This window comes from Carex rostrata, chromosome 28, assembly GCF_964058835.1.
Source record: "Carex rostrata chromosome 28, lpCarRost1.2, whole genome shotgun sequence".
Lineage (NCBI taxonomy): Eukaryota > Viridiplantae > Streptophyta > Magnoliopsida > Poales > Cyperaceae > Carex > Carex rostrata.
This window is the reverse complement of record NC_135945.1, coordinates 2,466,340-2,538,428: the sequence shown is the minus strand read 5'-3', so window position 1 is coordinate 2,538,428 and position 72,089 is coordinate 2,466,340. Positions and strand designations below refer to the sequence as shown.

At 32.8% G+C, this 72,089-nt stretch overlaps 2 protein-coding genes across 2 annotated transcripts; both read left to right on the top strand.

Annotated features, from left to right (window-relative positions):
- The first annotated feature begins 95 nt into the window (after positions 1 to 95).
- Positions 96 to 4,658, top strand: LOC144545498 (uncharacterized). Its single transcript, XM_078294067.1, has 8 exons — positions 96 to 374; positions 1,119 to 2,147; positions 2,225 to 3,037; positions 3,152 to 3,371; positions 3,412 to 3,430; positions 3,723 to 3,769; positions 3,852 to 4,015; positions 4,109 to 4,658. Exons 2-8 carry the CDS (start codon positions 1,124 to 1,126, stop codon positions 4,300 to 4,302), a joined length of 2,481 nt encoding a protein of 826 aa, XP_078150193.1. The 5' UTR covers positions 96 to 374; positions 1,119 to 1,123; the 3' UTR covers positions 4,303 to 4,658.
- Positions 4,659 to 25,545: 20,887 nt separating this feature from the next.
- On the top strand, positions 25,546 to 52,332 carry LOC144545497 (uncharacterized). The gene is made up of 4 exons (XM_078294066.1): positions 25,546 to 25,809; positions 50,885 to 51,089; positions 51,633 to 51,817; positions 52,195 to 52,332. Exons 1-4 carry the CDS (start codon positions 25,789 to 25,791, stop codon positions 52,330 to 52,332), a joined length of 549 nt encoding a protein of 182 aa, XP_078150192.1. The 5' UTR covers positions 25,546 to 25,788.
- Positions 52,333 to 72,089: the final 19,757 nt, after the last annotated feature.

Below are 72,089 nucleotides of genomic sequence, written 5' to 3'. Positions count from 1 at the left end.
TGTCCGATTTGGTTCATCAATTGGATCGCTTTATGTATGGAACCGTCAACAAGTGATTAAACCGCCCGGTTTCCAGTAAAAACTCGCTGATTTCAACCGACGTAAAACCCCGGTTCAAAACATATTCTTCTTCAAATCTCTTCCCTGCGATTTCTTGCCTCCTGAATTTCTCCTTTCTCAAATCTTTCCCCCATTCTCCTCTGATTTCTTGCCTTCTCTTGGTGGTAAAGATGGAAAGTTATTTTTCTGAAATCTCATTCAAATCCCCTTCTACTTTGACCTCCTCTCTATTGTTAATTTGGTGGTGGATCAATATCGTTTTTCAGACTTCAATTGAATCTGAATCACAAAAGAAGCTACTGAGAACAAGAACAGTGAGTAATTTCTTGACAATTTTCAGTTAATTTTATTGAATAGTTCATGCATGTAAGATGTTTGACGAAATGCTCAAACCAAAGAATATTTTAGTCCAGTACCACCTTAATCCAGTTAGTACCAAATTGATTTGAACTTTACAGTAAATTTGATCTACATGCTTAAAGCACAACAGCCAACGCAATTTGATCTATATTGGTTATTGCATAATAACTTCTTTCATGTTTTATATTAAGCTTAAATTGCCACGTTATTTGGTATAATTCATTTTGTTTTAGGATTCGAATTGTGTTGCCACCAATTTAGTATATATATAGTTTGCTTTAGGTTTCGGATTAATTAGATACTATGTTTAGGTAAACTTTTCTTAGGGTTAGTTCATGCTGTTTTGCATTAGGATTCAATTTATAATGTTTAGGATTCATATTAAAGCTTCTAACTTACCAGTACAACAGTGAATAGAAAAAAAAAACGAAAGGGAAAGAAAAAATTAAAGCTTCTAACTTACCAGTACTAGTACTTTTAACTTGGCGGTACCAGTATTACTTTTTAGCAAAGTTTCCACCAAAAACCTCTGAAGCAACCTTGTCAGCCAAAATATGCGGTGGTACCCTTATATTTCTGAAAATGACAGCATTTCACTGTTAGATGATAAGGTTATGTTTTAAGCTGATTTTTGAAGCATCTAATTATTCTTGTTTTAAAGCTGATTTTTGAAGAATCTAATTATTATTGTTTTAAAGGATCCATGTCAGCAATTAACCTTGAGGGAAATGAATTTGTATCCCCAACTTCTCCTAAAGCTGCGACAAGAGGGAAAACAGATCCGGCTTGGGGACATTGTGTTGAACGCATTGTTGTTGTGAAGAATAAAAATGTGAAGGTCATTGCCTGTCTCCATTGTGAGAAAACATTTCAAGGCGGTGGCATTAACCGGTTTAAGAAGCACCTAGCCGGTGTAAGAGGAGATGTAGTGCCATGCAAAAAGGTACCGCAAGAGGTCAGTTTTCAAATGCAACAAAGTATTGACGAATTTTCCAACAAGAAACGGAGGTTAAATGAACTAGATGAACGAAGTCATTCCGACGAAGACCAATCTCCTATTGATCTGACTAATGAAGAAGAAGGCAATATGTCAGCCCCTTCCAGCTCCAAGGGCAGACATGTTGCTTTAAGTGGAGGACAACTAGCTGCTAGCCAAAAAAGATCAGAAGTAGTAAAAAGAAATGCAAAACTTGGTGCTGGCCACTGCTTCATGCCTCGTACCACACCCGGTGCTCAACCATCTATGAAGAGTGTTTTGCAATCAAAAGAAGTCAAAGAGAAGGTTGATTTATCAGTGTCCAAGTGGATGGTTGATGCTGGAGTCCCTTTCAATGCTTCTAACTCCAAGTATTATCAACCCATGTTGGATGCGATTGCTAGTTTTGGGCCTGGCTATCGAGGTCCAAATTTTCATGATCTCCGTGGTTATTTACTTGAAAAAAACACTGAAGAAGTAAAGAAATTTGTTGAGGGATTTCGTAGTGTGTGGAAGGAGACTGGTTGCACTATAATGGCTGACGGTTGGACTGATCAAAGGAGAAGAACGTTAATAAATTTTTTAGTGCAATGCCCAAAGGGAACGGTGTTCTTGAAGTCCATTGATGCAACAGAGGAATCTAAAACTGCAGAAATGTTGTTCAAACTATTCAAAGAAGTTGTGCAATTTGTTGGCTCTGAAAATGTGGTGCATATAGTGACTGATAATGCAAGAAATTATGTTGCTGCAGGTAAATTTTTTTTAGACTTCTTATTTATTTTATTTGAAGGTAGAAGAACACTAAATTTTCTTTGGCACTATTTTTAGGTAGGCTTCTAGAAGGAGAATTTCCTAGTCTTTATTGGTCACCTTGTGCTGCCCATTGCATAAATTTGATGCTCTCAGATATGGGAAAATTGGTTGAAGTTGGAGCAGTAGTTGATAAAGCATCGAGCATGACGAAGTACATATACAACCATTGTTATCCTCTGCATTTGATGAGACAATTCACTAAAGGAAGAGAGATACTTCGACCCGCACCAACACGTTTTGCGACTAATTTTATTGCTCTGCAAAGCATCTATACACAAAAGGATGCATTGCGTGCCATGGTGGCATGTAGAGAGTGGACGATATCATCATATGCAAAGGAAAAGAAGGGTAAGAAATTTAAAGAAGATGTTCTAGACCAACAGTTTTGGAAAAATTGTGCAACAATTTGCCAAATAACTGAACCGCTAGTTCGTGTCCTTCGCATAGTTGATAGTGATGAGAGACCAGCAATGGGTTTCTTGTATGGTGCTATTCATGCTGCTAAAGAAGAAATTGGTTGGAGGTTCCAAAGGAAGAAAAAGGTAGCACAACCATTTCTAGAAATAATTGAAGCACGTTGGGATGAACAACTCAGCAAGGATCTCCACGCAGCAGGGTATTGGTTCAATCCATCCAATCAGTATAATAGTACTGAATTTGCCAAACATCGAAAAACCATCTCTGGTGTGCATGATGTGATAGAAAGGTTTGCTCATGGACAAGTAGGATTACAAACCAAACTGACTGGTGAGATGAAGTTGTTTCGAAATGCAGAAGGAGATTTTGGGAGAACTACTACCATTCGTAATCGTTCTCAGATGCCTCCAGGTAATATACTTATTAGCTTTTAGTTAATACATTAATTTATTTTATGTTAATATAATATCACATAATATATCATAGTATTGTTTAGCAAATTTACATTTGTCAATACTTTTGTAGATGAATGGTGGATAACATTTGGTAGTAGTGCACCAAATCTACAAAAATTAGCCGTTCGCATCTTGGGTCAAACTTGCAGTTCATCGGGATGTGAGAGAAATTGGAGTGTGTTTGAGTTCATTCACTCAAAAAAAAGAAATAGGATGGAGCACCAAAGGTTGAATGATCTTGTTTATGTTCGATATAATTTGAGATTGCATCAAAGGTATGAAAAATATTAGTCTTCTTAATTTGCCAGTCATTTTTCCCTTGAATTTTAGTTCTCCCTTTCATGATTTGGTTATTGACTTAAATTTACTACTCATATCAAACCCAAAAAGAAAGATATCTCTATGAAAGGTATAAAAAACATATCAAGATGTTATCTTATTCTTATGTTGTCTGGTTGTGCTTTGAGAAAAAGAGGATGAATCTCTGGTACTGGCTTCATGTGATACCAAAATAAGTATCATCTTGGAGTAATGTGGGTCACCAACCTAGTAAATAGATGTCTGGTAAGTATAATGTACTTGGTACATATTCAATTTTGTCATGACTGATATGAAATTGAGGTTCTGGTATTGCATGAAAGGTAGAAAAATTCAATTTTGTCATGACTGATATGAAATTGAGGTTCTGGTATTGCATGAATGGTAGAAAATTTTTTACATGTATAATGAAATTATATTTTCCAAATAAAAATGTTTATTGTGAATTACAGGATATCATCCCGTGGTAGAAATTATGATCCTATTAATTTTGAAGATTTTAATGATAATGGCAATTGGGTTCTAGAGGATGATCCACCATTTTTGACGGTTGATGAAATTGAGGAATTTCGTAAACAAATGGCTGGACTTAAGATACAAACTAATGAAGACAATGGTGAGCTTTTTATAATCATTTTGAATTATGAACTTAAATATAAGATATTTTAGAATTCTAATTACACTATTACTTATACTTATCATTTTGTAGATGAAGTTTTGAATTTGGATGAATTTGATTTTGATGATGAGATTGAAGATCCATGCACAGATAACACAGGAGTCCAAGAGCAAGGAAATCAAAGTGTTGAGGCTAGAGAAACCATAGAAGAAGAACCAGGATATGCAACTCCTAACAATGATATGTATCAGGATATTTCAGTTACTGCGTGGCATTTTAGCTAGTCAGCCTTAAAATTCTAATTCTTATTTATTTATGGTTAATTTTCTTAAGCTTTTGTATTAAACAATTATTTTGTTGTATTAGATTATTTAAAGTGTATGATTGTGAGGCTACTTTATAACATGGAATGTGTCAACAATTCAAGTCAGTGCTATCAAAATATTAAACTTCTATTATGTTATTTTTTTTTCCGATTTTATGATTTTTATCTATTTTTTAGAGATGTTATTCTTTGTTAAAGTTACATATATGTTTTATTTAATCAAATATGTACATAGAGATAAAAATAAAGAGCTATTTTAGCTCTCAGATAATAAGTTATATATGTTTTAAAAAATCAGCGGTTGAACCGATTGACCCACCGGTCCGACCAGTGAACCATTGACCCGAAGCTTTACCGGTTCGATGTCCGGTCCGGTTCTGATAACATTGGCTGGTACTGTTATTTTCACGCTACAGTACCCGCACAATAAATAATTGTTCACCTCATAGATATAAATACTTTCGTACATATATATATATATATATATATTTCTGTGCATAGGTATTAATACTTTACAAAAAAAAATTCTAATTGTAGAGTTTTTGCTATAGATATTGTAGATATTGTAGCGCGGGTTATTAGCTCCCTTGAAGAATCAACCTTACCGAATTGTCCATATTAAATAACAGCGACATAACTGAATTGGTTGTTTTTATTGATATATATTGATTCTCAGATTCTTAGTCTATATCAAACGGAAAAGAAAAAAAAAAACGTGAAGTAAGAGTAAAGTATATACCTCCACCAAGTTATGCTAAGTCTCCCATCTTTTCAGTATGTCTCCATTAGGAAGATTAGATGATAAAACCCGAAGGCAAAAAAATCTAATCTTTGCACCAAGGGGAAGGTTTTTCTTCCCTTTTTTTGTTTGCCATTGTGTTTTACAAACAAACTGAAAGGCAAAAAAAAAAAAAAAAACGGGGGGGAAGGAAAACCTTCCCCTTGGTGCAAAGATTAGATTTTACCTATAGCAGTGAAGTGTCCCCAATATCATCAGAGGAAACACAGCACTCACATAAACTGAGAGCAAGCCTTGAGACGATCATGAACAATGTCGAAGATGGAGGAAGATGGAGGTACATTTGATTTCTAGAAGCAAAAATGAAATTTTGTGGTAATGTTTATGTTACGTTTAATTAACAAAAAAAAAATCCCAGAGCTAATGTTTAAGTTGTGTAAACAGATGATGGCCTCCCACACACGGCAAATTTTTCATTCTCTGACCATGCTTCAGCTCGAGGGTCTGCCAGAGCACTTCAAAGATATACAAATTGTGAATGTTTATGAGGTACCTGGAGTTGTTGGAGGTAATACTTTATTTGAGCTCTGACTTGTTTCTAGCCAATGTATATGATAACCAAATTTTCGTTCTGGGGTGAACTAACAACAGATGACTGGAAGACACATTTAAACGACCAAGGTGAAGCATGGATAATTACTCCCCTTCCCTACTCGAGAGGTGGATCAAGAATTATTAGAAAAACGTCAAGAGATTGCAGATGGGATGCTCGTACTTTGCAACTGAAGAAGCATGGAGACACCTTTTGGAATGAACGCAAGTACAAACTTGTTGAAAACACACAGCAAGACACAAACAAACAAACTGGACTTCAGGACTACACAATGATTGAGTACACATCTGATGAGGATAAAGAATGAATCAATGAAACCTAAATTCTGACGAAGATGTACGAACTTTAATTGATTTCAGCCCAACCATGCTCTATGCCGAATTACGATAGATAATAAGAGTATAGACATGACATATTACTATCGGCCACTCAGCAGCCAAAAATTTTGGTAAATGCCCCTTCTGATCGTATAAGTAGAGGACGAACTCCAGTTGTGAATACTAGCTCTACATACGATCAGAAGGGGAATTTACCATATTTTTTGGCTGCTGAGTGGCCGATAGTAATATGTCATGCAAGTCTATACTTCTTATTATCTATCGTAATTCGGCATACAACATGCTTGGGCTGAAATCAATGTTTATGGGAGTGCTGTGTTTCCTATGATGATATTGGGGACACTTCACTTCAATAGGGAAAATCTAATCTTTGCACCAAGGGGATGGTTTTGCTTCCATTTTTTTTATATATAATTTGCTTTATGGAATAACTATGTATCAATTTTTATATAATTTTAATGTCATTTAATATTATGTTTAATGTCATTAATTAAATATATATGAGAAAGTTATATATATCAGGGTTCTAAATACCGATTATCACGTCATTGCGGAGAGGTTAAAAAAAAGTTATTGTGAATAGCGTAGTTATAGTGGAAACATTTTTTTTTCTTTTAAAAAAATATATTATATATTTTTACTAATTATCAACATTATCAATATTAGAGAATTGAAGTAACAACCAAATGACAACTAATCTAAGCCATATACTTTTTTTGAATCATGGAAATAAGAAAAAAAAAATCTACAAGGTAATATTATTTAATAGTTTATACTTCACAGTATTACAAATTACAATAGACAATGAGCAATTAATTTTATAAGTAATAAGAAGTCAGCACCTATTGATCATTTTACAAATTATAATAATCGAAATCAACTTTCTATTGAAAAGATAGGCAATGATATTACGAGTACAAGCAAAGAGCAAGCAAAAATAATAATTAATATTTGAATGTTTTCTGATATGGAAGGAGTGACTAAATTACAAATAGGAATAGAAGCACAGAGTTCAATTTAGCATATCTAGCATAGCGGATCATCTAGCATCACAAATAGGAACAAAAGCATAGAAACCCAAGTAAGTTGCAAAGAAAAAAATGCCATATAGCATAGCAGTCGTAGCTAAATTAAAGCACCTTTACCCCATAATTTAGCTTTTATGGTCAGAAAAAGTTATAGTGTAACTATAACGGAACTAGTAGCTATTTAGAATACTAATATATACTCATCAAAACTTCATAATTTAGATATTTATCCATCAAAATTTTTGAGTTCTCCGCACTTAAACATTATTAGAGATATGAGGAACTTAATTTTATATGTCAAATGTAACAGAAATGTTATCACAAAATTTATTCTTTGCTTCTAACTAGCTAGATATGAAATGCATGTACCATGCACCATCAGTCCATCTTAGATGTTATAATGATGGGAAACGATAAAGCTAATGGGAAAATATATATAGGGACTGTGGACCGTGGACGGTGGGGGAAGGATTCTTTTTTCGTTCCTTTTTGTTTGATTGTTCTTTTCTCGGGTCGGTGTCACGATTAGATTTCAGTTGCATGATACCTCTTTCGGATTTTCAAGTGATAATATAATTGACATCCATATTATATTTTATTATTGTCTAATTGGTTGACACTCGGAACTATGGGCACTACGTGGACATAGGAAATATTGCATAATTTGAGTGAGTCTATGGTACTATGTATATCACGGGTTGTTACCGTGCTACGGCTCTATATTAGAGTTTTCAAATTTTAACGGTCGATCCAAACCGTTCATCTTGTTCTCCATATTAATATGTGTTTGGAGACCAAATTTTACATTTTTTGAAAAATTTTTACTATTTTTTTAGATATTTAGAAAATCACTTGATCTGAAAATTCTGGACCATCCAAAAACAGTGATTTTTAATAAATCTAAAAAAATAGTAAAAAAATTTTAAAAATGTAAAATTCGGTCTCCAAACACATATTAATATCGAGAACATGATAAACGGTTCGGATCGACAGTTAGAATTCGAATATAGAGCCGTAGCACGGTAACAAATCGTAAAATGCATAGTACCATAGACTCACTCGCATAATTTTTCCTTTTTGAAATGTTTAAAAATAATTTATACAAATAGATAGACAGATTTATTTTTTGTATATCATAGAAAGAACCAAAAAATATAGAAAACATGGGACAAAAACTAACCAGAAGCGTATGAAAAGTATAATCATCATTAAATCACTAAATCACTGCGAAGTCATCTTTATCCTCTGCTTTATCAACCGAAAGTAAAGTTGCTATAGGCTATTCCTTGTGCAAGAAGAAAACTTTTTTATTGAGAAAATAAATAGGATTTCAAAAGCGATGGAAACCTGATCAATTGATCTGCTATCAGTCACAAAACTTACCGTACGCTTGTGGTTTGTTTCTTTCTGAGGCGCGGTTTGTTGATATGATTGTGTTCTTCCATGTTTTCCAAATTTTACTTTTGAGAATTTAATAAATTGATTATCAGATAATAGATGGGAGTGTTCATCTGATTTTCCAATTTCAAATAAAGAATCAAATTATTTATTAAAATTCTTTTAGGTATTTTTAATTCAGTTCTATAAACTGTCAAACTGCTACACATAAGCGACGAATATAAAGAACTTAAATTATTGACTGGTGTTGTTTTTATAAAACAGAGAGGGATGAAATCTGAGGAGAGAATTTGTATTTACAATATTGTATTTTCAATTTACAAAGGATTTCAATTTATAATTATAAGATTCAAATATAGTTGTTTGTACTATTTTATATTTTTAGTAATGATGGTACATGTTATCATTTTATTTCTTTTTATATTTGATAATAAATCTAAATACTTGAATCTTGATTCTTAGATTAATTTTCAACACTCTCTTTCAAGCTAGAATTGTATAATGTCAAATAATCCTAACTCGTTTGTGATGTTCTCTAATATAGTTTCAGATCTAATATCCTAGTGGAGATACCGGCTAATTGATCCTCACTTCGAACAAATTAGGGTGTCTTAATTTTTTGAGCTTGCATTTTTTTCTCTAATGAAATGACAATTGACTTTTATGTGTTTGATTTGGCCCTGCAGCCTAATTAGATTAGGCTTTCCCAATAGAAATCTCAAGGGAAACCCAAAAAACTCCATAAACTGAGAGCAACCTAGAGATAGTGGCGGATCCAAGAAGGGTCAGGAGTAGGCAATTGCCTACATCTGGATTTGAATTTTTTTTTCGATTCAGTGGTATTTTATACTTGTTTCTATCATTGAATGGATATAATGCCTAACATTTTAATTCACAGTCCAGTGATAGGGGTATGGGTACGGATATGGATACGGGTAAAGATTATTTCGTACCCGTTGGATAACGGGTAATTATATAAAATAAATTATATCATAAGAAGAATATTATGCTAAAAATGTTACTTTTTATTTTAATATTTTATTATTTAGTTAAGGAATTGAATTTGTTAGAAGAGATATTTGTGATTTTAATTTTTTTTACTTAATAAAAAACTATTACTTAGAATTAATTGCATATTTATATTTTAATTTTATATTAATAATTGTGATTGTATATGTATGACATGATAAGTTTTGATGGTTTATTTGTAAAAATAATAAAACTATTATATTTGTATTATTCGTTATTCGCCCACTACCGTTTTGTTACCCACTATTTTTAACGGGTGTGGGTAGAGTAGGGTAAGGCAAATTGTTAACAGGTATGGATAGGATATGGATAAGATCAATTCTTAATAGGTATGAGTAGGATATGAATAAGATTAATTTTTAGTGGATATGGGTTGAAAATTGTTCCACCCTACCCAATTGACACCCAAGTCAAGAGTTCTTCTATTTTGGGTATAAAATAGAAGGACTCAAGCCACATGTTAATCAATTGTTTTCTTAGTCAAGGAATGTCTCACTTGGAGTACTATTCGTGGACTTTAATTAAATTGGAGAAATTGCTGAACATTCTGTATATGCTGGAATTTTTTTATAATTAATAAAATTAATTTTAGCAAAGCAGCATGATTTTTGTTTTTACAAAAACCACAAGGATCGAATCCCCAATTCGATCTCCACATTTTACTTTTTGGAGAGACTAAATAGGGGATTCGATTTCCATCTATTTCTAGCTTTTTCGCCGCAGTAGCCACAAAAAATCCCAAATAGGCTAGATCGAGTAACCTATTCGGTCTCCATTTTTTTTTTAAATACTCTTCTTCTCCCTCCAAAAAAATATTAACATGCAAATCCAATTAAATATTAACATGCATGACATGCAAACCCAATTAAATATTAACATTCATTCTATTACTCTACATTATTCTATAATTATACTACAATAATCTAAATTACAATAAAAAAAATTAAATCATTCAACAATTGATTTATACTACATGCAAAAAGCTAAATTACTCTACATGTAAAGTAAAAAATTCAACAATTACACTACATAAACTTAAATTCCACTAAAAATTTAAATCATTCAACAATTAATTTATACTACATGCAAAAAGCTAAATTACTCTACATGCAAACTAATAAATTATACAATTAATAATTACACTGCAGAAATCTAAATTATACTAAACAAAATACCGATCGTTATATGTCTACCGTTAATAGAAAACTTAAACTGGATTTTTGAAGCACTAAATGACATTTTTTTTTAATTCTGATGCTTCAAATGCCCAAGGCTTTCTCTCTGGGCAAAATTTGGATCCGTCTCGTCCCCCTCTTTCGAAAAAGTGGTCATACGTGTAATCCGACTTTCCTAGCTAAAGTTATGATTGTTTAAAGTTTTTTCAAAAGCTGAACTTTGAAAATTCATAACTAATTGTAGAAAAATACAAATAAATTGAAATTTATGTCAATTTTGTGTATTTTTGAATGTTCTATATGCCAGTGTAATTATTTTTTGAATACTCTACATTAAGTTGGATATTAATAAAAATATCGGTAAATTACTCTACATGCAAACTAAAAATTCTATAATTAATAATTAAACTACAAAAACCTCAATTACACTAAACAAAAAATATATTTTTATTAATTATGGTTTATAAAAAAAAATTAATGGGACTGAATAGCCTATTCGGTCCCAAGACAAACAATAATTATACAAAACTAAATTACTCTACATGCAAACTAATAAATTATACAATTAATAATTACACTGCAGAAATCTAAATTATACTAAACAAAATACCGATCGTTGTATGTCTACCGTTGATAGAAAACTTAAACTGGACTTTTGAAGCACTACATGACATTTTTTTTTTAATTCTGATGCTTCAAATGCCCAAGGCTTTCTCTCTAGGCAAAATTTGGATCCGTCTCGTCCCCCTCTTTCGAAAAAGTGGTCATATGCATAAATCCGACTTTCCTAGCTAAATGTATGATTGTTTAAAGTTTTTTCAAAAAGCTGAACTTTGAAAATTCATAACTAATTGTAGAAAAATACAAATAAATTGAAATTTACGTCAATTTTGTGTATTTTTGAATGTTCTATATGCTGGTGTAATCATTTTTTGAATACTCTACATTAAGTTGGATATTAATAAAAATATCGGTAAATTACTCTACATGCAAACTAAAAAATTCTATAATTAATAATTAAACTACAAAAACCTCAATTACACTAAACAAAAAATATATTTTTATTAATTATGGTTTATAAAAAAAAATTAATGGGACTGAATAGCCTATTCGGTCCCAAGACAAATACAGTTCTACACAGACAGCCACACGAAAAGCTAGAAATAAATGGAGACCGAATCCCTTATTCAGTCTCTCCAAAAAGTAAAATGTGGAGACCGAATTGAAGATTTGGTCCTTGTGATTTTCAAAAAAAATAAAATTAATCATGCTACTTTGCTAATATTAATTTACTTTATTATGGAATATAAAAGAAATTCTATATGGAGCGAGTGTGAAAGCGATCCAGCCGACAATTGAAAACCAGGAGCTTCGTTTGGACCTGACCGAGTAAATATTCCTTAGAAGAAATTTGAAGTACACGTATGACGTATGTATGGTTGCGCAAGCAGTGCTGATGCAATCTTTAGGGCTATGTATTAGCAAATAAGTTATCTTACTTAATTCAATATGAACATTCTTTTTTAGAATTAATTGGAAGTTTTGGTACCAAATTGATCATTACATAAAGATGAGGGTTCAAATGCCTCTATGTTTTTGTACCTACATCATGCCTCCATCTCTCTCCATCATTTTCAAAGTTCAAACAGTCGATCCGAACCGCTCAATCTAACCTCCATACTAAAATATGTTTGGAGACCAAATTTTATATTTTTATGAATTTTTTTACTATTTTTTTAGATAGGTACAAAAATACTGTTTTTAGATGGTTCAGATTTACTAATTTTGTACCTATCTAAAAAAATAGTAAAAAAATTCCTAAAAATATAAAATTTGGTCTCCAAACATATTTTAGTATGGAGGTTAGGTTGAGCGGTTCGGATCGACTGTTTCAACTTTGAAAATGATGGAGAAAGATGGAGGCATGATGGAGGCACAAAAACATGGAGGCATTTGAACCCTCCTCTTACATAAATTAGAACATTACAAATTTCTTCTAACTTTTAATTTTGTTTTTGCTGTAAACCTGTCTTGTCCAGTCAGTAGAAAAATTTAAAAATAAATTCAGAAATAATATTTTAAATTACATATTTTTTAATTTAGAAGTGAAATTCTAAATAACATTAATTATTGTAGAATTTATATGTACTAATTAAATTCCCAAATAATTTGGAAATTATCTGAATTTTGATTGGATTAAATTAAGCTTAAAATCAAATGCAACTAAAATATAAATTTATTGACTACCTTATTAAATGTTTTTCTCATCTAATTTATCATTAATATATTTATATATATATTTTTCATATAATTCACATACATTTGATTAGACGTTTGCTAAACCCCTAACGGGTTCAGCCCGTTTTGCCCGGTCCGTACCCGTTACCCGAGCTACCCGTACCCGTTGCCCGGGTACAAACGGGTAGACGGGTAGACGGGTACGGGTAATAAACGGACCGGACAACCTAATTTGAAAAAAAACCCGTTATACCCGTACCCGTCTACCCGCCTACCCGTACCCGCCTACCCGTACCCATCTACCCGCATACCCGTACCCGCCTACCCGTACCCATCTACCCGCATACCCGTACCCGTTACCCGTACCCGACCCGTTTCACTTCAAAAAAATTTGAATTTTTTGAAAAAAACAGAAAAAAAAGGGAAAAAACAGAAAAAAAAAAAAAAAAAAACCGGGCGGACCGGACCCGTACCCGGATACCCGGATCCGTACCCGCGGTACCCGTACCCGTCAACCCGCAACGGGTACGGGTAATAAACGGACCGGATAGAGGTTTTGGAAAAATTACCCGTCTACCCGTTACGGGTTTTACCCGTACCCAACCTACCCCTTTACCCGTCCTACCCGTTACCCCTAACGGGTAACCCGGAACGGGTCACGGGTAACCCGTTAGCAAATGTCTACATTTGATGAGGAATATCATTCACTAATAATTGACATATAACATTATAATTAAGAAAAACATTGACATATTCTAGGGCTTACGCTATGTTCTTAGGCGTAAGCGTAACCCGTTCTTAATTCGATTCAACTAATTTGGGAAGATTATGGGCTAATTTGGGCTCATAATCAAAACCATTTGGGCTCACGCAGTTGATATAAATACGAAGTTTGTTCAAATTTTGTTAATTCTGATTTGGATAAAGCCCAAACTCGGCCCAACTCTCTCAACTCTCTAAAGCCAGCAATTCTCCTGCCATAACTTTCCACCTGGCGCCTCTGCTGCCAACTGCCAAGTGCTCTCCTCTCTCTCTCTCTCTCTCGGAAAGAAAAAAAGCCACATGTAAGCTTCTGCTTTGGTGAGAGGTATCAATTTCTCTCTCTCTCTCTCTCACACACACACACAAGTACACACACTGACAACAGTCATTTAGGGTATTTTACAAAGAATTCATACCATTGATTCGGTCATAGTGGGATCTGTAGCCGAGAATCGAGATTTTTTTAAGCAACTCGAATATTAAGAAATCTGCGGGCCATTTTCTCTCCTTCATTTTCATTCTTCCACCTGAGTTTCTAGGGGGGAGAAGTATATGAGACCAAACTATTTGTTCAGCCTCATTATTCCACATTGTATAGATATTGGAGTGGTACATTAAAAAAATAGTGGAACCAAATTATTTATGTGATCTCATCCATTGATCAAGAAAAAAAAACAATTATCATTTTTCTGACAAATTAATTTTAATTTTTAAAAATAAAAAATTGCTCATAAATTACATAGTCTCGTAATAAATAATTTCAAGAAAACAATGATCATTTAACAAGCTTTCAATAATAATTCTTAGATTTAGTCTCCATATCCTTAACAAAGCTATCCACCCACACTGACATAAGGAGCAACTTGGTGTTTCAAATTTAATTCGGTTCTTTGGTAAGAAAAAAAGAAAAAAAAATCGATTTTTATGAAAGAACAAGTTAAGAATGAAACATTATTGAAACAATCAAAATAAAACTTGGAATTCTAAAATTTAAGAATTAACTAAAAAATAGTTGTAGGTTCAAGTGGTATCTCTATTCAGAAAATAATTAAGTTCATTTTGAAGATGAATCAATCTAGATTTAGTTAAATGCATTAATTCTCAATTAATTATATGATTGACTAGTTGCATGTGTAGTATGTCACCATGTCATACATTCTCCAGAAAAAAAAAACAAAATGAATCACACATGTCCGCACGAAACATATGAAACATCATTTATATAATGAGGAGGGATCCAATTACATCATTTTATGGTGATACATCTTGACAAAATAAGTTATTTTTGCAATTTCAAAATTCAAATAATTGATCCGAACCGTTCAACATGATGTCCATATTAAAATGTACTTGGAGACCAAATTTTACATTTTTGGAAATTTATTATTATTTATTTAGAAATTTTTTAAATTGTTATTTTCCAATGGTCCAAAATTTCTTGAAAACAACAATTTTGTACACATCTTAATAAATACTAAAACAATTTCAAAAAATATAAAATTTGGTATCCAAACACATTTTAATATGGAGATCATGTTGAACAGTTCGGATCGTCTGTTTGTATTTCAAAATTACAAAATAACTTATAAAAATATAGTGTCAAGATGTATCACCATAAAATGGTGTAATTGGAACCCTCCTAAAAAAATAGATAGATAACCTATCAAACATGAAATGGTATCTTTATATATGTTCATTCTGTTGCCATTTATTGATCGGTTGCATCACATTAAATATTAAAATAAAATATTGTTGGTTAGTTGGCGCACAGAGAGAGAAAAGGCTAAGGGCTAGTTAGGGTTACCAAAGTTTTTATGTATAGAAATCAATATAAACTAATATAAAGTATGAGAATGATTGTCTCAAAATTTTGATGCATAGACATAACTGTGAAAAAAATTCGGCTTCAAACAATCAATTCGAGTCGTTTTTCAGCTTCAATGTTTAAATTATTCGGATCATGCGTTGACAAATTAAGCAATCTATGATGAATTTATCAGAATCAAATTAAAAATTTGGCTCTAAAAAATAAAGCGAGATATTTTTTACAGATTTGTCAATGAGTTTGTATCTTGGACGGTACCGCACTTGATCCAATGAACTGAAATTAACTCCTAATCAAGCGATTGGAATGCGATACCTATTTAGACAAAAGAAATCCATTTTCGAGATTCGTGTCACAATTAAAAAACAGTTTGAGTTTAATAATTATACATGCAAGTAGCGGGTGATTCAAATTTTCTGTCTATGGCATTTAATACCTACGCTGCTCATTCTAATACTTTATATTAATTTATATTAATTTCTAATAATAAAAAAGAATGTAGGGTTAGGGAATAGGTTGCTTTTATTGGGTACAAAGGATGAGTCAGATCGACGTGGGAAGCAAAGCCCATCTTGGCTCAATTTAGACACTAGTACGTGTACCCAAAAAACAACTGATTTGGCCCACCAGCTTAGTGCGATAGCATGGCCAACCCCAGATCCGCTTGTCTTTCGGTGCTTTTTTTTTTTTCTTCTTCTCTCTCTAATTTTATATGACATACATTTAATGTATGGTATAGAATAGATAGGGTATAACATTTCCGAGGAGAGGCGGTTTTGCTTGGATTTGGGTAACAGACATTCCAGATAATTATATAGTATTTTATTATATGGGTATTAGTTAGCGGTGTAAATAAAATGAATTTAGAATTATATGTTTCTTTATAATATGGTGAGTTAAATGTAGATGAAGATATAAATATTAAATATTAATTGGATTATACAAATTTGAAATTAAATCTGCACTTATAATTAAACTAATAACTGACAAATATTTGTGAGTCCGGCTAGTATGACATCGGTATCACATGACACTAATTTCAAAATTGATTGAATAGACTTCAAACAACTAATCCAAACTATTCAAACCAATTTACTTTATGAGTGATGCGTTTACATGTAAATTTTTTATATTTTCGAGTTATTTTAGTATCAAATCAAGCAGTAAAAATGTTGAAAAATGAATGTATTAAAATTAACTTAAAAACTCAAACATTTGATCGCTTGACTTGATACCAAATAAATTTAAAAAGTTATAAATTTTACATGTAAACACACAACTAATGAAGTAGATCAGTTTGGATTCACCATTTGAAGTCGATTCGATAGGTTCTGGAGTTAATGTTATATAGACTGAAATGACACTGATGTTATACTAGCCAGACTCAATATTAGTTAAACAAATAGATAGTGGGTATTTTTAATGTATATTCAAATATAGCAAGTTGTAAGCATTTTAAAATAACAAACAGTATTTGATATGTGATTATTCTAACAAAAATGAAAGGACAAACTAAAATTCAAAATTTAATATGCAGATATGGTAATGTGAATATTCACATTCTTTTCAAATTAAAAATTATTCGTATCTATAATTCATTAACCCTCTTACAGCTAGAATACAGATAGAAATACAAATATAATAGTTTATTTGTAATTTGTAACTACGAGCATTTCTAACGGACCATGGATTTTCATTCATTCAAACAAATATAATTATTTCCTTAAGAAAAATCCCATTTTAACCCCATATATTTAAGAATAATTTTAGTGTGACCTCCTTAATTAGAATTTTATTAAATTTTTGTAATCACTGTACTGTGATGTCATGATCAAATATGATATATATCCTTCATTTAAAAATTTGCTTTGCTCCATCCATGCCAATAGTAACCCTTACAGATACATACCTCTCCTCCCACCCCACCTCAAGCCAAAAAGAAAAAAAAAAGAACAAAAAAGGGAGAAAAAAAAGGGAGGGATAGAGAGAGAAAAGAATGTCTGCACTGTCAATTATCTCAACTACATTAAATGTCTTAGTGCTTAAGAAATTATACTCTCCTACATCATTTTTTTATTTGTGATTTTTGAAAACTAATGTATAATGCTAATAATTTCAATTGAATTGAATTTTTATCCAAAATGTATTTTTTGTCTTTCAAATATTTTAAGATCCGTATCATATAATAATTATGTTAAACTATCAATATTATAGATTAGTCTAACGATCAAAAGCTGAGTAGGTATTGGCAGTAGCATTCAGTTGGTCACAAACTGTGTGCAACTGTTATGTTAACCAAAACCTAAATTAAACGAGTTTGAATAATAGAATGTCTAAGTCTCTAGAATCCCATATTTTAAATACTTAATCAAATACTACTTCACTATTGTAACTCAACATTACAACCAAATAACCAACAATCAATTAATGAAACATAACCAACTAACCTAATGGAAATGATAACCTAGACTTAGCTTGCATTTAGATTTCTTAATTCACTATCCCTGCAGATCGACACCTCGATCTATACTATACGTTAGATTCGTACTCTTGCGAATGGACAGTAGAGTAGACAATTAGCGTATAAATATTATTAGCATTGATTTTGTCCCCATCAAATATCACTTTAAAAAACGTAAGCAATGACATTGAGAGCGCAACAGCCCCCGTTTATAATACTTGTTATGTAAGCAACGCCATCGGTTGGTTAATCTAAGCGATAACATACGTGTGCAACACCATTGGGTCCAACCGGATGGCAAAAGTGAACACATTTTCTATCGGAGCAATATGCATCGGTTCATAACCCGATGGCAGAACATGATTTCAACCAATATAGAAGTGTTTTTTTTGTAGTAGTGATGCCAATAGTAACTCTTAAAGTTACATGAATCTACCAATGATAATCTCTCCTCCCACCCCACCTAAAGCCAAAAAGAAAAAAAAAAAGAACAAAAAAGGGAGGGATAGAGAGAGAGAAAAGAATGTCTGCACTGTCAATTATCTCAACTACATTAAATATCTTAGTGCTTAAGAAATTATACTCTCCTACATTTTTTATTTGTGATTTTTGAAAACTAATGTATAATGCTAATAATTTCAATTGAATTGAATTTTTATCCAAAATATACTTTTTGTCTTGCAAGTACTTTAAGATCCGTTTCATATAATAATTATGTTAAACTATCAATATTATAGATTAGCTTAACGATCAAAAGCTGAGCACATACCTTGACTTAAGCTCCCAAGTTCCAAGATCCTGATCTATGAAAATTGAGACACGTGTCAGTTTGGTAATTCACCCGGGCCAATCTCCATAAATTGGATTCCTCAGCAAGCGCTAAGCATTGAATTTCGTTGGACCAACATGGCTTCCACTATACTTTGTTGTTTTCTTTCTTATATCACTTAATTTAATCAAATTTTAAACACTTGCTGGTTTCTCTCCTCTCCATTGGAACAGTAAAATGGAGAAAGCATTTCGTGATTTAATTTCCAAGGTTTTTTTTTGTGACTTTCTGAGATACTAGCATTTATTTGTGTGACTTTCTGAGATCCTAGATTTAAACATTTAATTTCAATCAATCCAGACAATCACGTTATGGCAAAAAAAAATAATTTCCTTTTCCATTATCAATATTTATTTAATTATTTTCTTATTAATAAAATTTTTGGAACTGGCATCTTCTGAAATCCGGATTCTCTGCATTATCGTATTGTTTTAGTTAAGTTTTGAAGCATAGTGTCAGAATTCGAGCCAATCCACTCCACACCTATAATGCACGGAACCTTTAATATTGATGCCGATTTAAATTGGACCGTCCAGATATTCTTGACTCAAAATTCGAGTTATTGAAAAGGATATGAATTCAATCTTTTGTTAATCTTTTGTTAACAGGATCTCATGTACTCCGCCGATAGTGATTCCTATGTGGATCTTATGTGGACAAGAGCTCCTGAACTGTGTGGTTCGATAATGAGTCTTTGTTTTATTGTCGAAAGACAACACCTTCCGTGTGAAAGGTTGTAGATTTCAAATTCAAATAGAGATTCTTTATGGATGATTAAATAAAAGTTAGGAGGTTAGACATCTACCTTTCTATCTCAAAAAATGAAAAATATATGATTTATTATTTATTTTCCTGTAAAATTACATAAGTTGACAATGCCTTTTATTTTTTTTAAAGATCAAACCACAACTATTTAATATCTGCACATAAGAAATCTTTTATTAGAAATTCTAACATATTACATGCCATACGAAAGACATTAAGTTTACCACTAGATCAAAGTTTAGTTCTCAAAAATTAACATTGTCAGCACAATATATAATGTTTAGGTTCACTAGTGGCAAAACAGAAATTAGGATCGGTTATATACGCATATCAGTATCGAAGTACAACCGATCATGACCGGGGCAATACTAATACCTCAGAAATCTGGATCGGTTGTTTAAAATAATTGATCCTAATTCAAAAAAAAAACTTTTATGATCGGTTATTTTAAACAACCGATCTAGATTACTACTATTAGGATCGGTTATTTAAAATAACTGATCCTAATTCAAAAAAAAAAAAAACTTTTAGGATCAGTTATTTTAAACAACCGATCCTAAAATAACTTTTAGAATTAGGATCGCTTATTTTAAACAACCGATCCTGATGTTTTATTGAAACTAAAAAAATATATTTTTATTTATTTGACCAACTTCCATATATATTTTGCTGGCCAGCATACTAAATTTTTTTTTTTTTTTGCACAGTAAGAAGCAATAATCAAATATCATATACACATCCTAAATTAAATATCATACACATCTTAAATTATTACAAAAAATTTATGTTCATGCAAAGTTTACCTAAACTAAAGCTTTAGAAATAACCAAAATGTGAACTCTCTATCAGGAAAAATTAAGTTTTGCATCGCTAAAGAGCAGAGTGAATTAGTCATCACTGCTTATCCCTACAAGAAGATAACACCAGAAAAAGAAAAATAAATCATCAGAGTGAATTTCTCGTATGACCCTTGAAAAAATTCCATAATTTTGGCACCAAAAACATAATATCAAATAAATTTCAGAACCTGTCCTTGCTGAAAATAAGCCTTAGCATGACCCTCCCTCTCACAAATTGCAAAATCAGTATCTAATAGAGCACCATTGAAATCACCTAACTTCAATTTGCAAGCCTGAAAAAAAACCAACAAGGTAAAGTTCAAAATAAAAATTGCAAATGCAAGACAAAATTAACATCAAAGCTCTTAAATCACAAGCAAATCTACTTTGTTAATAAACCTAAAATTAACAGTAAAGCTTACTGAGTGGAGAAGGTCAGGCGAGAGGCAGAGACGGAGACAGAGAGAGAGAAACACGAAGGAGAGGGAGAGACAGAGACATAGAAAGAGAGAGACACGGAGGAGAGGGATGAGTTGAGACTCAAATATTTTGAATAAGTACAGAGGTGCGAAACGAAAATAAAGGGATGAGTTGAGACTCAAATATTTTGAATAAGTACAGAGGCGCGAAACGAAAATAAAGCCTAGCACTACATAAGCATTAGGATCGGTTAATTTTAAAAAATCGATCCTGATACTATCAAGATCGGTTATTATAACTGATCCTAATTCCAAAAATAACATTTAGGATTGGTTATTTTAAACAATCGATCCTAATAGTAGTAATCTGGATCGGTTATTTAAAATAACCGATCCTAATTAAAAAAAAAACTTTTAGGATCAGTTATTTTAAACAACCGATCATAATATGTGTTACATTAGAATCGGTTGTTTGTAAAAAAAGATCCTAATAGTATCAGGATCGGTTCTAATAAAAAACCGATCCTAATAATTCATAAATTAGGATCGGTTGACCATAAAATCCGATTTGAATAGTTTTTAGGATCGGTTTTTTCAAGAAAACCGATCCAGATAGATATTAGGATTGGTTGTTTCATATAGCCGATCCAGATAGGCCGATCTTGATTCCAGTTTTGTCACTAGTGGTTTGATCGGATGTCCATATTTTTGTGTATTTTATTGATAATTCATGAGACTAAGTATATGTTGCATACTCGGTTTGATTCTTAGATTTTAATATCGGAAAAAAATCATCAAACCCCACATTAACCTTCAGCAATATACATTTTTTTTTATGAAATATTGAAATTTACGGTCCAACTAAAATAATTTTTGCCCCGAATCTAGCGAATAGCAATGCATGATTTACTTATATATTTTGTTCAAACAAATTCTCGAATTACTATTTATATAAGAATGCAATGCTATTTCCAATTCTTAAATATTCTTTCGTTTAAAACACAAACAACTCACTTTATGACAAAAATATATATTATGAATAATATATAACAATGACATGGCAAATAATTGTGAAATAACGATCATCCAAGCATTAATATTAAACGATCAAATTCTTAAAATTTAGCATATTCCTATCATAATTTGTACACATCATAATTGCTAGATTTTTTCTTTTAATATATTCTTGGGTCAACGAAATCTCCTGTAACCAGTATAGTAACATAAATAGATAAAAAAAACTTATGTTTGTATTTTTTTTTTTAGAGAGAGGGAGAATAATTCATTAATTAATTTATAGTTATCATTAATTAATTTATAGTTATCATTAAAATTGATATATGTTAGTCTAGGTGGGTGGCACCATTAGCATATTATTTTCTAGAAATTTGCAGGGATAAGATAAGAATGATATCTTCAACTCAATCCTAATTTTAACTCGTGCAATATTAATTGCTGCGCATGTGCAAACATTATAGTAAATTAATAATCTAATATATTTTTGGTTTCTTAATCTTTCTTGAAAAGTGACAATTGTGGCCCATGCCAATCTTTCACCAATAATTATTATAATTTAGAAATTTAGATTTTCAATATGCTACCGATCATCGTCATCCCTTTTTTTACATGTATATTGTCAGATGCAAGGTGTTACGCCGCGGAAATGAAAGCACTCAATTTTGCCAATTTTTATATTTAGAAATTGAAAAATCAAATTATTGGAAACAAATTGATTGTTTTTTTCGTCGATGAATAGATGGAATCGAACTATTAAATTGATCCCACCGATTGCATGACAATGGAATTGAACCCCACTGATTTTCATATTGTGGGACCTAACCTCTCCAATGCAGATTGGGGGCTCCAGGTGGAAGGGAGAAAAGGAAGGAAAAGAAGACTTGAAAACTTTACAGTATCTAATAAGACTGAATCAATAATTCTTTCACTATAAATTTTTGAATTTTCTGTGGTGAAAACAGGCTACAACTTGCAAAAATAACTGAAATTGCACTAATAATTATGTCCCAAAAAAATACCTTGTCTATATGCTCAAACAAAACAAACAACTAACCAGTGTTGTAAATAACTTAAAATTTTAAATTTGTAAAAATTAAATAAAATTGAATCATCTATAATTATATCAGTGTTATAAATAATGGTATGCACTCGTCAGACGGATGTGGTACCGCCAAGTAATTAATTGATATACTATTAATTAATCGAAATTTTACAAGCAATCTTAATTTTTATTAGAGTTACGTACATATACTCCTATTAAAAATAATTTTTTTTTTAAGGTTCCTATTAAAAATAATTAATTTAACTCATCAAACTTATCGATTTAACTTATTTTAACTTAATTTTTTGTGAAGTCATAAAGCTTAATTTATAAAATTGAATTCCTAAATAACAGGATTCTAGGACGATAAAACAGTATAGACCGATGAGTCTCACTCAACTTGGCATACAATCATTCGATTCATACCTATTGCAAGCCCTTCTGACAACAATTCGACGCCTTGAAACACTGACAAATGGGGGCTGGGGAGGGAGGACCATCATCTATTCTGATTGCAAAGTTCTCACTCAAGCCATCCATAAAGGGTCCTTGGAATTTCTGAGTTCTGACATCCTGGGAAGCAATGGACACGGTGGCAAGTTGCATTGAGTTCTACACAGATCTACAAGACAATGCACAAATAGAGTAGGGTTTCCTAATTAAACCCTAATCTCACTTCAAGTCAAAAGAAAAAGGCTACCACTAATTTGTTAATCCCAGAGCCTCATCTTAAAATCTCCCAAAAAAATGTATATTCGGGAACATTTTTGAGAATGGAAGGATTTTGGTGAGGTACATTCATAGAAAATTGCTAGGAATACCTCACAGAATAGCGAATCTGGCAAGATGCACTGGGCAACGGTATACTGGTACGCAAAATGAAGAACTGGAGGAAAAAAATTAGATGACGTTTGATTTAAACAGGGATGTTTATATTGATAGAGAGAAATCTCTTATGTTCAATTTATATATGTCAGTAGAACTATGTAAGCTAGATTTGGTTTTATTTCTGTAATTTTTGGTTGCGTGCCAACAAGTTTGTAGAGTAGTTTGTTTCTTACCAATAGAACTGAGAACATTGTATTTTTTTTTTTTTTCAATTACTTAATAAATGGCTTACGTAAGCAAAAATCGCAGTGCGTAGTAATAAAGAATGGAGTTACTTTATCTCGGGCAGGATGGGCAGACCAAAAAAAGTGATTATAATTGAAGAAATAATGTAGGAAGCTGCTTTTCGCAGCAGAGTCGGATCCCTCAAAACCCACTCATGTGACCATGGCAGTTGGCACTTTGCCAATGACTTTTTCACATACACCCTCAAAAGTATTCCTTTTTTTTTCTTTGTAGTCTAGAAAGTAAACTTTTGCAAAATGCCCTTTAAAGAAAGTTTAATTAGGATCCCGGTATGATACTTACGTCTGATTTCCAACAATCCTTATTACCTTCTCTCTCCATTTATAATTAATTTTGTGTCGATACATTAGACTAGGGATGATTAAATAATCTATAGCATTGTCCAAAACAGTCTTTTATAATTCCGTTATAACTCTACTATATTATTTTTTTTTAATTTATTATGTGCTCAACCGCTCATCTATAATAAAAATATAGATAAGAAAATTTCTGGTATAATAATACATGCATGACATGTAAGAGCTTCATCAAATATAGTCACAAGAAGGCAAGTATATTATGATTATTTTGTAGAAAAATTATAATAAAGTGCTTGTAGTTAATTTGTAAATTTATGTTTCATTCTACGTGTCATATTTTGACCCGCCTTTATAATATATTAATATAAAACAATGTCTTATGATGCATGATTATAATCCAATTTTTATAGAAGAAAATGCCTGAATTTTATTTAAGCTTAGATTTTTCATAAAAATATTGTACAATTAATTCATCATGAATAATTCGATATGATTAGTTTCAAGCTGGCTTGACTTGAAATATGTAGTAGCATATAATTAATGCATTTTTCTTTTTTTCCCTCTTTATAATTTTTATCTTTCCTTATTGTAACCTTTCTACAAGCCTGAAATTAATTCCAAGTGATGATCAAAATATCAGTTTTTTAAAATACATCGTGGCAGTTACTTACATAAAATATGATACGCCACTTGATTATATATTATCAATAAATTCATAGATTGTGGAGTATTTCTAAAAATAAATACTTTAATTTGATATATGTTTAAAGTTGACTCTGCATGCTTAATAAAATAGTATTTAGCAAATCCTCATAAAAAAAATCTCATATTCCATTTGTATAAAAAAGTATAGGATCTAAAGAAAGACTTATTTAAACAGTCTGTACCTCAGCATAATATATACTGAATGCGATCTGCTCTTCGGTAAAATATATACAAGCATCAAGCATGCTAATACGGAGAGAATACATCCATTTCAAATGATATAACCTTCCTCTTAAATGCCAAATCCTACGTCTCCTCTTTAAATGGAATTCATATCCTCTGCATTAACTCAAAAGAGAATCTTTTGAGTTAATGAAGCTCAACCGTCTGATCTGTTTCAAGATTTGTGCGGACTAGATCCGCACTAATATTAATGTAGGAGTAGGTGGCTCCGTTTAAAATCAGATGGGTCAGATTAATTAACTCAAAAGATTCCCTTTTGAGTTAATGCAGAGGATACGCAATCCTATAAATGTGAGGCACTCGGTTTGAAGAGAAAAGCAACAAATCATTTAAGGGAGGACTGAGGAGGCAAAAAAGTTGCATTGGTTTTGTGCCTTGCATGTGGATTTGGAGCCATTGATCTTATTTTATGTGCATCCTTTTAAGATCTACATCATTTTGCAAAAGTTTGTTTATATAAAAAAGCATTAGGAACTAAAATTGTTGCCTGCACTGTTTCTCCCTCCATTGTTCATTATCAGTTCACAGTAAGCTCAGCAGTCTTCCAATGGGTGAAGAAGTTAAGAAGGTAATGTATCAATGCATATATGTTCCTTAATTATACTAAATTGTTATGTTATACTAAATCTCATTGTTGCATGTCTTTTTTATTGGTGAAGTAACGAGCTTGACGAGCATTCAGAATTTTTATTTATAGTTTAGTTAATAGTTCAGAAGTAGAAAATTAATTTCTTTTTGTTACACAGGAGGAGGAGGCTAAGGAAGAGGATAAAGAAGAAGGGAATAAGGAAGAAGAAGCAAAAGGAGAAGAAGAGAAGGAAGAAGCAAAAGGAGAAGACGAGAAAAAAAGAGGAACCGCCCGCACTGCCGCCTCCAGTCGTGCTACAAGTGGATTTGCATTGTGTTGGCTATGCAAAGAAGATTAAGAGATCCATTCTCAAGTGTGCGCAAAGGTATCTCTCTTTTTCTCTTTGAGGAAGATAAATTAATAAGAAGAAAATTGGTTTTTGGCAAATAAAAAAAGCAAGCATATTCACTCTAAATTAGATTGGTTTAATGTACCTTTTGGATATAGTAATATATTATAATTCCAAACATGATGACATCTTTTTGGACTCCCCAATAAAACTTTAAAAAAAAAAAATGTAACCTTGCCAAATGCGAAGCCTCCCATCCCCATCTCCGCACCATCCCTAGTGACATGATTGGTTATGGATGCAAACTGATATGTGCACACCATAGACCATACAGTCAATGCTCAGATTACATCTTACTGGTTACAATCCCATCAGTTCCATACACCACCGCTAATACCAGACACAATGCTCAGATTATTATAGTAAACCAGTACAAATTCAGTCCAGATAGATACCCAACCAAAACCAAATAAATGTTCCAAGCTACCAACAAATTGAAATTTGGTTGTTTGTATGTAAATTTGAACTTGTGACGATGAAATGATGAGCAGGGGTTGAAGGGGTGGAAGTGGAGATGGGGAAAAATCTAGTGACAGTGAAGGGGATAGTGGACCCACAAGCGCTGTGCAACCACATCCAGAAAAAGATGATGGGGAAAAATTCTCTCCCTTGCTTCCACCACCACCTTCTGAGGGAGAAGCTCAGCCCTTAGTGGTCCTTTCTCAGGTACATTCATTTCTCTCTCTCTCTCTCTCTTTTCTTTTCATAAAAGAAACATCACTAATTCATTAATGCAATCAAATTTATTTAAGCAAATATTACACATGTATATGTATGCACAATTATTTAATGTGCTTAATTTTTTTCAATGCAGAATACCAATGTAAAAAAAATGGGATTTAAGGGACCAGAATAGAAAAGATCATAATAAATGTTCATAAGAAATAACAATAAATTGGTTTGTTTACAACATCAATTAAGTGCTGCAGTGATGTATATGTTTGACTAAAATTCATACTGTGAGACGATTAATTCAAGTTGAATTCTTGCTTTGTAAAAGAAAAAAGGAAAGAAAAGAAAAGAACAAACATTCTATGATGAATTGATGACACGAAATTAAGAGCTACAAGAGGAAGCTCTCTGATGTGTTACCATCTTGGAATGACTGTGTATCCATTAAATTTCCAAAGGTCGATTGTTAGGTAAAACACATCTGGAAGAAAAAGCAACTTTATAAAAAAAAAAACTGTCAACCTTTTCATATATTTAATTTTTTTTTAATAGAGAACTTATTTGTACATGACCTAGAAGAAACTAGAGAAAAGGAGAGAATATTCTTTATAAACTATTATCTCCTTCTTCAATTATTCTTTTCTTATTTTTAAAAATCCAAGGCAAGTTATTATCGCGAAACATCTTCATGAGTTGATCATGTTCGATTCCCATGCCTTTTAATGATTGTTTAAGCTATGTTAACTCGTTTGTGGTGGCCGTCATAGCCCGGTACTTCGTCTTGACACTTGATCTTACTACAACTGTTTGCTTCTTGCTTTTTTTTTTTTTTTCCAATATCGTGAGATTTCCTCCCACGAACAATAGCCGGTTGTAGATCGTCGATCACAATTTTTGACCCAATTTGCATCAGAATAACCTACAATACAATAGAGAGATCATTATTCTTCTAAAGCCAAATACCTCGACCAAGTGAACTTTTGAGATACTTAGGAATTCAGATAATGACCGACTGTCGATTATTTTAAAACTAAACCAAGGTTCTTAAATATTCTAGTTAGTTTTCTCAGCTCTTATATAATTAGGGCTAATATAAATGGTTAGGAGATTAATTTCAAGTAAAAAAAATATAATAATTAAAGAGTTGAAAGAGAAAATAGGAAATTCAGTAATAATTGGAAGGTACCTAAATTATTTAGCCAATTAAGAAAAAGAAAGCAGTTGACTGCATCCCTAATGTAAATTTAACAATTAGCACCAGAAAATAATGAAAAACCTTTCAGAAACAGTAAAAATGTACCACAAAATAAATACAAATTCTATCTCTCTCCTCGCACTCTCTCTCTAAACAAAACTCACTCTCTAAAAATAGGAGACTTATAGAGAGGGGGAGAAAAAGAGGGTGTTGTTATTCCATTTGGAGTAACAACGTATTTGGTTCCCTTTCATCAACATACATACCTAATATAAATTCAAGACCACAAGATAACCTAAAAACTTCTGCAACAAACTCAGCGTACTAAACTCTATTCCAATCAGTGGTATCTGACAAATCGCTATCATTGTTTGATCAAATCCAGGATATCTTTATAATGTGACATATCCATATTGTTGATAAAATCCATGGTCTTCATCAAATCCATGTTCTCGGGCTCAGTAGTTCTCCAATTGCTTGTGCTTGGACCAGGTGCATTTATATTATGGTTATTAGGCTCCAGTACATATGCATCCAGTTCAAACATCTGTACAAGAATACAAAGTGTAATCATTATATTCAGCAGGATGCCCAAAAAGAAAAGAAGATGAAAGCAAATAAATGAAAGCGCACGATAATACTGAATTCTAAGTAATCACAAGTATAACCTATAAGTATTTACCAGATGAAATTGAAGTCAAAATATATGCTAATGTTTGTTGGACATCAAATGTAATATAGATAATTTGTTAACAAGGAAAAGAAAGAATCTTTTTAACCTGCCCATGTTGAGTGTTAGAAAGTGGAAAATGTTGTTCTTGGATTGCATTATATGTGCCTTGATCGGTAATTGGTGGTACAGTAGGTGCATAGCAGAAGGGAAGGTACCGGCCGTTCTCCGTTGGCTCTGTTAAATTTGCATTGAAATTATAAGGGTCCTGCACATTCTGTTCAAACCCCTGTACAAGAATACAAAAGTATAGATCATATATTGAGCAGGATGCCCAAAAAGTACAAGCCTAATCAATTAGATGAAAAGTATCAAAGAATAAAAGTCAATTAAATCACATTGAAATATTGAATTCTTGGTAATCGAAAGAACTAAGAACTAATAACCCATATATATGTTGTTACTGTTGAAAATTAATTCAAAATTATTTTTAGATAATCTCGGCATAGGTTTAGTTTAGTTAGCAGCAGTTTTTAGACGTATGAAAACTGCAATTGTTATTTTAGCCATTGGTTATTTTAAGCATAATTATTTTAGAACTAGTAGGCATAGTGGTTAGTTATTTTTAGCCGGTTGTGTAGTGCTTAATTTAGAGAGTTGTGGGTGTCTATTTTAGGAACATTGTACTGTTATAAATATCGTAGAACTCTATGTAACTGAGTAAGAGAGAAAGGAAATAAAGCATTGTTTCTATTCAGAAAAATATTCTTCTCTCTTTAATCTTTTGCATACTGGCACAAAGCTGCAGTATTATTGAGTTTATCCCAACATTTACGGGATGAAATAAAAAGGCAAATTATATGCTAACATTTTTTGAACATCAAATGAAATATATTGATAAATTTCTAAACAAGTAAATATAAATTATGTCCTTGTATATATATTACCTCGTGATCATCTGATGAGTTGTACAGTTCTTCAAAAGTGCATGACTCAGGAAAATCTGCAAGATTGATTGGGTTTGAACCCTGTTCAGCATTTTTCTCATTGCAGTTGCCATGATGACTACTTTGCTCTCCAAACTCTATACAGTTTCTGTAGGTAATATCATGCAACTTAGTAGTATCCCCTCCATATGAATTTGAATGTAACATCTGCACAAGAAGACAAATGTATAAATCATCGATTCATAGGCAAACCAAAAAAAAAAAAAAAAAAAAAATACAAGGAAGAGAGAATTAAAGAAGAACAGAATGAATTTAAAATAAAAAAAAGTTAACCATGAAACACATTCATAAATTTTTTTTTTCTTTTGACATAATACTAGGTTCAATCACATTTTTTTTACAAAATACTATGTTCATTTAGATTACCTACTTAAACCATGAATTTTTACTTAATAGTATAGTTTGCCCCTGCCACTATTTTGGATCATTGTTCTAAATGAATATACAAACTCTGGTTCATCTTTTTCTGCATTCGATCCTAATATCTGCCTCAAAAGGTAGTTGAGTTCATTGCATTGAACTGCATGGCAAGACATTGATTAATATTGCAAAATGAGTAATGCATGGAAGAAACTGGATTGTGAATATTAAAACATGCTATGAACATGTACATGATTCTACCATTACCTCAACTTTGGCCAGTTCTTGCCTTTGTGTGGATGTACCACCTGCCATTGTGTTCGTGTAAGTGCAACGAGGGCGTTTCCTACTGAAGAATAAATAAACATAAACATGACATTACAGTAAATGATAACATAGGAGTAAAAGTGCATTAGTATGATACAGTAAAATATAAGGTTTAAGACAGGAATAGCTTATAGCTATCATAGTCCCAAATTAAAGTTCATAATTTATGCTTCTTCCATATATTGTTAACTGGTTTTTCAGTTCTGGAGCTGATCAACAATTTTAATTAATGTAATATAATTAACTTTACAATGGATATCAAAAGTGTCAAAAAATATATAACATGAAAATATTTGATGGTTCCAGGATTATTTGTCAGTAACTTTCTGTAATTAGTTATGCATCCAATAATGAGTTTTTTCAGAAAAGTTCTTACATATTGCTCACAGGTGCTTCAGTACTGCACTCTTTTTGGTGCAATTTTTCAGTATTAATCCGATTAAAAACCTGCAAGAGCCGAAATAGATACAAAAAAATTATATGGTGTGGACAAAAGTGTTTGTGTAACTAACCATAAAAAAATATAGTCATAAAATAAAAAATGTATTCTTGTCCCTCATCTGTTGCTTCTGCTCCTGAGCAAACAGCAATTAGAAAGGAGAAAACATATACTTCTGCCCATTTTATTACTGATAATGTGGAACATAGCAAATCAATACACACACACACACACACATCTTTAATGGTAAAAAACAGTTAGAATAATTTCACCTCGGACTTGTTCACAACAACTGCTTGTATATCTAAGTTGATTATTTTTAAAAGTGTGAATCATTTTTTGCATAAAATGTAGATCATGCATACAAAAACTAGTAATGCTTGAGGTTGGTGTTGGAGGATGATGTTGCGGTACATTATTACTGGGGGAGCACAGAACAGAAATATTCTGGGCGGCTGTTTTCATATCTATATCATTAATTGCAGATAGTAGCAAATAACAACCTCAGAGAGTTCCCTAATATTTAAAGGATAGGTAACTTATTGTTTACCTCTTCTATGTCGGCATCTGAATAATGTTTTCTAAGTCCCCGTAGTTGTCTCTGTACAATTTACACAATGACCATTAGGTAACAATAAGTTGAATGAAATTTGTCACTTGTAAAGATCACCAAAAATGAAATAATGCACTGATTAATGAAAACATTCTATGCCGTCCTGACTGACCTCAAGAAATTGCTGATTATTGTACCCTGTAGCATTTTCAAAGTTATCACCTGTTGTACAATTTAAACAGTTAAAAAAAAAAGTAATTGACAATTAATGTAAAAATGGAGAAGGTCTCGTGGTATAGGCTGCCGTTGAGTATCAAACTAATGAATTGGGTGGAAAATATTTTCTTATAACTAGACATGACTGGTTGTTTAGTTCCTTGGTACCTTAGTTATTCTTTTGAAATTGGCATTACTGCTAGTATAACCTCCAAGAAATCATGGATTTAAGCTCTTATTACCATAAATACGAATGGGGAACTCATATGAATTCTCCATTAAATTACGTTAAAAGAGGGCCCTACCTTTGTATTCATTTAGCTGTTGAGACTATCAGATAATAAATGGTAACAAAATATCATTGGGTAAAAGAAGAAGAAAATGCTAATGGTGTAACAAACCACAAGTAGATGAGTTCATTTGAACTTCGTTTTTCTAGATATTCTAGTATTTCTTTTTCAATTCTTAATACTCTAGTGCAATAGTGGATCATAGAGCTTAATTTCTACTTCATTGTCGGTATGAGTACATTTTATTCTATGGAGGAACTAATATTTACCAAGATTCATCAAACATAGAATACATTATGATTTAGTTTTCAAAAAAGAAGGGTTGTAAGAGGGGAGCAACGAGTAGTTGTACATTACATAGAGAGGAGCATCGAGAAAGACGGATAAGATTCTAAAATGTATTAGGGAAGAAATCAAATGTACCTCTGGGAATTTTTTTTGTTAATTAAACGTAAAATAAACATTACCACAAAATTTTATTTTTGCTTCTAGAAATCAAATGTACCTCCATCTTGGACATTGTTCATGATCGTCTCAAGGCTTGCTCTCAGTTTATGGGAGTGCTGTGTTTCCTCTGATGATATTGGGGACTTACACTGAAAAAATGGGAGACTTTTAGCATAACTTGGTGGGAATATATTCTTTACTCTTACTTGACGTTTTTTGTTTCCTTTTCCGTTTGATATCGACTGAGAATCTGAGAATCAATATATATCAATAAAAACAACCAATTCAGTTATGTCACAGTTATTTAATATGGACAATTCGATAACTGACATTTTTTTTAATATCCAACTTAAAATATATTTGATCACGTTTATCCATGTTTTGAATTTTTCATTCAAAACTAACCAAATTGCCAATTTAATTGGCGATTTGAGATTTTTATTTCAAATCGCCAAATAAATTGGCAATTTGGAGCCTATATATATGTGTGGAGGGTTAGCCGAATTTCTCAAAATTCATTCTCACAAATTTCACACTCTCTTCTCACTTTGGCTCTTTTTCTCAGATTCGTCCTCGTCTTTTCAAATTTTCAAGTAAGTCCCTATAATTTTTTTAAAAATTCATTTGTATTGCAAAATAGTTGCAAAAATAGTATAATTTAGTTAGTAATGTACCAAAATTAGTATAATTTAGTTGTACTTAGTGAAAATTAGGTTTAGTTAGTTTTAATTAATTAAATTAGTATAATGTAGAGTAATTAGGTTATGCTTGATTGATTAGTGTAACTAAGTTTTATTTATCATAATTAGCATAATTATGCCTAATTTTGTGCAATGTAGCGTAATTAGCAAATTTTATCATATTTTAGCTTATTTTAGCATATTTAAAGCGCAATTAGAATATGTAAGGATATTTTAATTATCATGATGCTACAATAAAATCTTTATATATCCTAAGGTTGAGTAAATTTTTGTAATCAATATATGACTTTACAATTAAGCAAATCAAATTTAATGAACATATGTAACTAATTTAGCGGACCTAAATGAAAAATTTAATGTGTTACTCTATTTTCATAATTTCTTATTTCAACACTTTCTAAATTTTTAAATCCACAATTTTTTTGGAACTTTACAATTACATATTTTTCCGCTATAATTATTCATATATATTTGTGGTGTATTAGTTTCAAATTACCGGAATACATAGGTTTATTAATATAATTGAAAATCCCTGTCGCTATATATATTTTGAAACACACATTATTTGAAGTTAGATAAATCTCCATGTTTTGGAAAATTGGGATGTTAAAAACTTATTCTTAGTACTCTTTATAAGTGATTGCACAGCTCATGTACACCACTCCTAAATGAAGAAAGCGATCATCTCCTTCAAGGTCAAGGATCTGTTTGAAATTAAGGATGAAAGTCAATGGAAAATGAAAATGGAGAAGGGACGAAAAGTGAAAATATGGTTAGGTCTGATCATTTATTTAAACAAAGAATTTTAGAGGTGGTCACCGTTCAGTCGGAAACCCTTATTAGATTACCCTCCCTGTTAGAAACATCGAGAATGAAAACCTTTCTTGCACCAGTCAGGATTCCCTCCCCTTCTCCTTTCCTTTCCCCTTCCCCTTCTCATTTCCCCTCACCTCCCCTCCGATTCCCACCCCACAAACACACATTTCCCAGAGGAATATTTGCTGTACTATTAAAGTACTGTGCTCCAAATTTTATTATTCTCAACAACCAAATCTAGACAACAAATCAAAAATGGTTTTCAAGCTCTTACATCACCTCATCCCAAAGATGCCTCACAACAATTACTGCTCTTGGCTCATGGAAGTAGGCTATTGTCTTCTCTTCTTTGTATCAGTAATTGCAATATTTGTGTCAGATGCCGATTTTGCTCAAGTAGCATCTCTAACTGCCACCAATATGTTGATACTTACTTTGTTTCGGTGCCTCGGTGCGTTTGGTCAGGCAGCACCACCATCGCCTGTTGCCAAGTTTGCTGTGTGGTTTTTCTCCACATCAATCATGGCGGTTTTAACTTGGTCGATGACTATGGAAGCGCACCTCCTCGCAAAAACTATCTTTTGGGTTTTTGTAGTAGTCACATCTATCGGCACGCATTACATATTATTTTGGCACCAACCAAATGAATGCAACATTCCCCCTTTTAATCTTTGTTTTTGTTTTTTTCTTATTTTTGTTTTCTTTAATTCTTTGGCATTCACCTACAATAAATATGAAACAAACATCCTGACAGACCGAATTAATTCTGTAATCTTTGAGTTTGCTTCATGGCTAGCTTCTCTTCTCCTTCTTTGGTGCATCGCAGCCATGGAAATTGCACCACACAACTCAGTAATCAGAGAGTGGATGAAATTCGGTGCATGGGCGTTTGCCACAATGCTCGCTGCCATGGTTATTTCTAAGGCAGCCGAGATTTTTCCATGGCCGATGAAATATGTTGCTTGGGTCATGGTTGTAGCAAGCTCCTTTAGTAGTTTCTACTCTTTCTTTTTCCTGCATGAAACCTATTTAGTTAGTATGCCGCGTGTATCTTCTGTATAGATGTAGCAAAGAGAAGGCAAATGCAATACCCTGGAAGATATAGCATTAATATAATTGTTTATGTCATATCACTCCTTTTTTTTTTTTTTTGCTTGTTTTCCTCTTTGTTTAATTAAAAAAAAAAAGATGTGAATATTATGATGGTAGAAGTGGCACCGGGTACTGGTTTTTCTGTTTTTTCTTTGGGTTGATTGAGGTTGCTCATAGTGGAAGCAGCTAGGTTGGAATTCAAACAATCCACTCGGCAATGTTTGTAAGTACTTTGATTTTAGTTTATAGCACAGGTTTTTTGATAAGTATTCTTGACTTACATTATTCTTGAATTTATATATATATATATATATATATATATATATATGAGTAAAGCTAGGGTGTGACATGCTCACCATGCAAGAAAGTTTGGTGAGCATAACTCCAAAAGTATATTGGATCGACATTAAATGCCAAATCCAAACCGTTGAAATCCATGTACTTCATGAGTAATGCATATACATGCAAAATTTTGAAAGTTTCGAGTTTATTTGCTACACGGTCAAGTGGTCAAAGAAATGAACATTTTATCATAAGTTATTTTATATATTCAATTTTTATTATTCCTTTGACCACTTGACCGTATAGCAAATAAACTCGAAACTTTCAAAATTTTGCATGTATATGCATCACTCATGAAGTACATGGATTCCAACGGTTTGGATTCGGCATTTGACGTTGATCCGATATACTTTTGAAGTTATGCTCACCAAACTTTCTTGGTGAGCATGTCACACCCTAGCTTTACTCTATATATATATATATATATATATATATATATATATATATATATTTATGATGATATTCATACTAGTAACAGATTCATTTCCCTATGTTCACAGTTTGATTCTTCAAGGAAGCTCAAAACCCGCGCTACAGTACCTGTATTGTACTCACAGGAGGCCCATCAAAAATTAAATGTGGAATGATAACTTCTTGTGGAGATAGCAAAAACTTCACAATTGAATTTTTTTCTAAAGTATTAGTACCTATGCACAAAAATATTTATACCTATGTACGAAAGTATTTATAACTAAGAGTTCAACAATTATTTATTGTGCGGGTACTATAGCGCGAAGATAACAGTATCCGCAGGACCACCAAAAATTAAATACAGAAAGATAACTTCTTGCGGGAACTGCAAACACTTCACAATTTGATTTTTTTTTTCTGAAGTATTAATACCTATGCAATTTTCTCTTTCAAATGAGATACATGATGACGTACTTTCAGGCTCGTCCTCACGCAAGTATTTATACGTCACCATACAAGTATTTATACCTATATTTGCAAGTATTTTTTATATATAACACTGAAAGTATTAATATCTAAGCTAGTATTGAAAATATTTATACTTATGCATTGAAGTATTTATACATATGAGGTCAGCTATTTTTATTAGAGTAAGACTGATGCGGTGATGATTGGAGAAGTCGAAAAGGGATGATCATAACAAGTTACGCATCAAAGTATTAATATCTTATTTTTTAAGTGTTAATATCTTATCTTCTAGTATTTATATCTACAAATGTATAAACATCTAAGTTTATTTAGATATGACATTAAAAGTATTAATATTTAAAAATTGAAATTATTTATACCTATACTTGCAAGTATTTTTTACATATAACACTGAAAGTATTTATACTTATGCACTAAAGTATTTATACTTATGAGGTCAACTATTTTTGTTAGAGTAAGGCTGACGTGGTGATGATTGGGGAAGTCGAAAAGGATGATCATAACAAGTTACGCATCAAAGTATTAATATCTTATTTTTTAAGTGTTAATATCTTATCTTCTAAGTATTTATATCTACGAATGTATAAATATATAAGTTTATTTTAGATATGACACTGAAAGTATTAATATTTAAAAATTGAAAGTATTTATACCTATGCACTGAAGTATTTATTTATATGAGGTCAACTATTTTTTTTAGAGACAGGTTGATGCGGGGACGAGTGCACATATGAAAGGGGAACCATATAATTAGTGGGGACTATAGAGAAAGGGTGATTGTGTGATTTTAGAATAATAATTAGTTGAGACTATATAATATCGTTTTAGAATAATAATTAGGGAAGACCATATAATTAGTGGGGATTATAATACATCGTTCTTCTAAGTGCAAGTACAGTGCAAATACTATACCACGGGTACTGAAATAATTATTCATTCTTCAATGTACACATATTTGCAGCCTGTTAACTTTTGAATCATAAGTTCAAACTTCTAATTTTGGTTTCCAAGGGAAAATGGTTAATTTGTATACTTCTAATGTATGTAGAAGCATATATCTAAATGTCACAGTATATACGTTATAAGTATAAAAATTAATCATATGTCCCTGGAAGCCAATCAATTAGAAGACTAACATTTTTCCAAAATAGGCTACATATTTTTTTTAATAAAGAGTAAAATGAGTTTCAATAGAAAAGAAAATAAAATGGATGAATTTGTGAATTTTTTTTTAATTTGGAAGGATAAATATGATATTATGAACTTAATCATAATGATCTTGTCATCTTTTGACCCAAATTGCTATTCGGGCCTAGTACCGAATAGGAATTTCTTACCGTTACCCTTAGAGTAATTATATAAAATAAAATTATATTATAATATTTAAGTAATAATTACTGATATTAAAATTTATTTGCGTAATATTTCATATGAAATTGTTTGAAAAATAATTAGTTATTTATCTACTTTTGTTATTTAGTATATGTATTTTGCTAAAGAAAAATGTTAATCATATGACCTTTATTTACATGTTTTATTATTTAGTTGATAATTGAATTTGTCGGAAGATATATTCATGTTTTTAAATTCTCTTGCTTTATAAAAAAACAATTTAGTTGGAATTGATTGTATATTTGTTTTTTTTATTAGTATTTTGATTACATATGTGTGAAAAAAATGAGTTTTGATGTTTTATTACAATATATAATAAAATAAATTATTATATTATTCGTTATTCATCCCTTATTGTTTTGTTACTCAATAGATAGTGGAATAAGAACAATTCTTAATGAGAAAAAGTAGAGTATAGATAAAATCAATTCTTAAATGATATATACGGGTATGAAAATGTTTTCACCTGACCTGTTTCATATCAATTGACAACTCAAAGGCTGGATTCCAATTGACGAAAATCGTTCTTCAAATTCTATTAGCTGACTTGACTAGAATATACGATGTAGACAACAACAATTTGTCATTCAATGTGCTCAACAATACGATGCTTTCTGTACGTTATCATTTTAGATATTTGAGTCGGAAATTATTAATAACAACTTCATTTTTAATAAAATTAACTAATTTAAATTTAGTTTTTTTGTTAAAAGTACATGAGATGTTTATTGATATGGTTAATTTGCTTTAGGGAATAATTATGTATCAATTTTTATATAATTTTAATGTCATTTAATATTATGTTTAATGTCATTAAATATATATGAGAAAGTTATATATATCAAGGTTCTAAATAGAGATTATCTCGTCATTGCGGAGAAGTTAAAAAAAAAAGTTATAGCGAATAGCGTAGTTATAGTGAAAGCTATCACACATATTATTTTTTTTTCTTTTAAAAAATTATATTATATATTTCTACTAATTATTAACATTATCAACATTAGGGGAATTGGAGTAACAACCAAATGACAACTAATCTAAGTCATATACTTGTTTTCAATCATGCAAATAAGAAAAAAAAATCTACAAGGTAACATTCTTTAATAGTTCATACTTCATAGTATTACAAATTACATTAGACAAGGGGCAATTAATTTTATAAGTAAAACGAAGTCAGTACCTATTGATTCTTTTACAAATTATAATAATTGAAATTAACTTTCAATTGAAAAGATAGGCAATGATATTACAAGTGAGTACTAACAAAGAGCAAAGCAAAAAATAATAATTAATATTTGAATATTTTTTGATATGGAAAGAGTGACTAAATCACAAATAGGATCAGAAGCACAGAGTTCGATTTAGCATATCTAGCATAGCGGATCATGTAGCATCACAAATAAGAACAAAAGCATAGAAACCCATGTAAGTTGCAAACAAAAAAAATGCCATATAGCATAGCGGTCTGCAATACAGTGTAGTGGTCGTAGTTGAATTAAAGCACCTTTATTCCATAATTTAGCTTTTATGGTCAGAAAATGTTTGTGTAGCTATAATGGAACTAGTAGCTATCTAGAATACTAATATATACTCATCAAAACTTCATAATTTAGATATTTATCCATTAAAATTTTCGAGTTTTCTGCACCTCTAGCCGCATCAAATTCTCCGCAACAATTAAACATTATTAGAGATATTAAACATTATTAGAGATATGAGGAACTTTTATATGTCAAATGTAACATAAATGTTATCACAAAATTTATTCTTTGCTTCTAACTAGCTAGATATGAAATGCATGTACCTCCATCAGTCCATCTTAGATGTTGTTATGATGATGGGAAACGTAAAGCTAATGGGAAAATAGGGAACACTTCTATAAAAGATCTCCCTGGTCTAATCTGTGGACTGTGGACCGTGGACAGCTCGGGAAGGATTCTTTTCTCGTTCCTTTTTGTTTGTTTGACATCATCTGATCCCCAGCTTTATTCTTTGGAGATACTTCTACACTTAATTAATGGTTTTTTAGTCGGTTTTGTGGGATAAAGGTAATGGTTTCTTAGTCGGTTTTGTGGGATAAAGGTATTTCCATCGTACGTTCGCGGGTCGGTGTCACGATAAGATTTCACATGCAAGGCTGTTTTTTTTAAGTAACACCCAATTATTTAACATAAGATACTTACATGATACCTCTTTTGGATTTTCAACATGCGAACCTTTCACACACAATATAATATTTTTATCATCGGACCAAAGACGACTGATTCATACCAAATGTATTTTAAGTTGGCCCACAAGCTTGACGAACCTTTCAAAGACTAAAAAAAAATATATATGACAGGTTAATTTACGATCCTATTATTTAGTTTATTAGTTTCTATCTTAGAAATTAATTTATATTAATTATAATTCATCCCTTTCTAGCTAGTCGCGTATAACAACTGTTTGAAACAATTAACTTTTTCATTGATGTTCTATTTCTTTTTCTCTTTATTATTTCTAATTTTTCAGAATGAACATATATACCTACGAAAGACCGTCAGATTCTTAAATTTTCAAAGCTAATAATATCACTTACTGAATTTGCTGACTTGACTACATGATTGATTTAAAAGTTGGAAAATATAATTAAGTGTTTTAAAGTAACGTCAGCACATGTTTTAATAATAAGGATATTAAATAATTTAGTGATTTGATCTCTAATTTTTAATAGAAAAAAATTAAATGAAGATAATTGAGGAAGGATTTTTTGTTTTGTTTTTCTAGCTGAATCAATCCAGTCCAAACCAAATCGTGCAATCTATTCTGAGTCTTATTCGAACTACGTCCAAGAAGCCAATACCTCTTTGTTCTTTCACTCAAAATAATTCAGAATAGGTCCCATGTCCATCGGACCTATTTTGATTCGATGGACTCAATCACCGTCCGATCTGCATTAAGATGTGTGCACTCTGCTTTAAAATATGTACATGTTTGCTTCAGTTTTTGTGAACATAGATCTTATTGAAGATTGAACGGACGTTGTTGGAGCTCCTTGGATTCAAAAATAAATTCGATATCCGTTAGACCTACTCCGTTCTCATGAAAAAAAAAACCTCAAATAAAAAACTTTTTTTCACCCCTTAACTATGATCATTAAATACCAGAAAAACACAAGCACACACCATAACTCAATTTTCATCACGATTGTTGATCATATATTGGGGATCATATTTATCGGGAAGGTTTCCAATCTGGTAACTTCTTTTGTATTTACTCTTAATTTTCTTGTCAACGGATACTAGAATTACAATATAGAGAAACTAAAAAAGAGAGAATCTATTACTATTAAATATTTGTTTTCCATATCTGTTGGATATGATATTTTTTGTCTACATAAAATATTAAAAAAAAGAAAAAAAAATAGAAAGAGTACATGTGATCCTTCATTAATAAAAAGACCGGTAGATAAGAAACTTATTCAAAAAAGTCAATATTAGAATCGGTGGAGGATTCATTACATTCTTTTTTCTTATGTTAAAATTTATTATAATGGATTTTGTGATGGAGATTTTTGAAACCTTGTGATGGAGATTTTTGAAACCTTAACTACCTTACCAAACTACTCAACTTTCTCTTCAAATCCTAGCTATGTAACTCTTCCCATCCATGTGGGCTCGATCGCTATTCTCTTCCCTACGGTGGTCGGCTCTATTCCAATATTCCCTGCTCCTCTCTCTTCTAATGTTTCCTCTCTCCCTAATCACCTATCCTCCCAACCATCTTACAATCCTACCCCCTTTGTAAAACGTTTTAGCAACGTCCATTACATCCCTCTCTACAATTTGTCCTGCAATGGGGTGGATTTCAATGGAGGTCGGTTCATGGATTCTTATCAAGCTCCAGGTCCAGGAATACAGGCCAGGCAGTTAAGGAATGCCTATGATTTCAAGGCTGATTTTGTTCCCAAAACAGTGGAGTCAGAATATCTAAAGCAGGGCACCTCAGTTTCATTTCCAAATATGGTCCCTGATTTGCAAAAAGGAAAAATAGGGGATAAGGGCTCTGTCCACACAGGGATATCTTCTTCGATAAATCATTGCAACCTTCCTGAGAATGATTCAAAACGTGTTTTGCTGGACACTGATTTTGAGGCGGATCCTGGTCATAATTCTGATGGGGAAACCTATACCCCGAATTGCTGCAGCAAATCTCTCTTAGGATCAGAGCTGGTCAGATATTTCCATATTCCACAAAAACAACGCAAAAATCTTGCTTCCAACTTTATACCCACAAATTCCGATTCTTCCATTTTAGGACCTCATCCCTCTACTCTGACTTCTCATCCTCATTTCACAAAAAACAAACATTGGCCATCTACTAACCGAAAAATAACCACTAAAAAACCATCCAGAAAATCCTCTTCACAATCTGATATGTCTCTACTCACAGAAGACGATGAGGCTTTTATACAACAATTCATAGGACTCAGTACTACTGACCGCGACTGTGCGGCAGTTGTAGTGCCAAGGAAGGCGACTACAAGCACGAATTGGGATTTGTGCCTCTTGGCCCGGATTATTACGGACAGGTTGGTTCTTGACGGTCCTTTTACCAAAGCAATGCTTAATGCATGGGGAGCTGATCCGGCAACCACAGTGCGACAGGTTATAAAAAACTGTTACTTGTTTGAGTTTACTAGAATTGAGGATCTTCATATGGCCCACCTTGGAGGTGTGTGGACCTATAGAGGGGATCTAGTAGCACTCAGGCAGGTCTCTTCTGACTCAGATCTTAATCCAGCGGTTGTTGATCAAGCGGCGGTATGGGTTATGTTTCTGAATTTACCTGTTAATGCTTTTAAAAACGAGGGCCTTCTCATTATTGCAGAGAAAGTTGGGACGCCGATATCGGATCCGGTAAAGGGGTTTGTGAATGGGAGAAGGTTTGTCAAAGTTAAGGTGCTCAGTCCGGTAGGAGAGTCGGTAAAAGATTCTATCAAGGTAACTCACCCGTCTCTTGGAATACTTGAGGTCTATTGCTCTTACGAGAAGGTCTCTCGGATTTGTGTGTTCTGTGGAAAAATTGGGCACGAAATGGCGGGGTGCCAAGATCATGCGAGACTCGCTTTATTGCTTAAAAAGCCGGGTCAAGCCGATAGGTTCAAGGGGTCAGATATTTTAGCACCAAAGAGAGGGGCATGGCTGGTTAATCCAGCTCTAGCCCCCGGGTACTGTGTGACCAGAAACTCAGCTTCTTCTAATTCGATCCCTAAAAAAGGAGCTATTAAGGCTGGTTTTAAGAGGTCCTTTGAAAGGTCAGTAAATGAGGAGCTTTCAGATTTTTCTGAAAAGGACATGAATTTGGATGAACAGCTAGCAAGCCTTGGTGAAGGGCATATGGTTCTGCATAAAGAGGATGAGGTTCGGGTCTTCGCTAAAAGGCCAAAGTCGGCGGGGCATAACACGCCGGCACCCCCTCCATGAGTATCTTGTCGTGGAACTGTCAGGGTAGCGGAGGCATGACAGTATCCACGTTAAGCCGATACCTTCGTTGCACAAATGCTCAGGTTGCTTTTATTTCAGAGACTAGATGTGGTTTGGCAGTGGCATCTGAAAGAATTAAAAACTTGGCTTTGTGCAATTCGATTGTGGTTCCTTCCGTTGGTAAAGCGGGCGGATTATGGTTACTTTGGAGTGATGGTTATAGAATTATTGCTAGAGAGGCTGATCAGAACCTAATAGTGGCTGAAGTGACTGAAGTTGGCACTAATAGGGAATGGCTTGTTATAGCAGTGTATGGAGATCCGGGTCGGACTGGGAACCCGGGTATTTGGAGTCGTATTGATTCGTATCTAGAAAATCATGGTAAACCAATTTGCGTTATTGGAGATTTCAATGCAATCAAAGATTCACTGGAGAAATGGGGAGGGAATGAGCTTTTGAGTTCACAGAACAGAGTTTTTCGTACTTGGGTTCATGGGGCGGGTCTTATTGACCTCGGGCATCACGGCCCCGCCTACACTTGGTCGAATAAACAACCGGGGACTGCTAATGTTGCTGAACGGTTAGATAGAGCTCTTGCTAATCTTACATGGACCATGGCTTTTCCGCACACAGCGGTGTTTCATTTGCCTCGATTCAATAGTGATCACTCGCCAATTCTCATGAGGCCAAAACCAAATGCTACTAAAGCCCGAAGGCTTTTCAAATGTGAAAATTGGTGGCTCTTAAAGGATGATTTTAAGGAAGTCTGTCACAAAGCGGTGCAAGGGCAGGGGCGGGGATGGAGTGAAGTTGCTACTGGCTTTAAGAAAGAGGTTAAAAGATGGGTTAGAAAGCAGATGTCTCCTCAAATTTTGCTGAAACAGATAGAAGGGGAAATGCTCTCTCTCAACTCGCAACCACCTGCTGATTACTCAAAAGAAAAGGAGGCCGAAGTGCAGCGGCAACACGAGAAATGTCTGCTCATGAATGAGAGATATTGGCACCAAAGATCGAGGGTTAATTGGGCTTTGTTTGGGGACCAAAACACTAAGTTTTTCCACGCTTCAGCTATGATTAGAAGTAGAAGGAATGAGATAAAAGCCCTCATGTCAGAGTCAGGGAGTTGGCTGACTAGTGAGAAGGAGATTAGAAATTGTTTTGTTCAACACTTTAAAGCAATTTTTAAATCGAATGCATCTGCTACTGTGCATGAGGTTTTTGCTCCAGAATTTATGGCTTCGCTGCCTAAAATTCCAGATTTTGTTCAGGAGCATCTTTGCTCAATCCCAACAGAGGAAGAGTTGTTTTCAGTTTTGAAATCTCTTGGACCGCATAAAGCGCCCGGTCCCGATGGTTTCAATGCTAAAATGATTCAAGATAATTGGGAGGTTTTCGGCCCAGTTGTGATACAAGAAGCTACTGATTTTTTCAGAAATGGAGTCATGCCGAGTTCCATTGCAAGATCTAGCCTTGTCCTTATACCGAAAACCCAAGATGCAAACAGAGTCGGTCATTTTCGTCCGATTTCGGTATGTAATGTGATTTATAAGTTGATCTCTAAAACTATTGCAGCAAGGATTAAACCCTACATTTCTTCGTGTATCTCCCCTGCCCAATCGGCTTTTGTGCCGGGTAGAGACATATCAGAAAATGTGATCCTATTGCGAGAAGTGCTGCATTCTTTTAAGCTTAAGAACTATGTGAACAAGGAATTTTGTTTGAAAGTGGATTTGTCAAAGGCATTTGATCGTATGGATTGGAATTTTCTTGCCTCCATCTTGCCGTTCTATGGTTTTCCCCCAAGATTAGTTCAATGGATTATGGCATGTGTCAAATCTGCACAATGTTCGGTGATCATAAACGGCACGGGGGATGGTTATCTCAAGCCAGAATGTGGTTTGCGGCAGGGTTGCGCTCTTTCTCCGTACCTCTTTATCCTAGGTATGGATATCCTTTCTAGACAACTCCAATATCTAACCGACTGTGGTGTTTTGAAGGGGGTTAAACTTGCACCAAGTGCTGTGCCGATTACCAACTGCATATATGCTGACGATCTACTATTATTTGGTTCAGCCACAACCTTTGAAGCTGAAACTCTGATGCAAACGCTTCAGATTTTCTCAGATCTGTCAGGTCAACGTGTAGGTCCAGAAAAAAGCTCAGTATGGTATAGTAAGGCCACAACTGAAGAGGAAAGGGTTGCCATCTCAAGTGTTCTAGGCGTGCCTAACAGTGACAAATCACCTCTCTACCTTGGAGCTCCAATCTCAACCACAAAGGGATCGTATGATTTTCTTATTGAAAAAGTAAGCTCTAAATTACAAATGTGGAAAGGTCATCTTCTCTCCCAAGCGGGACGACTAGTCATGATTAAATCTGTAGTGCAATCATTACCTATTTATTACATGGCAACTGGGAAAATTCCAGCTGGGGTTCTTTAAGAGTTAACAAGTTTAATGAGGAGGTTTTTTTGGGGCGCTATGGACAGAGAAAGATTTCTCTCATATGTGGCTTGGGACAAACTGTCTGAACCACTGGATGCAGGAGGTTTGGCAATAAGGAATTTGGCACGAGTAAACGAGGCAATGCTTATGAAGTCACTATGGAAACTGGCAGCTGGTTCTGAGGCGTTGTGGGTTAAAATTGTTCATGCAAAATACATGCCACGATCAGATATTTGGACTAATAAAAGGGGGAGTAGATGCACTGTCTTTTGGAAGGGTATTATGTCTCTTAGACCTCTCTTGTTGCCGTGGTTGTGCTGGAAGTTGGGGAATGGGCATAAGTGTAAGGCTTTTGCTCAACCGTGGGCTCCAGGTATCATGCAATTCGCTCCGCAAAATGCCCAGCAAAGGGGCATCACAGTCAGAGAGTTAAAAATTCAAGAGGAAGACACATGGGATGGTGAAAAACTCATGCAACTGTTTGGCCTACATGGATGTATGATTGTTATGTCCTCTGTTAGTCCCCCGGTCTCCCAAGATCAAGAGGATCGGCTCATCTTCTCTCCAGCCTCAAATGGGATGTTCTCGGTTAAAAAGGCATATCTCAAGTTGTCTGAATTACAAAACCAGAATTTGAGTGGGGTTCGGTCTCCTCAATTACAGAAGGAAGCTTGGCGAATTATTTGGAGAAAAGGCTCGATAGTTCCTCGGCTTAGACTTTTTCTGTGGAAACTAGTCCATAATGCTCTGCCCCTAGGTGCGGTTTTGAAGGCTCGTACCTCCAAGGGTGATTCTATTTGTGCGGTCTGTGGAGAGGAGAATGAAGATGCAGCCCATATGGTTTTTTTGTGTTCTTTTGCAAGGAGTTGTTGGTTTGCGGGTCCTTTATCAGTTAGAACCGACTTCCTGACAGGTAACATTCACCATTCCCTTGTGGATATTGCCAATAACTGCTCTGATGATCAGTGGACCCTGTTTGTAAACTTCATCTGGGCCATATGGCGGTGTAGGAATGATAAAGCTTATAGTGGAAAGCTGCCGAGTTTCGATGGTTTCAGTTCTTATCTTCGTAAGATTAATGCTGAAACTGTGATTGCTAAATCAGCAAGAAGTCGTGGTAGTAGGGTCTCAGGCTTGGTACAAAGTTTTACTCAGGGAGGAGCTGACCCATCTCAATTGTCTCAGGTTCTAGACCAACACTATTGCTATGTGGATGGTTCCTGGGTCAATGAATGGAGGGGCGGTTTGGGGTTTGTTCTCACTTTTGGCGACTCACTGGTGGCCTACAAATCAGCAGGAGCAATGACATCTTGTCCCTTACAGGCAGAGGCCTTAGCTTTAAAGGATGGGATGTGTTATGCTTTATCTTGTAACATCACCTCTTGTGTTTTTCTCACAGATTGTCAATCATTATCTGATACGGTCTCTCAGTTTCATCCACCAATGGATACTGACTGGAGGGCTCTTGATGATATCATGCAAATCTGGGAGATGATGAAGACTAACCAAGGTTTTGTATGCAGACATATTGGCAGAGAAGAGAATGGCATAGCAGATGGCTTAGCAAAATTGGGGTCTAGGGAAGGTTATGCATGGAAATACATGGGGTTTACGTATCCAATTTTGCCTAGGTGTTAATTTCTGTTTTTATGTGTTTTGGTTATACATGAAACCAATGCTCAGCTTGTAACCTTTTGCCTACGGGCGTGATCAATGCAAAAAAAAAAAAAAAAAAGAATCGGTGGAGGATTCTAACCCAATTCTATTTTTTTCTTCTAATTTTCTCTATTTAAATTTAAAACTTCTAAAAAATAGATAGTCTAATTACTATGATATCTAAATTTCAAGATATTTTATCTATTTTATTAAAAAAGTTTTAAATTTTAATAGAGAAAATTAGAAGAAAAAAATAGAACTAGGTTAGGATCGGTGTCTCCAACACCGATATGAGCGGATCTAGGATTTTCGTCAGGGGGAGCAAAAATAATATCGAATGGGGTTAAATAGCTAATTGGATTTAAACTTATAAACTAATTGAATACTCGATAGAAAATAATGCTTTGATTTATACTTTCCAATTCTCTGACTTTTAATTTCTAATGTTTTTATACTTATAATTACCAATCATAATTAAAAAAAAAGTATTAATTTTAACCCTAAATTTAACCTAAATTACAAATCAAACATTCAGAGAGAAGCAAAGTCAGATAGAGACCAATCGATAAATCTCCACTAAAACTCAAAATTAAAAAAAACAGTTGTCCTCTCTTGATACAATGTGGATTCCTCAGCAAGCGCTAAGCATTGAATTTGGTTGGACCAACATGGCTTCCACTATACTTTGTTGTTTTCTTTCTTATATCACTTAATTTAATCAAATTTTAAACACTTGTTGGGTTTCTCTCCTCTCCATTAGAACAGTAAAATGGAGAAAGCATTTCGTGATTTAATTTCCAAGGTTTTTTTATGTAAAAGATCGTAGATTTGAAACTCAAATAGAGGTCCTTTATAGATAATTAAATAAAAGTTAGGAAATTAGACATCTACCTTTCTATCTCAAAAAACAAAAAATATATGATTTATTATTTGTTTTCCTGTAATATTACGTAAGTTAACAGAGCCTTTTATTTTTTTTAAAGATCAAACCACAACTATTTAATATCTGCACATAAGAAATCTTTTATTAGAAATTTTAACATGTTACATGCCATATGAAAGGCATTAAGTTTACCACTAGATCAAAGTTTAGTTCTAAAAAATTAACATTGTCAGCACAATATATAATGTTTAGGTCCAGTCGGATGTCCATATTTTTGTGTATTTTATTGATAATTCGTGAGACTAAATTTATGTTCCGTACTCAGTTTGATTCTTAGATTTTGATATCGGAAATAAATCATCAAACCACATATTAACCTTCAACATTATGCATTTTTTATGAAATATTGAAATTTATGGTGCAACTAAAATATTTTTTTTTTGCCCCGAACCTAGCAAATAGCAATTAATGCATGATTTACTTATATATTTTGTTAAAACAAATTCTCAAATTACTATTTATATAAGAATGCAAAGCTATTTCCAATTCTTAAATATTCTTTTGTTTAAAACACAAACAACTCACATATATATTAATGTAAAAATCACTTTATGAAAATATATATGATGAATAATAAATCTTTTCTGTAGAGATAGGCATGAGGTGGGTTTTTCTAATATTGGGAATTGAGTGGCCCATGTAAAACTACAATAGAACTGAGAACATTGTATTTTTTTTATTTCAATTACTTAATAAATGGCTTACGTAAGCAAAAATCGCAGTGCGTAGTAATAAAGAATGGAGTTACTTTATCTCGGGCAGGATGGGCAGACCAAAAAAAGTGATTATAATTGAAGAAATAATGTAGGAAGCTGCTTTTCGCAGCAGAGTCGGATCCCTCAAAACCCACCCATGTGACCAATGACTTTTTCACATACACCCTCAAAAGTATTCCTTTTTTTTTCTTTATAGTCTAAAAAGTAAACGTTTACAAAATGCCCTTTAAAGAAAGTTTAGGATCCCGGTATGATACTTACGTCTGATTTCCAACAATCCTTATTACCTTCTCCCTCCATATATTTATACTTAATTTTGTGTCGATACATTAGACTAGTGATGATTAAATAATCTATAGCATTGTCCAAAACGGTCCTTTGTATTTCCTTATTGTAACCTTTCTACAAGCCTGAAATTAATTCCAAGTTATGATCAAAATATCAGTTTTTTTTTTAAAATACATCGTGGCATTTATTTACATAAAATATGATACGCCACTTGATTATATATTATCAATAAATTCATAGACTGTGGAGTATTTCTAAAAAGAAACATTTTAATTTGATATATGTTTAAATTTGACTTTGTATTCTTAATAAAATAGTATTTAGCAAATCCTCATAAAAAAAAATCTCATATTCCATTTGTATAAAAAGTATAGGATCTAAAGATAGAATTATTTAAATAGTCTGAAACTGAGCCGAAATTTTTATTAATACCCAAAATAATATGAAATTACCGGATCTACCCACTTTTTTGGTGGAATTCGAAAATTGCCCCTTCCGGTGACTAAATAACCGGACTAAGATGACCTTTCCTGTAATTTAGTCACCGGATCCAAGAAAAATATCCGGTTACTAAATAACCGGAAAGTGGCCCTATGTTTGTTGGCTTAGTAACCGTTTTTTTTTGTATTGAAATATTAGAAATGTTGAATATATTTCTTTGAAAATAGATGTAATACAATATAATTTGATTTATTAGAAAGACTACAATAAATAATCCGGATCAACATTTTTTCAGGCCGAATTCACTCCTGTTAGAAAAATTAATATATTTCTTTATGTATTATTGGAAAAAAAATAAAAATACTTAAATTCTGAGTTATTAATCCTGGTTCAAAAGTCAGTTCTAAGTAAATATAGAAAATATTGCCATCCTTCTAGTACATTTATTTCTAAAAAGTTATATCTATTTTTGAAAAAAAAACTTTAAGTTATTTAATGATTGATATTAAAGTTAGTCTGATTATTTAGTCACCGGAAGGGGCAATTTTCGAATTCCACCGAAAAAGTAGATAGATCTGGTAATTTCACATTATTTTTGGATATTAATAAAAATTTCGGGCACCTGAGCATAATATATAGAATTTAAAGTTTACTGAGTGCGATCTGCACTTTGGTAAAATACAAGCATCAAGCATGCTAATACGGAGAGAACAGATCCATTTCAAATTTAAATGGAGAGGATATAACCTTCCTACGGCTCCTCGATAAATGGTAAATGACAAATCCTACGGCTCCTCGATAAATGTGAGGTACTCTGCCACAGCTTTGCTCTTCCTCTACTCAATTAATCCTCTTTTGAAGAGGAAAGCAACAAATCATTTAAGGGATGACTGAGGAGGCAAAAAAGTTGCATTGGTTTTGTGCCTTGCATGTGGATTTGGAGCCATTGATCTTATTTTATGTGCATCCTTTTAAGATCTACATCATTTTGCAAAAGTTTGTTTATATAAAAAAGCATTAGGAGCTAAAATTGTTGCCTTCTCTGTTTCTCCCCCCCATTGTTGCTTTCTCTGTTTCTCCCCCCATTGTTCAATGGGTGAAGAAGTTAAGAAGGTAATGAATCAATGCATATATGTCCCTTAATTATACTAAATTGTTATGTTGTACTAAATCTAATTGTTGCATATCTTTTTTATTGGTGAAGTAACGAGCTTGATGAGCATTCAGAATTTTTATTTATAGTTTAGTTAATAGTTCAGAAATAGAAAATTAATTTCTTTTTGTTACACAGGAGGAGGAGGAGGCTAAGGAAGAGGTTAAAGAAGAAGGGAAGAAGGAAGAAGAAGCAAAAGGAGAAGAAGAGAAGAAGAGAAGAAGGAAGAAGCGAAAGGAGAGGAGAAAAAAAGAGGAACCGCCCGCACCGCCGCCTCCAGTCGTGCCACAAGTGGATTTGCATTGTGTTGGGTGTGCAAAGAAGATTCAGAGATCCATTCTCAAGTGTGCACAAAGGTATCTCTCTTTTTCTCTTTGAGGAAGACAAATTAATAAGAAGAAAATTGGTTTTTGGCAAAGAAAAAAAACAAGCATATTCACTCTAAATTAGATTGGTTTAATGTACCTTTTGCATATAGTAATATATTATAATTCCAAACATGATGACATCTTTTTGGACTCCCTAATAAAACTTGGAAGAAGAAAATGTAACCTTGCCAAATGCGAAGCCTCCCATCCCCATCTCCACACCATCACTCGTGACATGATTGGTGATGGATGCAAACTGATATGTGCACACCATAGACCATACAGTGTGGTCACAACCAGACAAGGAATCAATATCAAATTACATCTTACTGGTTACAATCCCATCAGTTCCACACACCACCGCGAATACCAGACACAATGCTCATATTGTTATAGTAAACCAGTACAAATTCAGTCCGGACAGATGCCCAACCAAAACCAAATAAATGTTCCAAGCTACCAACAAATTAAAATTTGGTTGTTTGTATGTAAATTTGAACTTGTGACGATGAAATGATGAGCAGGGGTTGAAGGGGTGGAAGTGGAGATGGGGAAAAATCTAGTGACAGTGAAGGGGATAGTGGACCCACAAGCACTGTGCAACCGCATCCAGAAAAAGATGATGAGAAAAGCCACTATTATCTCTCCCTTGCTTCCACCACCTCCTCCTGAGGGAGAAGCTCAGCTTCTAGTGGTCCTTTCTCAGGTACATTCATGTCTCTCTCTCTGTCTCTCTCTCTCTCTCTCTTTTCTTTTCATAAAAGAAACATCACTAATTCATTAATGCAATCAAATTTTGTCAACTCTGCCATTTCATCGACAAATTTATTTAAGCAAATATTACACATGTATATGTAAGCACAATTATTTAATGTGCTTAATTTTTTTCAATGCAGAATACCAATGTAAAAAAAAATGGGATTTAAGGGACCAGAATAGAAAAGATCATAATAAATGTTCATAAGAAATAACAATAAATTGGTTTGTTTACAACATCAATTAAGTGCTCCAGTGATGTATATGTTTGACTAAAATTCATACTGTGAGACGATTAATGTAAGTTGAATTCTTGCTTTGTAAAAGAAAAAAGGAAAGAAAAGAAAAGAACAAACATTCTATGATGAGTTGATGACACGAAAGAGCTACAAGAGGAAGCTCTCTGATGTGTTACCATCTTGGAATGACTGTGTATCCATTAAATTTCCAAAGGCTGATTGTTAGGTAAAACACATCTGGAAGAAAAAGCAACTTTATAAAAAAAAAAAAAAACTATCAACCTTTTCATATATTTAATTTTTTTTTAATAGAGAACTTATTTGTACATGACCTAGAAGAAACAAGAGAAAAAGAGAGAATATTCTTTATAAACTATTATCTCCTTCTTCAATTATTCTTTTCTTATTTTTAAAAACCCAAGGCGCAAGTTATTATCGCGAAACATCTTCATGAGTTGATCATGTTCGATTCCGATGCCTTTTAATGATTGTTTAAGCTATGTTAACTCATTTGCGGTGGCCGTCATAGCCCAGTACTTCGTCTTGACACTTGATCTTACTACAACTGTTTGTTTCTTGCTTTTTTTCTTTTTTCCGATATCGTGAGATTTCGTCCAACGAACAATAGCCGGTTGTAGATCATCGATCACAATTTTTGACCCAATTTGGATCAGAATGACCTACAATACAATAGAGAGATCATTATTCTTCTAAAGCCAAATACCTCGACCCGGTGAACTTTTGAGATACTTAGGAATTCAGATAATGACCGACTGTCGATTATTTTAAAACTAAACCAAGGTTCTGAAATATTCTAGTTAGTTTTCTCAGCTCTTATAGAATTAGGGCTAATATAAATGGTTAGGAGATTAATTTCAAGTAAAAAAAATATAATAATTAAAGAGTTGAAAGAGAAAATAGGAAATTCAGTAATAATTGGAAGGTACCTAAATTATTCAGCCAATTAAATTATTCAGTAATAATTAAACAGTATCAATGTACCACAAAATAAATACAAATTCTATCTCTCTCCTCTCACTCTCTCTCTAAAAATAGGAGAGTTATAGAGAGGGGGAGAAAAAGAGGGTGCTGTTATTCCATTCGGAGTAACAACGTATTTGGTTCCCTTTCATCAACATACACACCTAATATAAATTCAAGACCACAAGATAACCTAAAAACTTGTGCACCAAACTCAGCGTACTAAACTCTATTCCAATCAATGGTATCTGACAAATCTCTTTCATTATTGATCAAATCCATCATATCTTCATAATATAACAAATCCATGTTCTCAGACTCAGTAGTTCTCCAATTGCTTGTGCTTGGACCAGGTGCATTTATATTATGGTTATTAGGCTCCAGTACATATGCATCCAGTTCAAACATCTGTACAAGAATACAAAAGTGTAAACATTATATTCAGCAGGATGCCCAAATAGAAAAGAAGATGAAAGCAAATAAATGAAAGTGCATGGGAATTCTGAATTCTAAGTAATCACAAGTATAACCTATAAGTATTTACCAGATGAAATTGAAGGCAAAATATATGCTAACGTTTGTTGAACATTAAATGTAATATAGATAATTTGTTAATAAGAAAAAGAAAGAATATTTTAACCTGCCCATGTTGAGTGTTACAAAGTGAAAACTGTTGTTCTTTGGATGCATTATATGTGCCTTGATCGGTAATCGGTGGCACAGGAGGTGCATAATAGCTTGGCGTTGGACCAGGTGCAATTATATTCTGGTTGTAGCTGGGAAGGTAATACCTGCTCTCCTTTAGCTCTGTAGAATTCGCATTAAAATTTTGAGATAAATTATGAGGGTCCTGTACATTCTGTTCAACCACCTGTACAAGGATACAAAACTATAGATCATCATTATATTGAGCAGGATGCCTAAAAAGTATAGAAGAGGATTAATCAATTAAAATATAAGTATGAAAGAAAACATGTAAATGAAATCACACTAAAATACTGAATTCATTGTAATTTTAGCACAGCCAATATTTAGTTAATTACCTGATGAAATAAACGTTTTGATATTAGTCAACCCCCCCCCCCCCCCCCCCCCCCCTATATATGTATAACGTGATATATTTGTTAAAAATAAAAAGAAAGAGTATTTAGCTTATTTTTGGGTCAAATAAATATCAGGTCCTTAAACATTACCTGCCAATCCATACTGCTGCCGGTTTCCACCAATGGTCGATGGTGAGTGCTACAGGACGAAACCAGTCCTTGTAAAGTATCTTTCTCAATCCATTGCTCAAAAGTTGCAGCTGGTATTTTTTCACTCTCAATCCGGAAAAAATCCTGTAATTGCAAAAATAGATACAAAAAATTGTTTTATTTTAGAGAAAAACAAATAGATACAGAAGATTAGCTGGTGTGGACAGATGTCACTGTGTAACTAACAATAAAATGAGGAGGGTTCAAACGCATCATGATTTTGTGCTCCAATACACTCTACATCCTTTATCTCTGTTTTCAAAGTCCGAATAGTTGATCCGCAACGATCAACATTAACTTCACAATAAAATATGCTTGGAGACCAAATTTTATATTTTTTTAGATAGGCGCAAAATCACTGTTTTAAGCTGTTTGAATCGACTATTCGGACTTTAAAAACGGAAAGAAAGAATGTGGAGCATATTGGAGAATCATGATGCATTTGAACCATCATCCAATAAAATATATGTAAGTATTAAATATAAAAAATAGTATTGTCCCTCATGTGTTGCTTGTTGCACCTGGTCAAATAAGCATCAATTAGAAAGAAGAAAACATATACTTTTGCCCATTTTATTACAGATAATTAATGTGGAAGGTACAAAATCAAGATATATATATATATATCTTTAATTAATGTTAATGTTTTTATTGTTAAAATAATTTCACATCGGACATGTCGGCAGCAGCTGCTAATATTGCTTAACGGTTGTTTATATGCATATTTTAAACCCTGCCTAATTAGCTCACGTAGTTTTCCCTGCATAATTTGCACAATGCCCATCAGGTCAACATAAGTTGACAGAAAGTTATATCACTGTAAAGATAAATAAATATGAAATAATATGCACTACTTGATGAAAACATTCTATGCTGTCCTTGCTCACCTCAGTAACTTGTTGATTGTAGTACCCTGTAGTTAAAACATGTCCTTCAATAAAAAAATAGTCAGAAATAATGTTAAATACAAAAGAGCATGAGTTGCAAATTAATCATGGGAATGATTTCCTTGGTAGTTATCCTTTTGCAAATGATGGCCTCGCTGCTAAGGTAATCTCCAAGAAATCATGGGTCTATGTTCTTATTACCAAAATTACGAATGGGAACTCGATCGTGCAAATTCTCCATTAATTCAATTACAAAACAAGACCCTATCTTTAGTATATTTTTAGCCATTGAGACTATCTGAAGATAAAAGGTAACGATGTATTATTGGCTAAACTGCTAGCTATTTTCATTGCCTCGCAGAAATCCTTGTCATTACATAGATTGAAAAACCAGTAATGGGCATGTCAAGAATGTAGTAGCAGCCAAAATAGGCCACGATTAGGCCAACAGAAGGTCACTATGGCAATAGCCGGAAAAATGTGTAAAAAGTAGATGTCAGTACTCAGTATAGAGTTTTCTGGATTATTGGCTTTTTCTGCTATTGTAGCTGCTATATATTAGAAACTATGAATTTTGTCTAAAATTATAGTTGTGGCTGCTATATATATAATAGCAGGTTTACCTTGTTCCATGGGTTCAAGGGAAAGAGAAGTTTCTCCTTTGTCTCCCTTGTTGGCATCTGCATGGTCAATTTCCTACAATGGATTGAGTTGTTATCATCTAAACAAGTTTTCGGTTTAAATATTTATAAAGTCTGATATTTTAATGAATGAATCAAATGCATATGTAAGGTGCAATGAATGAGTAGAGGACGAACTCCAGTTGTGAATACTAGCTTTACATACGATCAGAAGGGGCATTTACCATAGTTGTTGGCTGCTGAGTGGCCGATAGTAATATGTCATGTGTATACTTCTTATTATCTATCGTAATTCGGCATAGAGCATGCTTGGGCTGAAATCAATTTGAGCATGATTGTAATTAGAGATGAGTTTATAAACAAGGAAATTAAAAGTTCGTACATGTTCTTCAAAATTTATGTTTCATTGATTCATTCTTTACCTTAGCCTCCACAGATGTGTACTCAATCATAGTGTAGTCCCGAAGTCCAGTTTGTTTGTTTGTGTCTTGCTGTGTGTTTGCAACAAGTTTGTACTTGTGTTCATTCCAAAAGGTGTCTCCATGCTTCTTCAGTTGCAAAGTACGAGCATCCCATCTGCAATTTCTTAACGTTTTTCTAATAACTCTTGATCCACCTCTCGAGTAGTGAAGGGGAGCAATTATCCATGCTTCACCTTGGTCGTTTAAATGTGTTGTCCAGTCATCTGTTGTTAGTTCACCCCAGAACGCGAAAATTTGTTTATCATATATATTGGGATTTGGCCAGCCGGCTAGAAACAAGTCAGAGCTCAAATAAAGTATTACCTCCAACAACTCCAGGTGCCTCATAAACATTCACAATTTTTATATCTTTGAAGTGCTCTGGAAGACCCTCGAGCTGAAGCATGGTCAGAGCATGAAAAATTTGCTGTGTGTTGGAGCCCATCATCTTTTTACACAACTTAAAAATTAGCTCTGGGATATTTTTTTGTTAATTAAACGTAACACTGTGTTTCCTCTGATGATATTGGGAACACTTCACTTCTATAGGGAAAATCTAATCTTTGCACCAAGGGGAAGGAAGGAATTTTTTTTTGCACCAAGGGGAAAGCAAAAAACACAAAGTGAAGGAAAACCTGGGTGCAAAGATTAGATTTTTTTTGCCTTCGGGTTTTTCTGCCTTTTTCTTATTTGGACGTACTTATATAATTGGCTCCTCTACTTATCATCTAATATTCCTAATGGGGACTTGTACTTAGGCCTGCTAAATGGACAAGACGGCCCGTTATCAGATATTATTTTTGCATTTTGTTACTCATATCAGCTAAGAATTAATCTTATCTATACTCTACTTTTTCCCATTAAGAATTGATCTTATTTCACTCTATCTATGGAGTAACAAAATAGTAATGGATGAATACCGAAAAGTACTCATATAATAATTAATTTTATTATATTTTGCAAATAAAATATCAAAACTCATTTTTTTCACACATACACAATCACATTACTAATAAAGAAAAAAACAAAACAAATGTACAATGAATTTCAACTAAATTATTTTTTTTATAAAGCAAGAGAATTTAAAAACACGAATTTATCTTCGAACAATTCAATTATTAACTAAATAACAAAACATGTAAATAAAAGTCATATGATTAACATTTTTCTTATAGCAAAAAACATATACTAAATAACAAAAGTACAAAACTAATTATTGTTCAAACATTTTCATATGAAATATTATGCAAATAAATTTTAAAATCACTAATTATTACTTAAATATTATAATTTTATTTTATATAATTACTCTAAGGGTAACGGTACGAAAATGCTATTTGGTATCGGGCTCGAATAGCAATTTGGGTCAAAACATAACAAGATCATTATGACTAAGTCCATAATATCATATTTATCCTTCCAAATTTAAAAAAAAGTCACAAATTCATCCATTTTATTTCCTTTTCTATTGAACTCATTTTAAATTTATAAAATACTCATTTTACTCTTTATTGAAAAAATAGAAAATATGTAGCCTATTTTGGAAAAATGTCAGTCATCTAATTGATTGGCTTCCGAGGAAAAATGGTTAATTTTTATACTTATAACGTATATACTGTGACATTTAGGTATATGCTTCTATAATCTATATACATCAGAAGCATATAAATTAACCATTTTCCCTTGGAAACCAAAATTAGAAGTTTGAGATTATGATTCAAAAGTTAGCAAATATCTATACATTGAAGAATGAATAATTATTTTAGTACCCGCACTACAATACTCATATTGTACTCGCGGTACAATACTTGCACTTAGAGGAATGATGTATTATAGTCCCCATTAATTATACGGTCTCCCCTAATTATTATTCTAAAAAAATATTATATAGTCTCAACTAATTATTATTCTAAAATTCTAGCATCACCCTTTCTATATGGTCCCCACTAATTATATGTTTTATGTTTTATAGTCCCCGCACTCGTTCCCGCGTCAACCTATCTCTAACAAAAATAGTTGACCTCATAGGAATAAATATTTCAGTGCATAGGTATAAATACTTTCAAAATTTAAATATTAATACTTTCAGTGTCATATCTAAAATATACTTAGACATTTATACATTCGTAGATATAAATTCTTAAAAGATAGGATATTAACACTTAAAAAATAAGGTCATGTTTGGTTGTGGAGTAAAGTTAATCCGGATTAAATTTCTTACTCCAAGCTATGGTAGATTAAAATAATCATGTTTGGTTGAAGGTTGATTAGAGTTTGGTGGAGTAAGCTCATGAAGAGAGAGAAAATTATAACATTGTGTTACTCTAATTGCGGGATCCACAGGTGGAGTAAGTTACTCCACCTAAAGAAGTGGAGTAACTTAATCCGGATTAACTTAAATGTTACTCCATCTTACTTCTTTAAATTTATTCCTCGTTTGGCTTCTTAAAAGTGGAGTAGAGGGTTTACTCCACCACTTACTCCACAACCAAACATGGCCTAAGATATTAATACTTTGATGTGTAACTTGTTATGATCATCTCTTTTTGACTTTCCCAATCATCTCCGCGTCAACATTTCTCTAACCAAAATAGTTGACCTCATAGGTATAAATACTTTAGTGCATAAGTATAAATACTTTCAACACTTAGATATTAATACTTTCAGTGTCATATATAAAAAGTACTTGTAAGTATATGTATAAACACTTGTACGGCGAGATATAAATACTTGCGTGACGATGAGCCTGAAAGTACGTCATCATGTATCTCATTTGAAAGATAAAATTGCGTAGGTATTAATAATTTAGAAAAAAATTCAAATTATGGTGTTTTTGCAATTCCCGCAGCAATTTATCTTTATGCATTTAATTTTTGGTAGTCCCTCACGGGTACTGCGCTGGTACTGTTATCTTCACGCTACAGTACCCGCACAATAAATAATTGTTCACATCATAGATATAAATACTTCCGTACACATATATATATATATAGAGAATGGCTAATATCAAAACGTTTGCACCGCGCCTCGCGTGCAACCGATTCATTTTCCGATTTTTAAAGTCCAAATGATAAATCTAAACCATTAGATGTGTTCTCCATATTAAAATGTGCTTGGAGACCAAATTTTACATTTTTTGGAATTTTTTTACTATTTATTAAGCCACTTTGAAAATCGCTGATCCAACGGTGGCTGTTTGGAATATATATATATATTTCTATGCATATATATTAATACTTTACAAAAAAAAAATTCAATTGTAGAGTTTTTGCTATCTCCACATAAAGTTATATTTTCACATTTAATTTTTGATAGCCCCTGCGAGTACAATGCGGATACTGTAACGCGGGTTATTAGCTCCCTTGAATAATCAACCTTACCGAATTGTCCATATTAAATAACAGCGACATAACTGAATTGGTTGTTTTTATTGATATATATTGATTCTCAGATTCTTAGTCTATATCAAACGGAAAAGGAAAAAAAAACGTGAAGTAAGAGTAAAGTATATACCTCCACCAAGTTATGCTTAGTCTCCCATCTTTTCAGTATGTCTCCATTAGGAAGATTAGATGATAAAACCCGAAGGCAAAAAAATCTAATCTTTGCACCAAGGGGAAGGTTTTTCTTCCCTTTTTTTGTTTGCCATTGTGTTTTACAAACAAACTGAAAGGCAAAAAAAAAAAAAAAAGGGGGCGAAGGAAAACCTTCCCCTTGGTGCAAAGATTAGATTTTACCTATAGCAGTGAAGTGTCCCCAATATCATCAGAGGAAACACAGCACTCACATAAACTGAGAGCAAGCCTTGAGACGATCATGAACAATGTCGAAGATGGAGGTACATTTGATTTCTAGAAGCAAAAATGAAATTTTGCGGTAATGTTTATGTTACGTTTAATTAACAAAAAAAAAATTCCAGAGCTAATGTTTAAGTTGTGTAAACAGATGATGGCCTCCCACACACGGCAAATTTTTCATGCTCTGACCATGCTTCAGCTCGAGGGTCTGCCAGAGCACTTCAAAGATATAAAAATTGTGAATGTTTATGAGGTACCTGGAGTTGTTGGAGGTAATACTTTATTTGAGCTCTGACTTGTTTCTAGCCAGCCGGCCCAATCCCAATGTATATGATAATTAACCAAATTTTCGTTCTGGGGTGAACTAACAACAGATGACTGGATGACACATTTAAACGACCAAGGTGAAGCATGGATAATTACTCCCCTTCACTACTCGAGAGGTGGATCGAGAATTATTAGAAAAACGTCAAGAGATTGCAGATGGGATGCTCGTACTTTGCAACTGAAGAAGCATGGAGACACCTTTTGGAATGAACGCAAGTACAAACTTGTTGAAAACACACAGCAAGACACAAACAAACAAGCTGGACTTCAGGACTACACTATGATTGAGTACACATCTGATGAGGATAAAGAATGAATCAATGAAACCTAAATTCTGACGAAGAAGTACGAACTTTAATTGATTTCAGCCCAACCATGCTCTATGCCGAATTACGATAGATAATAAGAGTATAGACATGGCATATTACTATCGGCCACTCAGCAGCCAAAAATTATGGTAAATGCCCCTTCTGATCGTATAAGTAGAGGACGAACTCCAGTTGTGAATACTAGCTCTACATACGATCAGGGGAATTTACCATATTTTTTGGCTGCTGAGTGGCCGATAGTAATATGTCATGTCTATACTTCTTATTATCTATCGTAATTCGGCATACAACATGCTTGGGCTGAAATCAATGTTTATGGGAGTGCTGTGTTTCCTATGATGATATTGGGGACACTTCACTTCAATAGGGAAAATCTAATCTTTGCACCAAGGGGATGGTTTTGCTTCCATTTTTTTTTATATATAATTTGCTTTATGGAATAATTATGTATCAATTTTTATATAATTTTAATGTCATTTAATATTATGTTTAATATCATTAAATATATATGAGAAAGTTATATATATCAAGGTTCGAAATAGCGATTATCACGTCATTGCGGAGAGGTTAAAAAAAAAGTTATTGTGAATAGCATTGTTATAGTGGAAGCCTTTTTTTTCTTTTAAAAAAATATATTATATATGTTTACTAATTATCAACAATATCAACATAATCAACATTAGAAAATTGAAGTAACAATCAAATGACAACTAATCTAAGTCATATACTTTTTTTAAATCATGGAAATACGAAAAAAAAAATCTACAAGGTAATATTCTTTAATAGTTCATACTTCATACTATTACAAATTACAATAGACAAGGAGCAATTAATTTTATAAGTAATAAGAAGTCAGTACCTATTGATCATTTTACAAATTATAATAATCAAAATCAACTTTCAATTGAAAAGATAGGCAATGATATTACAAATGAGTACTAGCAAAGAGCAAGCAAAAATAATAATTAATATTTAAATGTTTTATGAGATGGAAGGAGTGACTAAATCACAATTAGGAATAGAAGCATAGAGTTCAATTTAGCATATCTAGCTCAGCGGATCATGTAGCATCACAAATAGGAACAAAAGCATACAAACCCAAGTGAGTTGCAAAGAAAAAAAATGCCATATAGCATAGCGGTCGTAGCTAAATTAAAGCACCTTTACCCCATAATTTAGCTTTTATGGTCAGAAAAAGTTATAGTGTAACTATAACGGAACTAGTAGCTATTTAGAATACTAATATATACTCATCAAAACTTCATAATTTAGATATTTATCCATCAAAATTTTCGAGTTCTCCGCACTTAAACATTATTAGAGATATGAGGAACTTAATTTTATATGTCAAATGTAACAGAAATGTTATGACAAAATTTATTCTTTGCTTCTAACTAGCTAGATATGAAATGCATGTACCACCATCAGTCCATCTTAGATGCTATAATGATGGGAAACAATAAAGCTAATGGGAAAATATATATAGGGACTGTGGACCGTGCACGGTGGGGGAAGGATTCTTTTTTCGTTCCTTTTTGTTTGTTTGTTCTTTTCTCGGGTCGGTGTCACGATTAGATTTCAGATGCATGATACCTCTTTCGGTTTTTCAAGTGATAATATAATTGACATCCATATTATATTTTATTATTGTCTAATTGCTTGACACTCGGAACTATGGGCACGACGTGTACATAGGAAATATTGCATATTTTTTCCTTTTTGAAATGTTTAAAAATAATTTATACAAATAGATAGACAGATTTAGTTTTTGTATATCATAGAAAGAACCAAAAAATCTAGAAAACATGGGACAAAAACTAACCAGAAGCGTATGAAAAGTATAATCATCATTAAATCACTAAATCACTGCGAAGTCATCTTTATCCTCTGCTTTATCAACCGAAAGTAAAGTTGCTATAGGCTATTCCTTGTGCAAGAAGAAAACTTTTTTATTGAGAAAATAAATAGGATTTCAAAAGCGATGGAAACCTGATCAATTGATCTGCTGTCAGTCACAAAACTTACCGTACGCTTGTGGTTTGTTTCTTTCTGAGGCGCGGTTTGTTGATATGATTGTGTTGTTCCATGTTTTCCAAAATTTTACTTTTGAGAATTTAATAAATTGATTATCAGATAATAGATGGGAGTGTTCATCTGATTTTCCAATTTCAAATAAAGAATCAAATTATTGATTAAAATTATTTTAGGTATTTTTAATTGAGTTCTATAAACTGTCAAACTGCTACACATAAGCGACGAATATAAAGAACTTAAATTATTGATTGGTGTTGTTTTTATAAAACAGAGAGGGATGAAAACTGAGGAGAGAATTTGTACTATTTTATATTTTTACTAATGACGGTACATGTTATCATTCTATTTCTTTTTATATGTGATAATAAATCTAAATACTTCAATCTTGATTCTTAGATTAATTTTCAACACTCTCTTTCAAGCTAGAATTGTATAATGTCAAATAATCCTAACTTGTTTGTGATGTTCTCTAATATAGTTTCAGATCTAATATTCTAGTGAAGATATATACCGGCTAATTGATCCTCACTTCGAACAAATTAGGGTGTCTTAATTTTTTGAGCTTGCATTTTTTTCTCTAATGAAATGACAATTGACTTTTATCCAATAGAAATCTCAGGGGAAACCCAAAATACTCCATAAACTGAGAGCAACCTAGAGATAGTGGCGGATCCAAGAAGGGTCAGGAGTAGGCAATTGCCTACATCTGGAATTTTTTTTTTTCGATTCAATGGTATTTTATACTTGTTTCTATCATTGAATGGATATAATGCCTAACACTTTAATTCACAGTCCAGTGATAGGGGTATGGGTACGGATATGGATACAGGTAAAGGTTATTTTGTACCCGTAGGATAACCGGTAATTATATAAAATAAATTATATCATAAGAAGAATATTATGCTAAACATGTTACTTTTTATTTTAATATTTTATTATTTAGTTAAGGAATTGAATTTGTTAGAAGAGATATTTGTGATTTTAATTTTTTTTGCTTAATAAAAAACTATTACTTAGAATTAATTGCATACTTATATTTTAATTTTATATTAATAATTGTGATTGTATATGTATGACATGATAAGTTTTGATGGTTTATTTGTAAAAATAATAAAACTATTATATTTATATTATTTGTTATTCGCCCATAGGGCTGGCAACGAGCCGGCTCGGAGCGAGCGAGATCAATCTCATGCTCGCTCGTTTTGAAAGCGAGCAAGTCACGAGTGAGCCAACATTAGAGTCCGAGCTAAAAAAAAGCTCGTGGCTCGCTCGTTTTGGCAACGAGCGAGCCAAGCCAGCTCACAAAAGCTCATGGGCCAAAAGCCCAAGTGTATTAGATAATGTAGAAAGTTCACGCAATTGGTAATTTTGCACATATGTAAATACACCAAAAAAATACATAAATTAAGGAAATTCATAGATATTAATTTATGTATATATTTATTTCTATATTCATAGGATAAATTAACATCACACACCAAATTAATTAATCCTCAAGCATATTCATACAAATTAAATTTAAAAACTACATTAGTGCAATTCCACAATCAAATTTGCCAATCATACACCAAATTCATGGAAACCGCAACCAAATTCAAAGTAAAATTAGAAACTCCATTAATCACAACATCAAATACGTTAATTATGCACCAAATTCATAAAAAGTATGATTAGAAACTACATTAGTGTTCTACAAAATCAAATACATCACAATGTTTTAAGATCAATTGACGTTCAGTGTGCTCATTGGAACCTGAATATCCAAAGTCTCCTCTACCCAATTGGCAATTTCACATGCATCTTTAAAAGAGAAAAATTTATACAATTACCTTACTGTGTCAGTGTGTCGGGAATGAGAGAGAGGCTGCACACGAAATGATCGTGAATTTCAACTAGCGATGCGATTTGGAAGGAGGCAGGAGGCTGGGGTTTCACAATCGAAGATGAGAGAGAGGGGATGTCGCTGGTGAGAGACGATGGTGCGCGTCTATACCACTACAGATCAGACCTAGAGATAGAGAGAGAGGGGTTGAAAGAGGGCAATTGAGAATTTGAGGGAGAACGGAGAAGAGAAGCAATTGAAATTTGAGAGCAATTGAGGGAGAAGGGAGAAGAAATTGAGGGAGAAATGGGAAGAAATTGTGTTTAAAAAAAAGAGAATGGGGAAGAAATTGTGGTTTTGTTTCGGAGGGTTTTATTCTAATTAACCGAGTGGACCGAGCCGAGCTTGATAAAAGCTCAAACTCGCACTGATCTAGACCGAGCCAAAACGAATCGGACCGGGCTTTAACTCGAGCCAGGTCCAAGCGAGCTTTTTCCGAGTGAGCTTGAGCGAGTGGCGAGCTGCCAGTTTTGTTGCCAGCCCTATTCGCCCACTACCGTTTTGTTACCCACTATTTTTAATGGGTATGGGTAGAGTAGGGTAAAGCAAATTGTTAACAAGTATAGGTAGGATATGGATAAGATCAATTCTCAATAGGTATGAGTAGAATATGAATAAGATCAACTTTTAGTAGATTGACACGCTAGTCAAGAGTTCTTCTATTTTGGGTATAAAATAGAAGGACTCAAGCCACATGTTAATCAATTGTTTTCTTAGTCAATGAATGTCTCACTTGGAGTACTATTCGTGGACTTTAATTAAATTAGAGAAATTGCTGAACATTCTGTATATGCTGGAATTTTTTTATAATTAATAAAATTAATTTTAGTAAAGCAGCATGATTTCTTTTTACAAAAACCACAACGACCAAATCCCCAATTCGGTCTCCACATTTTACGTTTTGGAGAGACCGAATAGGGGATTTGGTTTCCATCTATTTCTAGCTTTTTTGCCGCAGCGGCCACAAAAAATTCCAAATAGGCTAGACCGAGTAACCTATTCGGTCTCCATTTTTTTTTAAATACCCTTCTTCTTCCTCCAAAAAAATATTAATATGCAAATCCAATTAAATATTAACATGCATGACATGCAAACTCAATTAAATATTAATATTCATTCTATTACTCTATATTATTCTACAATTACACTACAATAATCTAAATTACACTAAAAAAATTAAATCATTCAACAATTGATTTATACTACATGCAAAAAGCTAAATTACTCTACATGCAAACTAATAAATTATACAATTAATAATTACACTTTAGAAATCTAAATTATACTAAATAAAATACTGGTCGTTATATGTCTACCGTTGATAGAAAACTTAAACTGAATTTTTGAAGCACTAAATAACGTTTTTTTTTTAATTCTGATGCTTCAAATGCTCAAGGCATTCTCTCCGGGCAAACTAAAATATTGGATATCGATAAAAATATTGATAAATTTCTCTATATGCAAACTAAAAAGTTCTATAATTAATAATTAAACTACACAAATCTCAATTACACTAAACAAATTTTTTTTTTTTATTAATTATGGTTTATAAAAAAAAATTAATGGAACTGAATAGCCTATTCGGTCCCAAGACAAATACAGTTCTACACAGACAGCCACATGAAAAGCTAGAACTGGAGACTGAATCCCCTATTCGGTCTCTCCAAAAAGTAAAATGTGGAGACCGAATTGAACATTTGGTCCTTGTGGTTTTTGAAAAATATAAAATTAATCATGCTAATTTGCTAATATTAATTTAATTTATTATGGTATATAAAAGAAATTCTATATGCTGCGAATGTGAAAGCGATCCAGCCGACAATTGAAAACAAGGAGCTTCCTTTGGACCTGACCGAGGAAATATTCCTTCCTTAGAAGAAATTTAAAGTACACGTATGACGTATGTATGGTTGCGCAAGCAGTAATGATGCAATCTTAAGGGCTATGTATAATTAGCGAATAAGCTATCTTACTTAATTCAATATGAACATTCTTTTTTAGAATTAATTGGAAGTTTTGGTACCAAATTGATCATTACATAAATTAGAACATTACAAATTTGTTCTAACCTTTAATTTTGTTTTTGCTGTAAACCTGTCTTGTCCAGTCAGTAGAAAATTTTAAAAATAAATTCAGAAATAATATTTTAAATTAGATATTTTTTAATTTAGAAGTGAAATTCTAAATAACATTAATTATTGTAGAATTTATATGTACTAATTAAATTCCCAAATAATTTGGAAATTATCTGAATTTTGATTGGATTAAATTAAGCTTAAAATCAAATGCAACTAAAATATAAATTTATTGACTATCTTATTAAATGTTTTTCTCATCTAATTTATCATTAATATATTTATATTTTTTTTTTCAAATAATTCACATACATTTGATGAGGAATATCATTCACTAATAATTGACATATAACATTATAATTAAGAAAAACATTGACATATTCTAGGGCTTACGCTATATTCTTAGGCGTAAGCGTAACCCGTTCTTAATTCGATTCAACTAATTTGGGAAGATTATGGGCTAATTGGGGCTCATAATCAAAACCATTTGGGCTCACCCAGTTGATATAAATACGAAGTTTGTTCAAATTTTGTTAATTCTGATTTGGATAAAGACCAAACTCGGCCCAACTCTCTCAATTCTCTAAAGCTACCAATTCTCCTGCCATAACTTTCCACCTGGCGCCTCTGCTGCCAACTGCCAAGTGCGCTCCTCTCTCTCTCTCTCTCAGAAAGAAAAAAAGCCACATGTAAGCTTCTGCTTTGGTGAGAAGTATCAATTTCTCTCTCTCTCTCTGACACACACACACAAGTACACACACTGGCAAACAGTAATTTAGGGTATTTTACAAAGAATTCATTGGGAACCATTGATTCGGTCATAGTGGGATCTGTAGCCGAGAATCAAGATTTTTTTAAGCAACTCGAATATTAAGAAATCTGCGGGCCATTTTCTCTCCTTCATTTTCATTCTTCCACCTGAGTTTCTAGGGGGGAGAAGTATATGAGACCAAACTATTTGTTCAGCCTCATTATTCCACATATTGTATAGATATTGGAGTGGTACATTAAAAAAATAGTGGAACCAAATTATTTATGTGATCTCATCCATTGATCAAGAAAAAAAAAACAATTATCATTTTTCTGACAAATTAATTTTAATTTTTAAAAATAAAAAATTGCTCATAAATTACATAGTCTCGTAATAAATAATTTCAAGAAAACAATGATCATTTAACAAGCTTTCAATAATAATTTTTAGAATTAGTCTCCATATCCTTAACAAAGCTAGCTATCCACCCACACTGACAGAAGGAGCAACTTGGTGTTTCAAATTTAATTCGGTTCTTTGGTAAGAAAAAAAGAAAAAAAAATCGATTTTTATGAAAGAACAAGTTAAGAATGAAACATTATTGAAACAATCAAAATAAAACTTGGAATTCTAAAATTTAAGAATTAACTAAAAAATAGTTGTAGGTTCAAGTGGTATCTCTATTCAGAAAATAATTAAGTTCATTTTGAAGATGAATCAATCTAGATTTAGTTAAATGCATTAATTCTCAATTAATTATATGATTGACTAGTTGCATGTGTAGTATGTCACCATGTCATACATTCTCCAGAAAAAAAAAACAAAATGAATCACACATGTCCGCACGAAACATATGAAACATCATTTATATAATGAGGAGGGATCCAATTACATCATTTTATGGTGATACATCTTGACAAAATAAGTTATTTTTGCAATTTCAAAATTCAAATAATTGATCCGAACCGTTCAACATGATGTCCATATTAAAATGTACTTGGAGACCAAATTTTACATTTTTGGAAATTTATTATTATTTATTTAGAAATTTTTTAAATTGTTATTTTCCAATGGTCCAAAATTTCTTGAAAACAACAATTTTGTACACATCTTAATAAATACTAAAACAATTCCAAAAAATATAAAATTTGGTATCCAAACACATTTTAATATGGAGATCATGTTGAACAGTTCGGATCGTCTGTTTGTATTTCAAAATTACAAAATAACTTATAAAAATATAGTGTCAAGATGTATCACCATAAAATGGTGTAATTGGAACCCTCCTAAAAAAATAGATAGATAACCTATCAAACATGAAATGGTATCTTTATATATGTTCATTCTGTTGCCATTTATTGATCGGTTGCATCACATTAAATATTAAAATAAAATATTGTTGGTTAGTTGGCGCACAGAGAGAGAAAGCTAAGGGCTAGTTAGGGTTACCATAGTTTTTATGTATAGAAATTAATATAAACTAATATAAAGTATGAGAATGATTGTCTCAAAATTTTGATGCATAGACATAACTGTGAAAAAAATTTGGCTTCAAACAATCAATTTGAGTCTTTTTTCAGCTTCAATGTTTGAATTATTCGGATCATGCGTTGACAAAATTAAGCAATCTATGATGAATTTATCAGAATCGAATTAAAAATTTGGCTCCAAAAAATGAAGCGGGATATTTTTTACAGATTTGTCAATGAGTTTGTATCTTGGACGGTACCGCACTTGATCCAATGAACTGAGATTAACTTCTAATCAAGCAATTAGAATTCGATACTTATTTAGACAAAAGAAATCCATTTTCGAGATTCGTGTCACAATTAAAAAACAGTCTAAATTGAATAATTATACATGCAAGTAGCGGGTGATTCAAATTTTCTGTCTATGGCATTTAATACCTACGCTGCTCATTCTAATACTTTATATTAATTTATATTAATTTCTAATAATAAAAAAAGAATGTAGGGTTAGGTAATAGGTTGCTTTTATTGGGTACAAAGGATGAGTCAGATCGACGTGGGAAGCAAAGCCCATCTTGGCTCAATTTAGACACTAGTGTACCCAAAAGACAACTGATTTGGCCCACCAGCTTAGGTGCGATAGCATGGCCAACCCCAGATCCCCTTTCTTTCGGTGCTTTTTTTTTTCTCCTCTCTCTAATTTTATATGACATACATTTATGGTATATAATAGATAGGGTATAACATTTCCGAGGAGAGGCGGTTTTGCTTGGATTTGGGTAACAGACATTGCAGAGAATTATATAGTATTTTATTATATGGGTATTAGTTAGCGGTGTAAATAAAATGAATTTAGAATTATATGTTTCTTTATAATATGGTGAGTTAAATGTAGATGCAGATATAAATGAGGAGGGTTCAAATGCCTCCATGTTTTTGTGCCTCCATAATGCCTCCATCCCTCTCTATTATTTTCAAAGTTCAAGAAGTCGATCCGAACCGCTCAACCTAACCTCCATACTAAAATATGTTTGGAGACCAAATTTTATATTTTTAGGAATTTTTTTACTATTTGTTTAGATAGGTACAAAATCAGTAAATCGGTAAATCTAAACCATCTAAAAACAATATTTTTGTACCTATCTAAAAAAATAGTAAAAAAATTCCTAAAAATATAAAATTTGGTCTCCAAACATATTTTAGTATGGAGGTTAGGTTGAGCGGTTCGGATCGACTGTTTGAACTTTGAAAATGATGGAGAGAGATGGAGGCATGATGGAGGCACAAAAACATGGAGGCATTTGAACCCTCCTCGATATAAATATTAAATATTAATTGGATTATACAAATTTGAAATTAAATCTGCACTTACAATTAAACTAATAACTGACAAATATTTGTGAGTCCGGCTAGTATGACATCGGTATCACTACTACAAAATTTCAAATCTGCACCGGTCAAACAACACCGGATTTGACAAAACCGGTGTTGTATGTATCTTAGCACCGGTTAAATGTACAACCGGTGCTAAATGTCTGACATACAACACCGGTTTGTTTCTAAAAACCGGTGCTAAATATTTAGCACCGGTGTTGTATGTTAAACATTTAGCACCGGTTTTGTCAAATAACCGGTGTTGTATGTGACTATAATTTATTTTACAATTTATGTTACAATTTATTTTATACTTGTTAAGTTATTTGTATGTGACTACAATTTGTTTTTAATTTGAACACGTACTCATTTCATATATTTTAAATTATACAATAATAAAATCATAATTTTAATATTAACTATTATGATAATTTCAATATTATTTCTGATAATTACAACATATTTTTCATGAATAATAAATGGATCAAATCTTGCAATTTCCAAAAAAATTCAAGTATCAACACCGCTTTTCTTTAAATAACCGCTATCAAAAAAATTTCAAATTTGAACAACTATCTCAAAAAAGTTTCAACCAGCGCTATCTGACTCTAATCCATATCTTATGAGGTAACATAATATTTGTGCTTTATATTTGGACCGTCCGATTGCATTTCGGGCCAATCCAGTCTTTTCATAAAACGCACAGGTTCTTTAATATTTGTACAGGTTCTATTTAGACGGACCGGATAAAAACAGAAATAATCTATCACCTTAGGTGATATGAATTGCTCCGCTAAGGGTTTTCCAAGTCCGTCCAAAACAAAAAATTTGTGAAATTCCTCCAAGTCCGTCTAAGGGTTTTCCCGCACCCTCATTCAAAATTTTCTGAATTGCTCCGCTAAACCCTTGCTACTCCTTCGCTGCACCGGCCGATCCGAGCCCCTCAAGGCAATTTTCTGAATTGCTCCGCTAAACCCTTCCTACTCCTTTCCCGCACCAAGATGGAGCCGCTGCACCGGCCGTAGAGGGACCCGATCCGAGCCAGCGCCCAAGAGAGACATTGTTGCTTGGACCACAACCATTCTGTGACTACACTTAACACGTGGTGCCTAAACAAGTTCTCGACCCCTTTCTTGTCAGAAATTCAAGAAGATACATGGTAAGTACTCCTCCCTTTTGTATCAGTTTCTTTAGGTGCTTTGCATTTAGGCCATAAATTTTAGCCTTTGGTAGATCGCGGTGACACTTAACACTTTTTTTGGTACCGCATTTGTGAACGTGAATGTGCCATTTGAGAATCTCTGACTGTGCACGCAAGTTGCTTGATGAAATGTCCCAAAGAGACTCAGTGTGGAAAATAAAAGAAACTAGTTCGTTAAATTATGTTAACACATAAGATTTCATTCGGATAAGCACTATTTTAATACCATAGTTGCATCTAATTTTGACTTAAGAATACATTGAGAAACAATGCATCAATTGATTACAGCAAGGACCCCTAAAAATGTGGTAGTTGTGCATTTGTTCTCTATTACTTATTTAACAAGGTTAAGTAAAGTTACATCTTTCTTAATATGTAGAAAATAAATTCAAACGAGAATTAATCCATTGATGGAATCTGAAGTGATGGATCAAACTCTAGTGAGTTACGAAAAGGTCAGGGCCGGCAGAGAGGATCAAGTCTAATAAGGAGAGGATGCAATACAGGTATATAGATTT

Coding starts and splice junctions, on each gene's coding strand:
- LOC144545497 (XM_078294066.1), top strand. CDS start 25,789: ATGGGTGAAGAAGTTAAGAAG. Junction 51,090..51,632: donor TCAGAGATCCATTCTCAAGT/GTGCACAAAGGT, acceptor TGAAATGATGAG/CAGGGGTTGAAGGGGTGGAA. Junction 51,818..52,194: donor TTCTAGTGGTCCTTTCTCAG/GTACATTCATGT, acceptor GCTTTGTAAAAG/AAAAAAGGAAAGAAAAGAAA.
- LOC144545498 (XM_078294067.1), top strand. CDS start 1,124: ATGTCAGCAATTAACCTTGAGGGAAATGAATTTGTATCCCCAACTTCT. Junction 2,148..2,224: donor AAGAAATTATGTTGCTGCAG/GTAAATTTTTTT, acceptor CACTATTTTTAG/GTAGGCTTCTAGAAGGAGAA. Junction 4,016..4,108: donor ACAAACTAATGAAGACAATG/GTGAGCTTTTTA, acceptor ATCATTTTGTAG/ATGAAGTTTTGAATTTGGAT.